Below are 71,084 nucleotides of genomic sequence, written 5' to 3'. Positions count from 1 at the left end.
AGAGGGGGGGTGAATAGGTGCTAACCAATTTTTAGTTCTTTTTCAATTTAGGCTTGACACAAAGGTAAATTCTCTAGATATTCAACTCTGTGAATTTACCTATATGACAAGGTTAACAACTAAGCAAGATATAGCTACGCAATATATAGGGGAGATAATAGGATAGAGGTAACCGAGAGTGGAGCACGCGGAGACACGGAGTTGATTCCCGTAGTTCCCTTCCTTTGCAAGAAGGTACGTCTACGTTTGGAGGAGTGCGGTCGCTATGAAAGACAGACCAACGCCACGAAGGCTTCACTCAGGTCTCCTGTGAGCACCGCCACGAAGGCCTAGCCCACTTCCACTAAGGGATTTCCTCGAGGCGGAAACCGGGCCTTTACAAGGTTCTTGGGGCACACATCCACAACCAAATTGGAGGCTCCCAAATCTGTAACAATACAACAATCAACAAGAACACATCAACAACAAACAACTAGGGATTCCAAAGAGGAACACTAGCAAGGGGCCCTCAAAAAATGAGGGGGAAATGCAAATCGCTTTGGTGAAGATGTAGATCGGGGTCTTCTCCTTCGATTCTCCAAAGCTCAAGGGATTTGGGTGGTTGAGGGAGGAGATCTAATGATTTTGGTGTTTTTGGTGGCTCGGCAATGGTGGAACAAGTCTTGAGGGTTTGAGCAACTTTCCAAGGTAGGGGATGGGTCCCTTTTATACCCCACCAACTATTCTGCCCGTTGGAAAGACATCGGCGGCAGTGCCGGCCAAGAAACAGCGGCAGTGCCGGCCTCTTGACCTAGGGCACAGCTGGTCGACAGAGCTGGCCGGCAGTGCCGGAGAGGAACCACCGGCAGTGCCGGGGTGCAACCACCGGCAGTGACGGGGTGCATCCACCGGCAGTGCCGGCCCTTCTCCACCGGCAGTGCCGGCCACATGTAAGCTTCAGCAATACTCTTTTCTTCTTTTTGAGGGGATCAAAATTATCAGATGTGGTACCTTTTCTTTATCTGTCACTCACTTAGCACACAGTTAGATTATCACCGTTGTTGTTAACAAACACACAAAACCCTAGAGATCATGAAATGCTCTTTCAACCTTGCCATACCCAAGTACCTTTCCCTTTGAGTTGTCTCCAAAGGTGATGCTTGACTTTTTGTTAACATCCTCTATGAATTGGTCAAGCACACCTCTTCCTCCGGTCATATGATTGGTGCATCCACTATCAAACACCCATTTTGGACCACCGGAGGAATACCCCTACAAAATCAAGTAGAGGTTTTAGGAACCCATCAATTAATGGGTTCCTTTGTGATGGCAACAAGATCTTTCGGTACCCAAATTGATTACCTTTTATAAGCATAGCCATTACGAGGGCCAACATATTCAGCATAAACATCACCATAATAATCTACAAATAAAGCATAGTGATTGTTAGGTCCCGTGCGGTCACCACTAGTGGTTTTGCCCTTTGGGGCTTTGCCATCATTAGTGACCTTCTTGTTCTTTTCTTAAGCGGGCATCTCCTTCTTGTAGTTGTTCTTCTTGTGGGGCTTGGGAGCATACCCAAGTCCATAATTCTCATTGTTTGACTTTTGCTTACTCAAAAGGTCATCCAATCCTATCTTATTCTTGGAGGTGGTGAACTTGGCCAGATCCTTTGTCAACCTAGCATTTTCTTCAAGAATAGTTGGTTGTTCACAAGTCGAGTCATTTGGATAATAGTTGAGACCATATTTGGTTACCAAAGATTCAAGATATTCATTGGTCTCAACATATAGAGATAGTTTCTCTTTCAAACGAACATGTTCCTCAACAAGTTTAGCATGTTCACAAGTAAATGAGGTAGAGGAACTTGCAACATTTTCCACAACAATGGGATCATTCAATGATCCAAGATCCTTCTTATAGGTATCTTGGAGTAGGTCATGGCTCTCTCCAAGTTTCTTGAGCTCATCCTTAACAAGCTTGTTAGCCTTTTCAAGATGGTCAAGATCCTTAGTGAGAGAAGCATGAGCAACTTCAAGCTCCTTCTTTGAAGCATCCAGCTCTTGGGCCATTAATTGAGCCCTTCCAATAGTTTCTAGGTCCTTAACTTTATCTAGTTCAAATGTTTCAACTAGTTGCTTAAGGCCTTGAGATATGCACCTTTCGTTTTTCAGCTCTTTTCTTAGGAGATTGAATCTCCGTTTCTCATCTTTCATATGAGATTCTAATTCCTGAATTGACTCGTCCCTTTGATTGAGAGAGTCCATCAAGAAATCGAACTTGACAAGAGCATCACAATGAAGAGTGCATCTAACTTTGAAAAGGCCCTTAAGAATAGCCTCTTCATCTTGATTATCAGTTTTATCATCATCAAGAATGCTAGATAAAGAAGGTGGGGATTCCATTACCTTTGCTTCCTTTGCCATAAGACAAGAGCCAACGATCGTAGAGGAGGAAGAGTCATCGAGTCATCATCATGAGTCGTTCTTGCCATGCAAGAACAACCAGTAACTTTTGGAGTTGAAGACTCCGTGGAATAATCCTTGGAGTAATCATATGTGAAGAGTGACCCGGGTTCGGAGAAAGCCAAACCAGCCACTCCAGCCTCCTTCTCCTCATCTTCTCCCTCTTCATCGGAATGTACTTAATACCAACAAAGGCTCTTCCCTTGTTCTTCTTGTATCGCTCATTGATTGGGTTTGGCTTCAATCTTGGCTTGACACCTTTGACAAATCTTGGCTTGTCCACCCTTTTCTCATAAGGGCATGATACGTCTCCGACGTATCGATAATTTCTTATGTTCCATGCCACATTATTGATGATATCTACATGTTTTATGCACACTTTATGTCATATTCGTGCATTTTCTGGAACTAACCTATTAACAAGATGCCGAAGTGCCGCTTGCTCGTTTTCTGTTGTTTTTGGTTTCAGAAATCCTAGTAACGAAATATTCTCGGAATCGGACGAAATCAACGCCCAGGTTCCTATTTTGCCCGGAAGCATCCAGAACACACGAGAGCCGCCAGAGGAGGGCCCTGTGGGCCCCAGACGACAGGGTGGCGCGGCCAGGGCCTGGGCCGCGCCCCCCTATGGTGTCATCGCCCCTTCGACCTTCTGACGCCGCCTCTTCGCCTATAAGAAGCCCCTGGACCTAAAACCTCGATACGAAAAAATCCACGGTACGAGAAACCTTCCAGAGCCGCCGCCATCGCGAAGCCAAGATCTGGGGGACAGGAGTCTCTGTTCCGGCACACCGCCGGGACGGGAAGTGCCCCCGGAAGGCTCCTCCATCGACACCACCGCCATCTCCATCAACGCTGCTCGTCTCCCATGAGGAGGGAGTAGTTCTCCATCGAGGCTCGGGGCTGTACCGGTAGCTATGTGGTTAATCTCTCTCCTATGTGCTTCAATACAATAATCTCATGAGCTGCCTTACATGATTGAGATTCATATGATAATGCTTGTAATCTAGATGTCATTATGCTAGTCAAGTGGGTTTTACTTATGTGATCTCCGGAGACTCCTTGTCCCACGTGTGTAAAGGTGACGAGTGTGTGCACCGTGTGGGTCTCTTAGGCTATATTTCACGAATACTTATTCACTGTTATGAATGGCGTAGTGAAGTGCTTATTTATATCTCTTTATGATTGCAATGTGTTTTGTATCACAATTTATCTACGTGCTACTCTAGTGATGTTATTAAAGTAGTTTTATTCCTCCCGCACGGTGTAATGGTGACGAGTGTGTGCATCCGTGTTAGTACTTGGCGTAGGCTATGATTATGATCTCTTGTAGATTATGAAGTTAACTATTGCTATGATGGTATTGATGTGATCTATTCCTCCTACATGGTGTGAAGGTGACAGTGTGCATGCTATGTTAGTACTTGGTTTAGTCGTGTTGATCTTTCATGCACTCTAAGGTTATTTAAATATGAACATTGAATTGTGGAGCTTGTTAACTCCGGCATTGAGGGTTCGTGTAATCCTACGCAATGGTGTTCATCATCCAACAAAAGAGTGTAGACTATGCATTTATCTATTCTGTTATGTGATCAATGTTGAGAGTGTCCACTAGTGAAAGTGTAATCCCTAGGCCTTGTTCCTAAATACTGCTATCGCTGCTTGTTTACTTGTTTCTATCGCGTTACTACTGCTGCATTACTACTGCTTGTTTACTCGTCCCGGGCAAAGCACTTTTACTGGTGCCGTTGCCATCGCTCATACTCATTTATACCACCTGTATTTCACTATCTCTTCGCCGAACTAGTGCACCTATTAGGTGTGTTGGGGACACAAGAGACTTCTTGCTTTGTGGTTGCGGGGTTGCATGAGAGGGATATCTTTGACCTCTTCCTCCCCGAGTTCGATAAACCTTGGGTGATCCACTTAAGGGAAACTTGCTGCTGTTCTACAAACCTCTGCTCTTGGAGGCCCAACACTGTCTACAAGAATAGAAGCACCCGTAGACATCAAGCTATTTTCCGGCGCCGTTGCCGGGAGGAAAGGTAAAAGGTACTCACACTCCGGATCTCGGCTACTAAGCTATTTTCGCCGTTGTAAGTACTCGAAGCTATTTCCTTTAGATCCTGCAATTGCATCTTTTTGTTTCTTGTTTACACTAGTTTGGCATAATGGACGACAATGAGCTTCTTATTCTATTTCCTGATTTAAAACATGGATGGTTTGATGCGAAAATTAAAAAACCTATGGAACCTTATTTGCATGCTTGGTAGTAATATTAGTATGAACGCTTTGAACACCATTGTTGATAATGATATAGAAAGTTCTAAGCTTGGGGAAGTCTGGTTTTCATGATCTTTTTAGTCCCCCAAGCATTGAGGAGAAAATTTTCTTTGATGATACTTTGCCTCCTATTTATGATGATTATAATGATAGTGGTCTTTTGGTGCCACCTACTATGGAGAGTAAATTTTGTTGTGATTATACTATGCCTCCTACACTTGATGAGAATAATAATGATAGCTACTTTGTTGAATTTGCTCCCACTATAACTAATAAAATTGATTATGCTTATGTGGAGAGTAATAATTTTATGCATGAGACTCATGATAAGAATGCTTTATGTGATAGTTATATTGTTGAGTTTGCTCATGTTGCTACTTGAAAGTTACTATGAGAGAGGAAAATATGGTTGTAGAAATTTTCATGTTACTAAAATGCCTCTCTATGTGCTGAAATTTTTGAAGCTACACTTGTTTTATCTTTCTATGCTTGTTGCATTATGCCTCATGAATTTGTTTATTTACAAGATTCCTATGCATAGGAAGCATGTTAGACTTAAATTTTTTTTGAATTTTCCTCTTGATGCTCTCTTTTGCTTCCAATACTATTTCTTGCGAGTGCATCATTAAAACTGCTGAGCCCATCTTAATGGCTATAAAGAAAGAACTTCTTGGGAGATAACCCATGTGTTATTTTGCTACAGTACTTTGTTTTATATTTGTGTCTTGGAAGTTGTTTACTACTGTAGCAACCTCTCCTTATCTTAGTTTTGTGTTTTGTTGTGCCAAGTAAAGTCTTTGATAGTAAAGTGAATACTAGATTTGGATTACTGCACAGAAACAGATTTCTTTGCTGTCACGAATCTGGGTCTAATTCTCTGTAGGTAACTCAGAAAATTAAGCCAATTTACGTGAGTGATCCTCAGATATGTACGCAACTTTCATTCAATTTGGGCATTTTCATTTGAGCAAGTCTGGTGCCTCAATAAAATCCATCTTTACGGACTGTTCTGTTTTGACAGATTCTGCCTTTTATTTCGCATTGCCTCTTTTGCTATGGTGGATGAATTTCTTTGTTCCATAAATGTCCAGTAGCTTTATGCAATGTCCAGAAGTGTTAAGAATGATTGTGTCACCTCTGAACATGTTAATTTTTATTGTGCACTAACCCTCTAATGAGTTGTTTCGAGTTTGGTGTGGAGGAAGTTTTCAAGGGTCAAGAGAGGAGGATGATATACTATGATCAAGAAGAGTGAAAGCTCTAAGCTTGGAGATGCCCCGGTGGTTCACCCCTGCATATTTCAAGAATACTCAAGCATCTAAGCTTGGGGATGCCCAAGGCATCCCCTTCTTCATCGACAAATTATCAGGTTCCTTCTCTTGAAACTATATTTTTATTCGACCACATCTTATGTACTTTACTTGGAGCGTCTGTGTGCTTTTGTTTTTGTTTTTGTTTGAATAAATGCTTGTGTGGGAGAGAGACACGCTCCTCTGGTTCATATGAACACATGTGTTCTTAGCTTTTAATTTTCATGGCGAAGTTTCTTCTTCGTTAATTTGTTATATGGTTGGAATTGGAAAATGATACATGTAGTAAATTGCTATAATGTCTTGGATAATGTGATACTTGGCAATTGTTGTGCTCATGTTTAAGCTCTTGCATCATATGCTTTGCACCCATTAATGAAGAAATACTTAGAGCTTGCTAATTTGGTTTGCATATTTGGTTTCTCTAAAGTCTAGATAATATCTAGTATTGAGTTTTGAACAACAAGGAAGACGGTGTAGAGTCTTATAATGTTTACAATATGTCTTTTATGTGAGTTTTGCTGCACCGTTCATCCTTGTGTTTGTTTCAAATAACCTTGCTAGCCTAAACCTTGTATCGAGAGGGAATACTTCTCATGCATCCAAAATCCTTGAGCCAACCACTATGCCATTTGTGTCCACCATACCTACCTACTACATGGTATTTCTCCGCCATTCCAAAGTAAATTGCTTGAGTGCTACCTTTAAAATTCCATCATTCGCCTTTGCAATATATAGCTCATGGGACAAATAGCTTAAAAACTATTGTGGTATTGAATATGTACTTATGCACTTTATCTCTTATTAAGTTGCTTGTTGTGCGATAACCATGTTTACGGGGACGCCATCAACTATTCTTTGTTGAATATCATGTGAGTTGCTATGCATGTCCGTCTTGTCCGAAGTAAGAGAGATCTACCACCTTAATGGTTGGAGCATGCATATTGTTAGAGAAGAACATTGGGCCGCTAACTAAAGCCATGATTCATGGTGGAAGTTTCAGTTTTGGACATATATCCTCAATCTCATATGAGAATAATAATTGTTGCCACATGCTTATGCATTAAAGAGGAGTCCATTATCTCGTTGTCCATGTTGTCCCGGTATGGATGTCTAAGTTGAGAATAATCAAAAGCGAGAAATCCAAAATGCGAGCTTTCTCCTTAGACCTTTGTACAGGCGGCATGGAGGTACCCCATTGTGACACTTGGTTAAAACATGTGTATTGCGATGATCCGGTAGTCCAAGCTAATTAGGACAAGGTGCGGGCACTATTAGTATACTATGCATGAGGCTTGCAACTTGTAAGATATAATTTACATAACTCATATGCTTTATTACTACCGTTGACAAAATTGTTTCATGTTTTCAAAATAAAAGCTCTAGCACAAATATAGCAATCGATGCTTTCCTCTTTGAAGGACCATTCTTTTACTTTTATGTTGAGTCGGTTCACCTATTTCTCTCCATCTCAAGAAGCAAACACTTGTGTGAACTGTGCATTGATTCTTACATACTTGCATATTATACTTGTTATATTGCTTTGCATTGACAAACTATCATTGAGATATACATGTTACAAGTTGAAAGCAACCGCTGAAACTTAATCTTCCATTGTGTTGCTTCAATGTCTTTACTTTAAATTATTGCTTTATGAGTTCACTCTTATGCAAGACTTATTGATGCCTGTCTTGAAAGTGCTATTCATGAAAAGTCAATGCTTTATGATTCAAATGTTTACTCATGTCATTACCATTGTTTTGATCGCTGCATTCATTACATATGTTTACAATATGATCAAGTTTATGATGGCATGTCACTCCAGAAATTATCTTTGTTATCGTTTACCTGCTCGGGACGAGCGAGAACTAAGCTTGGGGATGTTGATACGTCTCCGACGTATCGATAATTTCTTATGTTCCATGCCACATTATTGATGATATCTACATGTTTTATGCACACTTTATGTCATATTCGTGCATTTTCTGGAACTAACCTATTACCAAGATGCCGAAGTGCCGATTCTGTCGTTTTCTGCTGTTTTTGGTTTCGAAATCCTAGTAACGAAATATTCTGGGAATCGGACGAAATCAACGCCCAGGTTCCTATTTTGCCCGGAAGCATCCAGAACACACGAGAGCCGCCAGAGGAGGGCCCTGTGGGCCCCAGACGACAGGGTGGCGCGGCCAGGGCCTGGGTCGCGCCCCCCTATGGTGTCGTCGCCCCTTCAACCTTCTGACGCCGCCTCTTCGCCTATAAGAAGCCCCTGGACCTAAAACCTCGATACGAAAAAAGCCACGGTACGAGAAACCTTCCAGAGCCGCCGCCATCGCGAAGCCAAGATCTGGGGGACATGAGTCTCTGTTCCGGCACGCCGCCGGGACGGGGAAGTGCCCCCGGAAGGCTCCTTCATCGACACCACCTCCATCTCCATCAACGCTGTTGTCTCCCATGAGGAGGGAGTAGTTCTCCATCGAGGCTCGGGGCTGTACCGGTAGCTATGTGGTTAATCTCTCTCCTATGTGCTTCAATACAATAATCTCATGAGCTGGCTTACATGATTGAGATTCATATGATAATGCTTGTAATCTAGATGTCATTATGCTAGTCAAGTGGGTTTTACTTATGTGATCTCCGGAGACTCCTTGTCCCACGTGTGTAAAGGTGACAGTGTGTGCACCGTGTGGGTCTCTTAGGCTATATTTCACGGAATACTTATTCACTGTTATGAATGGCGTAGTGAAGTGCTTATTTATATCTCTTTATGATTGCAATGTGTTTTGTATTACAATTTATTTACGTGCTACTCTAGTGATGTTATTAAAGTAGTTTTATTCCTCCTGCACGGTGTAATGGTGACAGTGTGTGCATCCGTGTTAGTACTTGGCGTAGGCTATGATTATGATCTCTTGTAGATTATGAAGTTAACTATTGCTATGATGGTATTGATGTGATCTATTCCTCCTACATGGTGTGAAGGTGACGAGTGTGCATGCTATGTTAGTACTTGGTTTAGTCGTGTTGATCTTTCATGCACTCTAAGGTTATTTAAATATGAACATTGAATTGTGGAGCTTGTTAACTCCGGCATTGAGGGTTCGTGTAATCCTACGCAATGGTGTTCATCATCCAACAAAAGAGTGTAGAGTATGCATTTATCTATTCTGTTATGTGATCAATGTTGAGAGTGTCCACTAGTGAAAGTGTAATCCCTAGGCCTTGTTCCTAAATACTGCTATCGCTGCTTGTTTATTGTTTTACTGCGTTACTAACGCTTGTTTACTTGTCCTGGGCAAAGCACTTTTCTGGTGCCGTTGCCACTGCTCATACTTATTTATACCACCTGTATTTCACTATCTCTTCGCCGAACTAGTGCACCTATTAGGTGTGTTGGGGACACAAGAGACTTCTTGCTTTGTGGTTGCGGGGTTGCATGAGAGGGATATCTTTGACCTCTTCCTCCCTGAGTTCGATAAACCTTGGGTGATCCACTTAAGGGAAACTTGTTGCTGTTCTACAAACCTCTGCTCTTGGAGGCCCAACACTGTCTACAAGAATAGAAGCACCCGTAGACATCAGGGCACTCATTTGCAAAGTGATTATCTTCATCACAGTTGTAGCACGTTCTCTTCTTCTCATTGGAGGAGATTGGGAACTTCTTCTTGTATTTCTTGACAAAGAAAGCAAAATCTGTGCCAATGTCACTAGTTGAGGTTATCTCCTCTTCTCCTTCTTCGATCTGATAGACTTCTTCCCTTTCTTGGTCTGCCCTGGCCTTTAAAGCAAGGTTGTGGGAGGGGCCATCGACATGGTTCATCACCATGAGTATTTCTCCTTCTTTGTCCATGTTGTCATTGGCAGCCACATAAGAGACAATATCATCTGCGGATAAATCTGCTTGTTTGGTGAGGATTTGCAAATTGAGAGCAAGGTTGGTGTCCTTCTGTTTGACAACAATCATGGCAATGACCTTGGACTTTATGAACTCTTCATTCATTTCAAAGCCATCATTGTATTTATCACAACCAAGGCCCTTGACCTTCACCCGAAGAGCTCTAAGTCTTCCATAAGCCTCAGCTACAGTCTCCCATTCCTTGATCATGAACAAGGTAGCCTCAGTCTTGGTTGACTCATAAAGAGACTTTGTATAAGATTGGTTCCCTCTTGGAGTACTACAATCCTATCCCAAAGATCTTTAGTTGAGTCAATATCATTGACTTGGTCAAGCAGCTTGCGATTGATGCTACTTCTAATTTTATCACATGCAGAGGCAATGAGTTGACGGTTGTAGAATTCGGTGGAGGTCAACCTAATGGGATCTTTTTGCTTCCAGTATCCATCAACAATTATCTCCCACATCTCCACACTATAGCTGCGAATATGAGACTCCATAGAAGATTTCAAAAAGGAAAAGTGAGTTCCATCAAAATGGGGAACATTCCCACTATGGTTTATATGAGGCATGGGTGAATTTTTTTTAGGATAGTCATGATTGACCTGGTTGTAGGACTCCCCAGGGACAGCAGCCCCACTAGAAGTCCCACCACTTAGCCTCTTAAGCATGGCACTCATGTCTGCCATTTGGCTCTGGAGATCATCATCCTTTTTATTTTTCTCAGCTTCATATGCTAAGAATCTGGATTTCATCTCCTTAACCGAAAGGTTAGAATCTTAATCCAAACCCTCGAATAGTTTATCCATCTCACTCTTAAGGTTATAAGGCCCTTAAAAAGTGTTCAGGCTCTGATACCAATTGAAAGATCATAGATGGTAAACCTAGAGGGGGTGAATAGGTTTCTGCAAATTTTAATTCTTTCTTTGCAATATTAGGCTTTGCGGAATATAGATGTGAGCCTAATGCAAACTAGGTGAGGCAACCTAGATATAATACAAGTATCTCAAGCACGAAGGCTCTCACAGGATATATAACACAAGTAAAGAGTTCGGTTAGAAATAACCGAAAGCACGCAGAGACGAATATGTATTCACGTTTGGAGAGGTGGGGATCCCACGAAGGATTTCCCAACACCACGAAGGCTCACCTTCTTCTCCGAGCCTATCCCACGAAGGAATAGCTCTTTCACTTGTGGTAGACTTTGAGGCAGCCTCCAAACCTTCACAATCTTGTCAGCAGCAAATCCACAACCCGGATGCTTCCGGACGATTTTGCCCACCAAGAAACCCTAGAGAGAAGGTATCTCGAAGCATACAAGGGGAAAAAGATTTGGCTCGGTGGAACTATAGATCAAGACCCCTTCTAGCTTTTCCCCGGAGGGATTTGAGTTTGGGTGGAGGAGGAGGGAGATCTGAGGCTTTTGGTGTTTCCAACAATTGAGTATGAGAGAGAGCTCAAGAACAAAGTGTAGTGTAGTGCCTAACAATTTTGAGCTAGGAGAAGGGGTATATATAGCTTCACTTGAAATCCAACCATTGGAGACTTGTCCATCTCAGCAGTAAGTCGAGGAGGTCGGTCTGCCGAGCCAGGCGCCGGACTGGCCGGTGGCACACCCGGTGCCGCTGGGCCACAGACCGGGCCAGCCGGCAGTCGCCGGGCCTGGCACCGGCCCTGTATCGGATGAGCATCCCAGCTTACTGGAAGTGCCCCGGTGTGCATTGGCGCAGGGGCCAACAGACGCCGGGCGGTTCAGTGCAGAGGCCGGCGTCGTCGGGCCAGGCGCCGGCGGAAACCGGATGAGTGACCGGGCGTCGACCGGGCAAGAGGTGCGGAGTTCCTGGAATGCACCCGGTGGGCACCGGCGCCACAGCCGGTCTGCGCCGGACTGGCTGGTGCTGCACCCGGTGCCGCCAAACCTGGCGCCGGCCAGAGGGAAAACCGGTGTTCCCGCTTTTCATCGAAGTTGGGGGTCTCCCTTCACCTTCTTGTTCCATTTATACACCATTATGGCTGATAGACTAATACCTGAGAATAATCTTGTAGGCATGCATTAGTGTGATTACTCTAACTACGGTGTCATTGTTACCAAAATAATGGATAAGGGTAAAATACCCTTACACTCTGTGATAGCCTTCGCGCTTGAAGTTATATATCTTGGTAGCACATAGTTGCTTGTCCTTTTAGCATAAGTTGTTTGTGCACATAGGTGAACCCTAATTATATAGGTTTGTTCTTGACAAATTAAACACTAGTTTTATTCCGCATTTGCTAAGCCATATTCTTAAAAAAATTAAACCACCCATTTACCCCCCTTTAGGCGGCATCCGTGTCCTTTCAACTGGAGACTCCAGTCCGGAGGCGCCGGCATTACTATGTTGAAGCTTACTTAGGCCGCAGACTCCTCTCCTTACAGGATGGAGCCTCCATCCCATCTATTTCCCGACAATGTGCAGGCCAGAGACTCTGGTCCTTCTCAGGCCACAGACTTTGTGGTAAGTTGCCTGCAATGGCTAGTTTCTGGAGAGCACCATATAAAGCCTCCTTCTTTCCCAAGTGGAGGCAACGGTTCTGATTTCTCTCTCCTTCATTGTTGATCTTGAGCAGCTTGAGAAGATCTAGATCTACATTTTCATCAATCAATATCCTTTCTAAGTGAGGAGAACATAGCGGATCTAGATCTTGGAGTTACTGGTGGATTTCCTCTGTTCTTTCCCCAAATAGCTTTTGTAGCTTTGATGGAATTTGAGAGTGAAGGATTTTGAACACCTTTGTGTTCTTGCCATTGCATTTGGTGCATCGGCTTGAGTTTTCCATGGTGATATGTGGAAGTGAAATTTTGCGAACTTATTACTCTGGAGTGCTTGTATTCGGAACTTGTTCTTCTTGAGTCATTGGACCCTAGACGAATTTATGGCTTAGTGGTGCTGTGGAGCTCAATCATTGTGGTGTAAAGCTCGGTATCGATTTCTTGGGAGCCTCCAATTAAGTTGTGGAGATTTTCCCTAAGCTTGTACATGTTTGACGACCACCCTCAAGGGTCCCCTAGTGGATCGTGGCATCTTGCATTGTGCAAGAGAGCGAGGAGATTACGGTGAGCTACCGTGGATCTTGGAAGGGCATTGTGCTTCCATACCGCTCCATTGGAGACTAGCTTCATTTGGGAAGTCAACTTTGGGATACATCGTCGTCTGCTCGTCCCCTTAGTTATTCCCATACCCGATCCCTTTTCGTATACAGTTTACATTGTGATAGCCTTCGTGCTTTAAGTTATATATCTTTCTATCACATAGTTGCTTGTCTTTCTTAGCATAAGTTGTTGGTGCACATATGTGAACCATAGTTTATGTAGGTTTTATGCTTGACAAATTAAACATTAGTTTTATTTTGTATTTGTTAAGCCCATCTCGTAAAAGTTTTAAACCGTCTATCCAACCCCTTATGTGCGACATCCATGCCCTTTCATAAGGATTTAGAGATCCAAGCACTATCCAAGTGTTGTTACTCCTTGGAGGCTGTGCACCTCCTAACCGGTTAGAGAGTCACTTGGTAACCTTCAGGGCGCGTTGTGAAGGATTCAAGCATTTGTGAAGACCGATTTTCATCTACTACATGTGAAGATCTCATCTTAGTTGTTGGGCATGGACTTGGTGTCCTAGATCAAGGGAAAGAGTTTGGTCTTGGTGACCCAAAATTTGGTGTCCTTTAAACTTTGTTTCCTAGAGTTCTCAAACGAGGACATATGATAGCACCAATTATCCTAACCTCGGATACATCCTTATGTGTGTGGTTCCCTTGCCTAACTCCTTTACTTCGTTACAATCTACTCTTCCACAAGTTATATACTTCAAATGACAGAAAGAATTGCTAAAAGTGCCCGCTTTCATCTAAATATTTTATTATCGCTTAGTCACCTCTCCAGTCGATATAGGTGGCCTTTCAACATGATAAGATTGCATGTGCAAAATAGAGGATTGTGTGAACACCAGAATTAAGAATTATATCAGTATTATGGACTTCAGAGTGTCAACATGGGTAATAAGTTCAAACATGAGATGAGTTTCTCCAATCCCCCCAGGAATAAAGTTGCTGACTTGTATAAGAGCCAAAACTTTTAATGAGCATCTTTGGTTCCTAGGATTCTAGCAAGTAGGAACAGAAAACACACATGATAGGAGTGTAATAACATCTTGAATGGTACACGACTGGAAGAATGTTGATTGTGCACATGAAAAAATAGAGTTCTTCTTAAGATGTTAGAACTAACGCAATATTTTCTGTGAAAATCTAGCACGAATGAATCACAAGGAAACATTACTATGGTACGCAATCCTAGAAATCAAACAACTAAACTAAATAAACTTACAAAGGAGTAGAATCCTCCCAAAAAATATCCTTAGAATCAAATAGGTACCTTTTGACAGGGATTTGGTTACCGGGCGGGATTTCTGGTTACCGGGCGGGAACCGGACTTCCGGACCCCCCTCGGGAAACCGGTATACCGGCCAAAAAATCCCGAATTTTTTGACTTTTTCTGAAATTTTTGAATTTTAACAAAATTCCTCTGTAAATTGTCCTGCCGAGGAATTTGAATTCAAATTTTGATTTTCGAATTCGTCCGGTAACCGGTCGGGATTTTCCGGTTACCGCGGTAACCGGCAATCCCGACCCTCCTCGGGATTTTTTTTCATTCGGGACCCAAAACCTTGCCTTTTGAGACCCTAATCGCGCACGGCCTAGTGGCAAGTCGCTATGTGGGAATGGCGATTATGGAAGTTGCCATCCAAACCGTGTGTTTCAAAAATTGACGGCCACCATTGCGTCGCAGGCGGGAACAAGTTTCCGAACGTGTGTATGACGTAATTTTTCTTTTCTGGAGCTAGTGACCCAGGAGTGTTGGGTTAGTTGAAATTCGAAACCAAACATTCTGCTTCCACGATTTGGGTACGGTGGATGTTCGCCTCTTTTCTCGACGCTTCCTGGGCAGCGGCGGAGGACGATGGTGGACGATAGTTCAGCGAGGCACAAGTTTCTCCCAATTGTGAAATTTTAGTTTTACTTCTCGTGGGTTTCTTTGTGCAAGTTTGGTTGACAATCATGTTTTTCTCAAGTGATGATCTCCAGATCGTCTAATGAAATACATGGTTAGTTCGAAGAAGAACATTCTCCTTCCACATAATAAAGCATAATAAACTCTCTGAAACCAAAGAGCCCTAGTGAACCTTTTTTTTTCCCTTCATTGCATCATCTTGTTCTGGTCAGAAATCAGAATCCAGATCATCAAATGATCAATCCGGATCATGAAATGATCAGAAGGAGAAGCAGATGAGGAGCACACGTACACGAGACAAGAAGGCCGGGAAGCAAAAGGCCTGTTGGCTGGGTAGTCCCCACCCTGCGCTGCTGCTTCACTTGTCGATCAAATCCAATTCAACGGCCGAAAGAAAAAACCTTCCCCAGAGAGGAAAAAAAAACGAGAGGAGAGACAAGCCCAAGCCGAGATTGCGAGCGAGAGGAACACGAAGAAGCTAGGGAGGGAGCGAGCGAGCGAAGCAAGCGAGAGGACCCATCCACCCCCAACCCCACCCCGCGCAGCATCCGGGCCCCGCGGGCGCAAGCTCGAAGCAGCAGCAGCGGCAGCGGCAGCATCCCGCCACCGCACGCGAGATTCCGGCGGGCGGGGGAGCACCCGAGCGGCGCAATTTCTCGGCTGCTCCAATCTCCAGCCACCGCCAACCCCCAATTGCTCCCGCGCCCGCGCCCCCCACGGAGGTCAGCTCAATTTCCGCTCCCCCCCATCGGATTCGCGCCGGTTCGCGCCCATTCCCCGTCGGAGATCCGGGTCGCCGGCGCGGGTCGGGATCATGCCCCCATTGCTCTAGGGTTTGGGCGGGCGCCGCAATTGGGCTTCCCCCTCCGTATGCTTGATTCTGGCGCCTCCCGTGTCTCGGGCGATTGGTGCGGGGGTGCCACTGGAGATGAGATGAGATCCCCCGCGTGGCCGGCGTGCTGGGAATTCGCGCTCTGCAGGAAGCGGCATAAGCCCTAGTGTGATTCCATTGATCCCAGCCTGGGTTTCGTTCCTGGAATCTGTCTCTGCTACTTCCGTTCAGATATTTGGGGTTCCCAAGGGGGTGTGTGATTGTGTTTTATTCATGGATACAGTCAGAGAGGAGGTCTGGCCAATGGCTGCACCCCAGCAGCAGCAGCAGCAGGGGTCGGCGCCTCGTGGTCCGCATCCGCAGCAGCAGAACGGCCGTGTCGATCTCCGGGACCTCAAGGCGCAGATGGAGAAGCGGCTGGGTCCGGACAGGTCGCGCCGCTACTTCGGCTACCTGAGCACCTACCTCTCGCAGAAGCTCAGCAAGCCCGATTTCGACAGGATGTGCCTGCTCACGCTGGGGCGCGAGAACCTCCGGCTGCACAACCGGCTCATCCGCTCCGTCCTCTACAACGCCTACCAGGCGCAGTGCCCGCCGCCACCACCAGATGCCGCGAGGTCGGCCAAGAAGGTTTCCCAGGCTGCTGCTGGAGCGTTCAGTTCTTGCAATGGGGATGCTAGGCTGCTACAGGTCCAAGGGTCCAGGCCTGTGGGCGCGGCAGTGCAAGATCATCAGTTGAAAGACCGGTTCAGAAACATGGGCCCGAATGGTAGGGTGGAAGCTGCTGCTGCTGCCAGTCACACCCAGGTTGTCCGTGGGGGTTCTGCGGCGCCGGAGAATGGCGCCCTGAGTTCAGTTGAGTTGAAGAGATCTGTGTCCTTTCAACAGCATGAAGCAAAGCATCTGCGCGTGGACCAGCTGCTCCCTGAGAACGTGCTTAAGAAGAGAAGAGTTGTGAGCGATGCAGCTGCGGATCGTTCTGCTCAGACGTCGAGAAGTCCTCTACGAGCTCCACTTGGGATCCCCTTTTGTTCAGCTAGTGCAGGTGGGGCAAGGAAGTTGTTGCCGCCACCGGTTAATGCAGGTGAAGATCCCTTTACCAGCTGCTATGAGCATGGCCAGCTGCTGAACACGGAGGTTCTGCGTAAGCGGATGGAGAAAACGGCAGAATCGATGGGTCTAGTAGGTGTCACGATGGATTGTGCTGAGCTTCTGAATAATGGCTTGGACTCCTACTTGAAGAACCTGATTAGGTCATCTGTTGACTTGAAAGGAGCTGATGTTCGAAATGATGCGAGAAGAGGGGCATCATATAAGCAGCAGCATGGCCACGGGAAGCAGATTAACGGTGCTTGGTTGCCGAACGAAGTCCAGATGCAATCGAGCAGTGGACAGTCAGAAGCTTCGCATGATAGCAGAAGTCGCCGCTTGATCTCTGCTGATGATTTCAGGGTAGCCATGCAGCTGAATCCCCAACAGCTTGGGGAGAATTGGCCAGTCCTTCTTGAGAAGATATGTATACGCCCCTCGGAGGAAAATGACTGACAGATGCTGCTTGTTAGTTCAGATCAAATTTTGTCCGATGTATTTCTTCTTGTCCCATCTAATGTACATTTGAGCTGAAGTAACAATACTGCAGTCACACCACAGAAGATGCATGTTTGGGGATCAAGGCAGAATTCTGCTCCCAGATTTGTAGTGAAAGAAAGTCATTCTTTTGTCCTGATAATGATGCCCCAATAAAGGAAGTCGTCTTCTGTTCATGCTGCTTAGGCCTCGTTAGGACTCCGGAGGTGGAGACTGTTACATCCATAAGTCCCGACATCTATGTAACATCTGGCATAAAGGGACAGAGCACAGCAAAATGCAAGTGCTGTCATGTAACTTATAGGGAAATGTTCTGTGAGTTTCTAGATCAGGATGTACATTATTGATTGCAAAATTTTCTAGATTATCCTCAGTACTAATTCAGGATCGTGGATGTTAATTTTATTTAAATTCTTTGTAACTGTTTTGCAAGTTATATTCTAGATCTAATATTTCTCCTTTGCTCCCTTTGATCTGCATGTGCTTCTTCAGGAGTGGGTGGCTTGTTGTCTGAAGTCCTTTTTGCGTTTTTACTCTAGAGTCTAGAGATGAAAATGTTAGATATATCCATAATTGAGTTGTGTATCATGAATCTGAATCTTTTGTTGTCACCTGAAGCAAATGGATTCCCTGTTGAACATTGTGGTATGTAATGTTTTCCCATCTAACTTTTTTGGTCAAATATTTACTTCTGGAAGGGAAAGAAATTCTGATGCAATTTCAGGTCAGTACAATTGTATGTAGGGACTTGGCTAGGTTACCATTTTTTACAAATAAAGCTGATAAACACATTTTGATAGTTGCATGCTGCAAGTATGATGCCTCAGTTTAATCTTCTGCTCTATCTAAAGTTGGTTAGAAGTAGTCCTATGCAATCAATTATGTATACACCGGTGTGGTCAATTTCACAAAGTTATCTGGCCGTTTTCAATCGTTTCATCTCCCAGGTGTCGAACTGCAAATTGCGATTAAAATTTGACAGTCGGTTGCACCATTGCTGTATTTAGTATTATGTGTCGTCACTTTAAGTTTTACTTCTCCAGCACATAGAGTGGAGGAAGAAGAATATCTGTAGCTGACATTTTTCTGGATACATTTGTCAGCATTGAATCAATGAACTCTGTAAATAGCTGATATTTTGGGATTTCCTCTCCGTTTCTGTTGCAGATTTGGTGCTTACATTTGTTGACTTATCTGATCTGTTACCAGATTAAATATATGATTTGTTTTGACTCTAGAGTCTAGAAATGAAAATGATAGATATATGTATCCATAATTGAGTTGTGTATTATGGATCTGATTCTCTTGTTGTCACCTGAAGCAAATGGATTCCCTGTTGAACATTGTGGTATGTAATGTTTTCCCATTAACTTTTTTGGTCAAATATTTACTTCTGGAACGGAAAGTTTCAGGTCAGTATAATTGTATATAGGGGCTTGGCTAGGTTACTACTTTTTACAAATATGAAGCTGATAAAAACATTTTCTATATTTTTTGATAGGTGTAAACTGCAAGTATGATGCATGAGTTTTATCTTCTGTTCTATGTAAAGTTAGTTGGAAGAAGTCATATGCAATCAACTGTGTATATACTGGTGTGGTCAGTTTGACAAAGTTACCTGGCTGTTTTCAATTGTTTCATCTCCCAAGTGTTGAACTGCAAATTGTGATTAAAATTTATCAGCACGTTGCACCATTGCCGTATTTAGTATTATGTGCCATCACTTAAATTTTCACTTCTCCAGCACATCGATAGTGCATCATAGAGTGGAGGAATAAGAATATCTGTAGCTGACTTTTTTCTGAATACATTTGTCAGCAATAAATTAATGAACTCTGTAAATAACTGATATTGTGGGATTTCCTCTCCATTTCTGTTGTAGATTTGGTACTTTATGTTTATTGACTCGTCTGATCTGTTACGAGACTAAATATGGAGAACTTTGATGCATACTAATGCTAATACAGAACTTCTTTTGCTGGTGTGCTAACATGATATATTGGAATATCTAGCTGTTGCAGAGTATTCGATGCAACTGATCTCCCTGCACATAACTGCCTTACATTTTGCCCTGGAGTATCCCTCACTTTTTCATTTCTGAAACTGTATCAACTTTGCTGCTCTGTTCTCCACTCTGTAGAGATACTACTACCTATGAAGAGAGTATTTCGGCCCTAGAAATCTTCAACACAATTTTTGTTGTGCAGATAAACTTAAAACTGCCCTCCATAACACGGGTACACAGTTTCATATGCTGAAATAGATATTTGTTGAAGATGACTAGTGAACAAATGTCTATTTTTCCTTTCAAAACACGTTTAGTTTTGATGCAATTTGGTGTCACAATGCACTGACTGAACTGAATAATTTGTTGTTCTGTAGTGCTTCTCTTATTACGCTCCTCTCCTTGGCACCTGATGAGTGATGCTGAAGAAATGGTTCTGAATCTAGTTAAAGACTGCTGTGGAGGTATGTACAGACCGGTATCTCTTTGATTGAAACTAACTGTAAAATATTTACATTAAGCAGCAGAGCAGGAAGAGATGCTTGTGAAGAGAAATCTTGGATGTAATTTGAGTTGCGCATATGAACTCTGCTTCTTAGGACTCTGACATGTTTTCTCGTTGTTTCAGGCAGGAAGAGCTCGCTTTCTCTATACCACAGCTATGCATGCAGTTCCATATGCGGGAACAGATCTGTATCGTAGATAACTAGTCAACAGATGTCATTTTCTTTTCTTTTGCAATTGGCATTACGTTGCACCGACTGATCTGGATATCTTGTTCTACTGTATACAGGGGAACTATAGTTCGTCAACAAAATATTCCGCTTCTCTCCATTTTGGACGAAGTTTGTTTCCATAGCGGTTTATGACTCATGTGAGATGATGAGGAACTGGTTCTGAAGCTAATTAAAGACTGGAGCAGAGGTATATATACAGACAGGTATCTCTTTATCGGAATGAACTGTAAAATATTTACATTCGGTAGCAGAGAAAGGAGCTATGCAGGATATAGCTGCAGGGGCAGGATGAGTGACGACGACAAGCTGCAATGCCCGGTCGTCGGCCAGGATCAGGCGATCAGCAACGCGGACGAATGAGGTCCATGGTGTGGGGGCGACGCCGCGGTCTGAGCCAGATGAGTGCGCGTGAGCCCTTGGGCGTCGGCGGTGCTCGGGCCATCTTCTCCGTCTCCGACCGCTGCAGCATCTCCCACATGACCTGCACGTCCTGGTACGCGCATGTCTGGATGTCGTCGTGCAGCCTCACCAGCGCACCTCGGCCATCTGCACAATGGTTTCGTCGTCGATCAGCAGCAGGTACATTTGGCCATATGTAGAGTTGCACTAGTAAAATAAAACGCAAATCAACACATCGATCATCACGAAGTCTTTTGTGTCTTGCTCCAGATCGGTGCGGTGTGTGGGGCGGTTCGTTGCTGGTGGCTTCCCCTCCATGTTTGCTTGCCATGCACACAGTGGTAAGCATGTGTCGCTGGCCATGCCGCCGCTCTCTCATCTCTTGGCCGTATCCTACTCCTGCATACATATGCATGTACAGTTTTTTCCTGTGTACCGGTCGGTGTACGCCTGACCGGTCTCCTACCTTGTATGTATCTCTATCTGCCTACCCATATCCGTCGCCAGTGATGCATGCGTGATGACGTACAGATAGACAATGTGGCTGCATATGCAGATAGGGGTTTGCCACCCACAAGAGACAGGAAAGACTGAACGGCGAATCATGCCACGGAGGAAGTGGCAGTTGCCGCCCAGTGCACAGCATGCATCCTTGTCTACCTACCCATTAATTCCTACCACCTTCTTCAGAATCTTCAGAATATGCTAAGGTACTCCTCTCCGTTTTCATACAGATACATCTCAATCTACGACAACTGATATGGAACGGTGGCAGTATGTATGTATTATGTGTCAACGGCGCATGTCCATCTCAACGATGATATTAAGTTAGCGCAGACATAGATGGGCCGGAAAGTTTGTTCGTCTCAATGTGTCTCACGATTGCGTGACAGATAAAAAACAATACAGTATGAATGATAATGTATATTTCTTTTTAACTTCGGATAAGCACTTGATGGAGCCATGGAGGAAGACATTCCTCCTGGACAAACCCAGGACATGCATGCTAATTTGTGAAGCTAGTTTATACTAATATATGTAACCATCTTTTCCCAACGAAGTGCGGGTCGTACAAACAAACGAAAACCAAGCGCGGCATGGACGCATGGTCGCATGGACTACGGATAGTGGAGTCCAGTGGTGAGCATGCGATGCACGGCGGGGGACACGTGGCACACGAGAGAACTATTCTGCTAGATGCCACAAACTCTCAGGCGAGACTGCGAGAGTGAATGCATATGTACGGGAGATTGTATATTTGTATGGCTTGTCCTGTTGCGCAGAAACTAAACGACAGCCACGCATATGCCTCGTGAGTCGTGATGCGTAGTATCTTGGGTGCCTGCACTATCCTGAAGGTGTACACACCATCAGTTCAGGCGTCAGGCGCTCACGTGACGAAGGACAGGAGCTTCCACTCTTATTTAATGGCGATGTGGATTACGCAGGAGATTGTCAAGGAGATCGACCAAGCAAGCATTGCTAATAGTCCATCGGTGACTGTAAATAGATCAACACAGCATTTTTTGCTACTCATATCCGGTGATAGGCAGAATGATCAGACCATTCAGCCATGTTTCATCCATGAGAAACGATGTGGACGACGAACTGTCCGGCCGGCAGGCGGCCGCCGGCCGGTGAGGTAGCAATCGAACGTACCATGTTTCTTGCGACGCAGCCGCGCGGCGACGACCACCCAGGCGCGCCTCACCGGCACGACCACCGCCTTCTGCCACCAGTCCGTCGACCGATCCCGCCCGTCCAGCATCGATCCCGTACGTCGCCGGCGACTTCGCACACTGTGTTATTGGAGAGGAAGGACTGAAGGAGAGGGACAGACGGCGATGAACACGAAATTAGCTTCCTTATATACGCGTGGAAGATCTGGGAGATTTCGCCACCTAACCCTGTTGGCTAGTCTCCACGTTGCCTCGGGCCAGGAGCCAGGCGCCCATTCCTAATACGACCCCTCGACGTCCATGACTCATCCTACGCGCGACTATTAATTTCAGCAGCTAATTTTTTTCAGCACATAGGAAAACTTGCATCGTTAAGCTGATTGCACGGCCACTTGTGAGTCGTTTAACAACCAAAATTTCTCTCAAAAATATCCCCAAATTTTCGCTTCGTGGGAGAACTTATAGTAACTCAAAGCTCAAGTAACTAATAAGTTTATTGATGATTGGAGCTCTGCAGTTTATGTGTTCTTTACGGTTTTGAATGGAGATTGCTAGTGTTTGTAGTCATCGCTAGATGATCTAAAGATCTATTTATAATTTTATTATTTTTGGAGTTTTTTTTGTATTTTATGGATGATTATCAATAGATAGGTAGATGTTTTCGAAAAAACGTTCGCCTCATGACATACTGACCAAACTTGAAGAAATATTTGGTGGGTCAAATTCTCTTATGGTCGTGTATCTTTTCGAGGAACTTTCTTCACATTAACACCACGAAGAGCTCCATGTTGCTTCTGATCTATGTTGGAGAGCCTGTGGAGTTTGTCTCTCGAAGATTTTGCTTGATTTTGTTCGTGTTCCTTCTAGTCTATGCTTCTTTTTATCGACGATGACTGCTGCTCTTGTGTGTTGCTTCTTTGGGGCCTTAGCACGACAACTTTTTCTCAGTCTGCTACAACAAATTCGACGATAAGCTTTGTTCGACTTCAATAAGGAAGGATCGAGGACGACGGCCCGCCTTCGGCTCATTCGAATACTTGTAGTCATCGCTAGGTTGACCAGAGTCCATTTTGTAATTTTGTTACTTTTGAGTTTTCTTGTATGTTCTTGAGGATTATAAATAGATTAGTGGACTTTTCGGGAAAAAATAAAATACCACTGGTCAAGCTGAAGGAGTTGTGATGCCCTTTCGAAGATTGCTCTCACTTGTGGGGCTCGTTTTCTGAGGCAGCCCGCAGGAGTGTAGCAAGTCAACTGGATGACTTTGGGCAGTGACGCGAGCAAGGACGATGGTGTTATCCATTCTTTCATCAGCCGTACGTGCATTGTAGTATCTGAGAGTGAAACCACGATTTAAGGGGAATTCTCTGATCATGAAGCGCTGCATGGACTTCAGTATAGTTCAACCGACAGCAAGGGAAGCAAATAAAGAAAGGAAAAGAACATTTGCAACAGAGTATGAAGTACACATGTACTGGAAAAATGCTCGTATATATATTCCATGAGTTCTTTTTTACAATGTTATATACTTGCACGTGCAACTCATCCGCCGGGAAACACACAAAATATAGGAGGGCCCAGTGCAATTTACAGAAAATTGGAAGAAATAAAAAGATACTTCACATGGGTCGAGGTAGGTTTTTGTACTTGTATTTTGAGTTTCGAGCTAGTCTTCTAAGTTCTTCATATATTCTTTCGATAGCTTCGAGTTCATTATCAGCTCTTGCTCTGCCACCAAAGAGTCCCCTGACTCGATCAATGCGTCTAGTGTTGGCTGATAAATTATATCAGCATATTAGAAAAGCGATTGGTTTCTCAATACCATCCAATCCAACTGTACTGTGATATTGAAAGAAATGCTAGGAGAACGACTGTAAAGAAAACTCCTAGCGGATTGCCTGAAAGTGAAATACCTTTGGAGGGATAAACGTGGGAAGCTTCTCTCTGTTCTTTCGCTTGAGAAGCTTTTCACCTAGTTGCTCATAACCGCCAATGTCATTTACCCACTGCAACATATGTTAGAATATGAAAAAAAAATTACTTATCCATTTCACGAGACCATTTCCAAAGAATGATACTTTCAGACGGTACACAGACAAATTTGGGGGTTCCATTGTGAAACTTTGTGTAAATATTTCTGTTATTGCGTAGACCTAGTTAGCTTAACCCTGTCTATTTTAATAAAAATTGTATCAATGAACTCTAATTCATGAGACAACCTTTTCGCACATACATAACAAAAAATCAGGTGAAAATATTTTCTAAATCAACCATAACAATATGAATTGGGTCTCTATGTAAAACTCATATCAAATGTTGTAAATCAAAATAAGTACCTTCAAGATAGCCTGGTCATATGTCCTGGATCTCAAAGCTCCATAAAAGTCCAGAGCTGCAACAAGTTGAGATTGTATTTCAATAAGTGACTCAAAGGTAGAAGCTAAAATAGGTACTTTCTTCCCGCAGAAGAAAAAAACTACTAACGGTGCTAAGTGAAAACCAATAACTGAACACGCAAGCCAGTAAGCCACACATCATAGAACCTAAAATTGAGAAAGGTGTGTGTTTTTGAGACATAAATGGTTTTGCTATCATCTAAAGACTCGTGAATCAACATAACATAACATAATGGCATACAACGTACCTGTTCTAGACTGGTTTATGACCATGGATGCAATATGTTTCAAAACATTTACTCCCTTCAAAAAAATAACAGGGCTCTACCTATTTTTTTGAGATAAGCAGATTAAAGGATTCACAGCTATCAAAATCTTTCTTCTCTCCCTTATTCAAATCCCATGGGGACAACAACCAAATTTTTTCACCCAAAGCCATCCAATTTGTATAATTTTTTAAAACAGCAGAAATAATTACTATGGCTATTGCACAGCCAAAAGTTTCCTCTAATATAAGAACATCTGCATATGAATTCGAATGCATTAAAAAAACTGAAGAAATATCATTCTGGTGTATATCTGAAACACGAATGCATTAAAAAACTGAAGAAAGAATCATACTAATGTACTGTATATCTGAAAAATAATTTAGTATATCAAGCCCAAAATAATATCTTATCAAACGAAAAATTAAATTGTTTCTTCTATCTATAATATTAGAAAGAATTTTTAGGCAAAGAAAATACGGTGACGGCCTTTATATTGCAGGTTCCACCATCCAAAACCACACAAGCCTCGTACACTGCAAACTAGAAGACAGTCTTGGTGAAACGAGTACCTTGATTTGGAAACGTATCTACAATGCTTGACACTTCCTCAGAAGATAACCCATCCTTCGTATACATACGGTGAACAATGTTAATTATATCTTCACGGGTGGGCTGCCTGTTATGAATAAATGATTACACTGTACATCAAGTACAATGGTTTGAATTTTTCTTGCATAAGTTAAATGTACCTAGTTGGTATAAGTAAGTATCATGCAAGTACATATAATTAACAAAAAATGCTGAATAAATATCAAATTGGTGCCAATCTTAAAACTAAGGCAATCTGTGAAGTAGAGAATTGAATAAAGGGAGGTTTTATTTTCTGTAGAGCCTATGCAGGCGCCAAATAACAGAAAACATTAAAACAAAAATGAAATAGCAAGATTCCTTGAGATGCAAGGACAAACATACCAGTAGAACTTTTCCATCCTCCCATCACGAATCAAAGGAGCATATAGTGTTGAAAAATCATTTCCAGTTGCTATTATTGGCACTCTATGTGTAATGTCAGATTCTCTCCATTTCTGCCCAATGCTAACCCTGGTAGGATTATCCGCCAAGTTCATCAAAGTTCCAACCACGATTTGGTTATTGACCGTCATTTGTGTGTTTCCTGGCAACAACAGTAACATTTAGTAGTTAGGTTTTTTCCCAACTAGCAATGTTGATATGTTTGAACAATAAAATATAATAGTAATCAACGATGTAAATATAAGGTTCAATTTTTATTAAAAAGATGCTTTGCACACAATGATGAAATGGGACACATGAAGAAAATATCCAAGCTTTTGATTAAAAGGCTGAAACATAAATATAAAGGTCCACTATAATTAACAATACCATCGAAGAACAATAATTACCAAATCTTCCAACACCAGCATCTAGGTCATTGATCATCAAACAACTCATTTTCCCCTATACCATGAAAAAACTTGTGAAAACATAGTCTTGTAAGGAAAAAATCAGAAGCATCATCATTATGGCAACATTAGCATAATGATTCGGTAGATGACATAAAAGAGTAAATCACTATGGAGCACTTCCACTTCCTGGGAGATGTAAGCTCCAAGTCATGAAAATATTTCATCATAGCAAGATACGAACACATTGAAGTAGACAATGGAACACTGTATTAAGATGATAAAAGAGTAACGAGTACCATCCTTGGTAGTTCAGGAGCATTTCCCCTATCGCACATTAACAATCTTGATCTACAATCTTTTATCTTAATAATTTTCAATTATTGCATAAAGGGAATCACTGGGTAGCTCAACAGTAGGACACAGAGTTGTGCTGCCAAGCCTTCCAGATCTGAATCGCGCCTTTTCTTAAGAATATGTCGGGGTGCTAGACTGCTTGTGCCCCTGGGCCTCTTCTTTTCCTATTATGGAAGTCATCAAGCTAGTTTGACTGCTAGAGCTACAATGTATGTAATTCTACTCGTCAACATACGTAAATGATCAAGTACTGTGTGCTAATGCATAAGTCTGTAATATTAATAACAATATTTCCTTCCATGCTCACTGGTCAATTCTCAGAAAAACTGAATTTGAAAGGCACATTATGAAATTGAGTATCTGAATACACCTTCTTACTTGGTTTTGAACTACTTGAGATGCCGTTCTGTATCGATCACGTATAAGCCTTCCAGGTTCTCCTGCAACATGAGCAGAAAAAACCTGAGCAACTAACGACAAATACAATTAGTCGTACGCTTAAGGAAAATACAAGATAACTTTCAATATTCAGTGTATTAATGTAAGTCAATGACAACTTTAATGGCCTGTAAATGATGTCAAATTTTTAAGGTGTCAGTTTTCTTCATTGTTTATAAAGGAAACAACTAAATAAGGGGTTTGGTTTTGAGGTTTACATGAACAAAAAAGAGTGACATCTCGACAGCATGCAGAGTAAACCAAGCTGGCAAACATAAAATAATTCAGATGTTTCTTGACCTGCTCTTTCAGATTCGAGCTCTCCAGCAGACATAATAACAGGCTCAACACCCATTGCTTTAAATATAAGTTCAGTTTGGAATGTTTTCCCTTGGCCTTTTCCACCCCAGACACCTGCATGGTTGAATGTTACTCAATATCATTAAATGATAAAGCATGACAATGGATTACACCACAGTACTACTAGTTCTTTCTCATATTATACTCACATAGATATGAACAATAGAGTGGAGAACGATACCGAGTATAAGGGGAATCTTGATATTAAGATTATTTGCAAGGTAGTTCTTTACAATGTGGATGGCTGCAAACAACAAACAGTCCTTTAGCACATGTACCTGGAGAAAAAGATTACAAAAATGTTAAGCAAATGACAGCTACTTCTGAAAATTGTATAAAATACTGCGCCTCGACTCTTAAAATATCCTACAGAACTAAAAAAATATAATGTTTTGTACTTTCAAACATTTACCCCTCTCAAAAGCCAAGATATTAATTAGGATGGGCTTAGCAGAATCTCTACTAAAGCACATGTATGATTTGCTGCTACTAAATATGATGTACACATTGTATGTCGGTATTTAACAGGTTGACTAAAATAGATCCAGCCTTGTGACTTGATTGCTCTATGCTGATCAATCATTCAGTGAAGCATATTTCGGTCACTGGAACATCCTTGTATAATATCAATAGTGATTATAGTGGAAAAAATGAATATATGATGCACGGGCAACTAGTTGCTAAAATTAGTTTCCGATGTGAAGTTAGTAGCCAGACCATTGGCAGTTTTCATATACATATATGGATACTTCAATTTGCGTAGACACAAATTCAGATGAAATGCACTTTTTGGAAACGTTGGGATCTCAATACCTGATTAACAGAATGCCGCGAAGTTCCTTATACGTTAAATTGCTTACCAACTTTATCCTGTAACACAAGGAATCTGCAGTGTCAAATACCTGTCAATCAGATACTGAGAAGACCGTAATAATACGGAGGATGGTCAAATACACCAGATTCCAGAATGGGTGTGCACGAACTAAACAAACTCACGAGGAATGCGGGTGCGATGTAGTAATCTCCCTGCAGATACTCGAATTTCCTGGTCGCCTTCTGACGGTAATCGAACACGATGTCCGCTGCAGCCACATTCCACAAGGAAATGTAAAAAATGTAAAACTGAAAAATACCAGGATCTTGAGTTGAGCTAAAAATATCAATCTCTTCAGTTTCAGTGAGTATTTACTATTTAGTGCATTCCTGAACACATAGAAACGTGAGCTTATAACTGCTACTCCGGCCCAAACTAATTGGATGTTGTGTCAATTAATTTGGGCCGGAGGGAGTACCAAACTTTATCTAATGGCTTGAATGGAAGGGCAATGGGGAGCGTACAGTCTCTTCCGAGGAATTTTCCGACGAAGAGGTCGTCGATGACGCCGCTCCGGGCGCCAACGGCGATGTTCATGTTCTCGGCCTCCTTCCCGAGGCGGTAGAGGTAGTCGTCGCCCTGGCCATCCGTCGCCTCCCACGAGGACTGCTTCGAAAGCTTCCCCCCATGGCCCGCCTCGTCCTCCTCGCCGCCGGCGGTGGGCTGGGGAGACGCCGACGAGGTGGACGCGCAGAGAATGGAGGGGAAGGCGGGGCAGAGGCGGACTCGGTTGGGGGCTCTGAGGTTGAAGCTGGGGCCGGACCGGGAGGGGAGGAGGATGTGGTGGCGGGAAGCGGCGGCGAGGGAGGTGGTGGCCATGGCGTGGCGGGGAGGGCAAGGCTGGGCCGATTGTGTATGTGATCGGCGGCTGTTTGTGGGGAAGCCTCGTACGGCGCTGGGGCCTTATCGGCAACGGTCGTTCAGGAATACCTCAAGCAAAATAATCGTTGTCTATGCACAAAAAAGGCGCGTTACAGAAAAAGCTCAAAACTAGGGTCTAGCGGTAGTAATTTGATGCAAAAAATACAATCATTTGTTCGCTATAATAAATCTTTTCGGCAATAAATCAGTAGAAATGCTACACTTACGGGATTCATTGGTGCAAATCAATTAGCTCCCCATAATTTCATGGATGTGATGCCTCATGTCTCTCCATGTTTGCCCGTGAGTACCATCCTGTAAGATTCATTCCGTAGGTGTAGTGTTTCCCATATATAACTTGTAATGTGGTATACTGCAACTCATGTTGTGATTTTTTCGCAAATCACAAATGATTGTATGCTTTTACTGGGATTACATCGACAAGTTTTTACCCGCTATCCACATTTGTGTACTTCCATGATACTTCAACTTAGAGGTACATTTCTGCGAACCACAATGATTGTGGAGAGTCATCAAGCATGTTAACCAATAAAAAAAAATGGATTTTAGGTCTTTATGGATCAAGGAATTTCATAACAATTTGGGAGGATTTCAATCCATGGGAGCTTTTCTCATGGTCTCCTTGGCCTTGAGGCGGCAATGTAGCCGATGGAAGTCCCCTTCGCGGCGCTCTCGTGTTCTCTGCTTCATATCTATTGGTGATTGTTGTTTTCTTCTTCTCTGCGTCAGATCCAACACGTGTGGTCCACATGCTTCTCGATCTGGGCTATCATGAGGCTGTCAGGAAGGATCTCTTGGGAAACACTTAGTTGGTTGCTAGCTTTGTTTCATATTAGTTGTTGATGATTTAGTATAGAGTTCTACTAAGTAAATATGGAAGTGGGTAACATAGTACCGTCGATACTCTCGGCACATGAAACCACAACCTTCAAGTATAATAAGCTACAATTTCTCTCACTAGATGGAGCGGTACAAAAATTATTTCTACACATAGTACAAGTAACTAGTACTACTAGGAACCGAAGGGCGGGGAAGATGAGAGTTGTTTTTCTAGCGTGCATGATATTGTGTATCCTACCATTCTGTTTGTCTAGATTCAATACATTTGCAATATTTGGAACATGGTGAAACATAATAACGTTTGGCAGAATGAATCATGAGGCAAGCAACAGTGCAAATCTTACTGTAACAACGTGCACGATAGATGTCGTGCATAGCAGAACCTCATTCCTCCAGGGGAAGATGGGTATCTACATGATTGTGCACGCCGCGTTTGATTTGTCATCGGAGAACGCTTCCATGTACCCTAACCCCTTGAGGCTGCGGAGAGCCCAACACGCTAGCCAGATTGACTTTGTTCTCACTACAAGAATGGATATGAGGGCTTGTTTAATTTGCAAGGTGACCCCTAGGGAGTGTGTTGTGGTGGAACATAAGCTTGTGGTGACCGATATTTTGGCTGATTTTCAGTCTCATAGCCGATATTTTGTCCGGTTTTGAGTCTAATGGCCGATATTTTAGCCGATTTTCAGCGGAATTTCTCTGAAATTCGGTCTGGCAGTTGACATTTTCGTCTTATAATCTTGTAGAATTATGTATTAGCTCAAATTTTCCATCCTACTGATTCAAATGCAAGGAATCAAGGTAATACTTATGTTCGATACTCCAATATAATTTTTACATAGAATATTTTTAAAAAAAATAGCGTAAAAAATTAGGATTTACAGAGAAATAAGCCGATAAATGACCGACCGATAAAATCGATTAATCAGACGATAAGCGATTAACCTCCATTTTGAGGCCGACCGATAAGTTACGATTAACGGTTTCTTAAACATTGGATGCAACCAATTCAATCTCCATCATCGGATCCAATATAGTTCTTCATGTTCTAGCAAGTTTTCCATTCTCAGCTGGATTTCTTTTTGTTTTGCTACCACTTTGTCCATCAACGCCCCACTCATGACCTTGTTCAGGTCCTTATGTAACTCCAACTACCTCTTTCTACGTCCTTTTCACACACCCTTGTCTCATTTATGCAAATAATCACGCACTTCTTTCGTGTGTTCACTCAATGAGAAATCTACATGGAACTGTTTCGCTCTTTCCCGTGCAGTTTGGATGATCTGTTAACTTATCGATTTCTCACAGAGCCAACGCGCCTCAAATTTTCCTTCTCCGAGGCATATGTTGAATACGTGCATTTAAATTAATGTTAATCAATACACCCGGTGATTAGACTTGTTATAGTCCTCATTAACCACTCCAACTAAAGGTAACATCACAACATATCCCGGATCACACAGCGAGGTACAATATTTATTGGATCTTTCCTCTACAACTTTTGAATAGATCACCCAAGTAGCCCATGTCCTTCATATTGCATGCTCTCAAAGTATCACGGAATGCTTGCATGCATCATTTTGGTATCCTGTTGCCCCCTTCCTTCTCACTCACAAACATGATTTCATTGAAGTATCCCACAATGATCCAAGGAAGATCAACTGATGCATGCGAAGTTAAGATATACTCCCACATCAAATGTTTCTTGTCACTACTAAGCTCACCATATAAACCGGTGAGGTACCATCTCGCGCCACTGTGCTCATCTATGTCAATATCAATGAATTTAGGGATTATGTCCTTTGATGTGACTTTGGTCAATCTCCTTGTTCCAGAACATCACCAAAAAATACACTTCTCCCACCGCTTTCCGAAACTAGCATCTCATCAAACTTCAACCTTATTTGCAATTTTTCTTCCTTAGCTCTACCCAATTGTGTTTCAGACATAAAACACACATCCGATTTTATTTGCTTCTGAAGAATCGAAAGTGTGGGAACTGAAGAGGAGTTACACACATTCCTCAGCATTCCATCCTACGATTTTCAGGTCCCAATGGAGCCCATCGAATGAGCCCGCTGGTGAATTAGAAGGTGATTGAGAATTGTCATTCTCCCCATTGTGCCTATTACGCAGTTTAGAGTTATCTTGTTTACCAACATCCTAGTCATCATTGTTTAGTTCAGCATCATCCAACTCATCCTTATCCGTGATTTTTACCATACCTTTGTTAACCCTTCTCATGTGAATAGGGAGGAGCCTTTAACTCTCTCATGTTAAGTCTCTATTTAGCCAATCTTTCAGCATCAGTCATTTCAATGTCTTTTTTTCACTAGGCTAGTAGTTGTGTCCATCAATTCTCGATCTTTTGTAATGTTCCTCTTAGAGTGATTCTGCCAACCAACATACTCTCATCTTCCTCGACCGCAAGCACCAACCTCTTGTCCTCCCCTTTAGAAATTCATACCAAAGCCTCAGTTACACCAAAACCTGGAGCAAGACAGATACCAATTTTCACTATCAGCTCTCAGCCAACCCCCCTCCCACCCGCACTTCAGCTTCGTTACATCATGTTCTTCAACACCGTGGTCTATGTGGATATGTCCAAGGAAACCACATGCACCGAATTTTTTTGCAAATTTCTCATATTGGATTTGAAGAACTCTCTTTATATAGATATTCCCAGCAAGGTTTCGATCAGTATACCCATCTAGCATATTGTGGGTCTGAACCCACACTCAAATCTGATTAAGCTTAACTGAATATGGTGAAACAAGGCCATCATTAGGCTCAACGATCATGGCGTTCTGCTGAAAAATCCACATGACACATTCAGTAAGCTTCATCCAATCCCTCAAGCAAGAGCATTGGATTGTGAACAAGTTTTCTACCAAAGCTCGAATATTTCACTTCACTCGTTGGACTCCAAGTTGCCATCATGTGTTGCTCGAAGGTTTGAGTAGTGAAATAGTTCGTTGTGTGAACTCAAGCTAAGGCAAGCCACGTACTTTACCCGTTCCTTAGGAACATCCTGCTCCTCGTCAAAGATCAGATCCGTCAAAACCTAGTCTTTGTAGCATGCATGCTTCCTCTTTCTTACTCCCCAAATCCCCCGCCTAGTTGGCAGAAGTGTAGACCCCTCGCTAAGGAACGATGACGAAAGAACTCGATGGAGAAGTAGGCGCATGTTGAACCTAGGGTTTAATCTTTGGTGGGCTAGGGTATCAGTGTCCTCCTAACCATCCAAATATTTCGATTAGTAGTGCATAGTATGAGTTATATCGGACACGTCGTTAGCACTTAACTTCCATCGTAGGCATCTCATTAAAAAAAACTTCCATCATACGCACATCTCGCACACTATATATAGCATCTCTGCCTGAACTTTTAATTCCTTTTTAGCATATAATAATAACCACAAGTTTTATTAGGTAGTCTTTATTATAGGAATACAGCACACTTCAGGTGAATTGTGAAGCTAAATATGGCGACCAAAAGTAAGCGAAAATACATATTTAGCAAGATTATGGGCATCCGTGTTGTGCTCCCGACGCTCGTGGTTAAAATGGAAGTGGCAAACTGTTGCCGCCTGCATCCATGACCTATTGCTTCAAGCCCTCACAAAGTTCGTTAAATCCTTGACGAAATTATCCCCAAACCTCTTCTGCACGGCGGCGTCCATCAAGAATTCCTTCCACTTCGTCCCTTCCCCCTCCCATCCGTCCGCCATCGCCGTGTCCACGGCGGCGCTCACGTCCCCGCGCCCGAACCACCCATCGCCATCACGACGTGCGACCTCCACCCCGACGCGGAGGTCCCGCGCGAACAGCGCGGCGTTCAGGTACTGGTCGCCCTTCATCGGCAGCAGCACGAGCCGGCAGCCAGCGACGAGCCCCTCCACGACGGAGCTCAGCCCGGCGTGGTTCACGAAGCATCCCACGCTCCGGTGCCGCAGGATGTGCTGCTGCTGCACCCACCCAGTGTGCACAACGCCCCTCCCCTTCGTCCTCTCCGCGAACCCCGTCGGCGTGCACCTCTCGAGCTCCGCTTCCACGTCCGCGCCTCTGGGGAAGTTGAGAACGACCAGGAACGGCCGGTTGCTGGCCTCTAAGCCAAGCAGGAGCTCCGTCGCGGCGGCCACCGGGAGGAACGTCTCGCTCCCGAAGGAGGCGAACACGACGGCGCTGTCCGGGAAGGAGGAGAGCCACTGCGCCCACCGCTCGTCGAGCTCGCCCTTCGGCGGCTCCGGCACGACCGGGCCGGTGACGAGCACCGGCTTGCCGTGCTGGGCGGTGAGGTAGCGGAGGTAGGGGCCTTCCATCTCGAAGCACGTCTTAATGACGAGGGCGTCGCTCGCCTGGACGCCGGCGAGGAGGCGGTCGTACACGCAGGGCTCGCCGTGGAAGCTGGTGAACACGTAGGTGAAATCTGCGGCCTGGTAGGCCGGGACCGTGGCGAGGGAGGACGACGGCGGGAAGCCCGCTGGCGCCAACTGGAGGTCTCCGGCGGACGGGACGGCACCGACTTGGCGACGCGCGGGGACCATCAGGTAGGCGCCAGCGACGGCAGAGAAGACGGAGAACTGGAGCGTCTTGATGCCGAGCGGCGCCGCGATCTCGGTAACCCAGGGGGTGGCAAAGTCGAACAGCAGGGCGTCGGGACGGAGCTCCGCGAGCAGGGCCGCCACCTGCGGCCTTGTGCCGTCGACGGCCACCTTAAGCAGCTCGGCGCCGTCCGCCGAGACTTCGGCCGTGCTCTCGGCTCCCTCGGGGAGTCCCGGCACGCGCGGGAGGCTCAGCGGCGCCACCGCCACTGCCGACGACCCCAGCATGGCCTCGACGCGAGGGACGTTCGCCGCGGCCGACAGCAGCGTGACCCGCACCCCGTTGCCGGCGGCGACGAGCTTGCGCGCCAGCTGCACGAACGGGCTTATGTGGCCGAATGCGAGGAAGGGAAACAGCACGACATGCATGTCGGCGCTGGCCATCGTGCTTGAATGTTCGATGATGTACGCGGTCTGCTTATTGTGATTCATTTAGCAGCTGCAGCTGGAGTGAGGTTTTATTGACACTTCACTGTTGCAGCGGCTACCACTAGGTTGTTGCGCCTCTTCAAAATAATTGATTGCTTTCACAGTGTCACATGATACAGCCATCATATGGACGATCCTCCTCCACACAACACAACTACCCAAACCGGACCTATGACAGGGATCTAGCTATGGATCTTTAGGCGATTTACACAAAAATAACCCAAAACTGAAAGAAAAGCACAGACTGATCCTCCGGCGAAACTATTTCACGGATCTAACCCTTTTGTGTGGCGCCCCTCTCAAGAGCGCCACACATGCCCATGTGGCGCCCCGGCGCCGGCGCCACACACCCATCCGACGTGGCCGTCGACGCCGATTGCTGGTGACCCCGATCCGACGTGGCGAGCACGAGTGGCGCCGCTCTCGCCGGCGCCACACTTTGAAGTGTGGCGCCCCGGCAAGGGCGCCACACATTCACTTAAGTTTGGGCCGCGCGCGCCCCAGCCCGACCCTTCTTCTTTCTTTCTTTCTCTTCTCTTCTCCTCCCTCTCTCCCCAGCCCGGTTCTCTCTCTCTCCTCCCTCTCCCCCCCCCCACCAAATCCACCACCAAATCGTCAGATCTGTCCGTGGAGATCGTTCCCCATCCATTTGTCAAGGTAATCTCCTTCAAATCTTCTTCATTCATCCACTAATTTCATAGATCGGGCTAGATTTGGACATGAACCCTAGACATGTTTTTTTCTTTTGTGCACTCTATATTGTATTGTTTGTGTTGGAGATGGTAGCCTCATGTATGCATGTGTTTGAACCATAGATTTGTAGAAATCTACATATGAAATTTCACATGTATGTGTATGAACTCTATGTATGTATGTGTATGTATGTGTATGAACCACATGTATGCCTAGTATTTGTGATGGAGTAACTCATATTTGTTAGTGGAATGGATCGTAATATGGTTCAAAAATGTAAACATGTAGGATGGCCGGTCCCGGTGGACGGGGAAGGGGCCGCCGCGGTCCTGGGCGCCCCCCGGGCCGGGGAAGGGGCCGCCGCGGTGGAGCAGCAAGGGCCCCACGGTCACCGTCACCTGCATCCTCCTCGTCTTCGCATGAGGAACGCTGCTCCGAGTTACCCACTCGGCATCAAGCGGCTACCGGACAAGTTCGCCGAGTTCGTCGACGGCCACGAGCCGGCGCACTTGCAGCTACGGGAGGCTAGCTGCAACTTCTGCCGCTGGTCCGTGGAGGTCCTGTTCGACGGGCAGGGCAAGATGTACCTGCACACGGGGTGGGACAAGTTCGCCCGTGACCTCCACCTCGAGCCCGGCTGCCAGCACACCTTCCTGTACGAGAGGGACGACGACATGATCGTCAAGGTGTTCGACGACACCGCCTGCCGTGTGCACTACCCCCACACCGGCGAATCCGGCTCCGACACCGATATTTAGATCGTCGAGTGTTGTCAACTCTATCTTCGTTGCTTCGTGTTGTTTGAATGCTATCTTAAATTGTATGAAACTATGTGCTACGATGTTAGGTTTGATGATGTTATGTCCATGATGTGTGTACAAAATGGCTGTTGATATGATGTGTGTATGACATAGCTTTTGACATGATGGCAGTTTTGTTGGAATATGGTACGATTTTCCATGGTTTTAACACATGTCAATGCGTGGCGCCCTTCCCACTGGCGCCACATTGCACAGTGTGGCGCCCGTGGCATCGGCGCCACACATGCATGTCTAATAGTTCATATAAGTTGGCATGTGTGGCGCCGATGCCACGGGTGCCACAGAAGCATGTGTGGCGCCAGTGGCATCGGCGCCACATAAAGAGGGTCGCCAAAACGGCTAAGGACTTATCGTCCGGAGCCCCTGGATGTTTTCGACCCAATAGTTCATATAAGTTGGCACGTGTGGCGCCGATGCCACGGGCGCCACACTTGCATGTGTGGCGCCAGTGGGAAGGGCGCCACACATTGACTTGTGTTAAAACAATGAAAAATCCTACCATATTCCAACAGTTTTGACAACAAGAACATTGCACTGAATATGTACCACACATTGACACAAGCATAATGGTTCAAATGACAAATAAGGTTCGACGACATCAAGGTTTCAATTACAATAAGGTTCAACGACACGAAGGTTCGAGAAGATCAAGGTTCGGACAACATAAAGGTTCGACAACAAGAACATAGCCAAAGGGACATCATCTGCGTCGCAAAGGCTCCCTCCCCCTTGCCTTCTTCTTCTTAGCTTCTTCGACCAATTCTTCCTTCTCCTTTAAGTCACGAGCCAACGCGAACGACCGAATCGAAGAAGTGGTGGCGCTCCTCCGTCTTTGCAGCTTCCGCTTGAGCTCTCTCCTCCTTGATGCGTTCAGCCTCCCTAGCCACCTCCTCTAGGTGCATCCTATTGGCCCTCTCCCTCGCAATTTGCTCAAGTTGGCAGCTCCTCAGGAATTTTATCCGTGCCTCGCGGTCCCGTTCGGCCTTCAGCTTGGCATTCCTCCTCTTGTGGAACAATATGTATTCCTCATACTGTTTTTGCATACGGGCACGCTCCGCCATGTTGTTGTCTTCCTCCTCCTTCTTCTTCCTCTCTAGTTCTTCCTTCTCCTTCTTCCGCACCGTCCTTACCGCCTCCTCCCAAGCGGACTCCTCCTTCTCATTGCCCTCCCATGCTCCCTTCCCCTTGGTGGGTTGAGTTGCCATACCTGTAAACCAAATTGAAAAACCAAAGTTAGTCATGGAATATGAAAATAGAAAGTACAATGCAATTAGTAACTTCGAGACACATACGGATAAGGCCCCGCTAGGTATCGTAGCATACTAGCACCGCGACGGCCACCTCTACTAAGCCCTACGTGAATCCTTTGTTGCCTTGGAGCTTGTCGCCATTGTGGTTGATGCCTTGAGGCTTGTTGCCTTGGAGCTTGTTACGTAGGAGCTTGTTGCCGTTGGGCTTGTGTGCTTGGGGTTTGTTGCTGTTGGGCTTGTGTGCTTGGAGCTTGTTGCCGTTGGGCTTGTGTGCTTGGAGCTTGTTGACGCGTTTGGCTTGGAGGAGGTTGACGCGTTTGGCTTGGAGGAGGTTGACGCGTTTGGCTTGGAGGAGTTTGACGCGGTTGGCTTGGAGGAGTTTGACGCGGTTGGCTTGGAGCTTGTTGGCTTGGAGCTTGTTGGCTTGGGGTTTGTTGGCTTGGAGGTTGATTTGAAGCTTGTTGGCTACTTGATGCTTGACTTGTGCTAGCATCATTGCCCTTTGATTTTTTGCCGGATGTGCACTTCCTTTTATTGTGGCCCTTACTATTGCATGATCCACAATTAGTTGGCTCGCGAGACTCTTGGAATAACTTGTTTCCCGAATGACCCCATCTATCCATATCTCCGTGATACCTCTTTGTCTTTCTTCTTCCACGTTTCACAACCTTCCATTCCGGATCTGGCCAAACTTGCACTCCATGATACTCCGGCCATTGTGATTGATCCAAGTAAGGAGAAAACCTTGGAGCCCATGTCCTCTTTGTGGCTTCGATTGAGAACTCGGACTCCCGAACGGTGAGCGGGTTATTGTAGTCGACACGTCTAGTGCGTGCCGCTGTGAGCAAGTGGGAGCAAGCCAAATGAAGCAAAGAGGGCCTCCTGCATGTGCATTCACATGTCTTTAGGGACACACGGAAAGCCCGGCCTCCATGTTGGACACCACCTTGTGTGGTGCCTCCCTGTTGCGGTCAGAAACCCACCGGCGGGCAGCGACGAGCAACACCGTAGAGCCGGGAATCTCCCAGGACTGCGGCTGGCCCTGGTCCCTCCGTGCGACGGCCCGCAAAGCCTTCTGCACACACGTCCGATGCTGTCGCAAGGGCGTGCCACCTGACCTATACCTGGTCAGGAAGGTGTTGGATGATGCCTCGCTTAGTTTCCTGCATGGCATATACGTAAACGTTAAATACGAGCCTCGATCGGCTCTCAAGTTGTCCTGTGAATCGGCTCAAAGAGCCGATCCACCCATGATGCGTACGAGGTGTACGATCAGATGGTGGTCCTGCTTGATCAAGATAAAGCTGAAGCGACCTACTACGATTTGGGGTTTTCACCGCATAATCGGAACATCCTACTCGTGATTGGGCATCGCGCTCGCGCACGGTGATCGTAAGCCGATCCTAGACAGGGCCTAAAAACCAACACGAAGTTGATCCTCGGAACGTCCTGTCTAGGGCTAGCAAACGACACCCTACGCGCCGCTGGATCCTCCAACCCTTTGTAAGGCCTAACAATGCAGATATTAAACTAATCCTTGAAGAACAAGGAGCAATCATAACGGATCGGATCTACTAAATAATGATCAAGCGGGGTGCCGCCCTTACACCCGTGACAAGCGTAAGGGCGGCTAGATGCCTAAGGGTTGCACGACGATAGCATATGATACGAAGAACAATGCTAACCCTAAAAACACCTATGATAACTACGTTGCTCGCCATCAAAAAGGCTTCGATGCGAGCAACGCATGGAAGACGAATAAACGTGTGCTGCCTAGATCGCAAGATGCGATCTAGGCAGCATGGTGCTTACCGGAAGAAACCCTCGAGACGGGGGAGTTGGCGATGCGCCGAGATTGGTTTGTGTTGAACGTTGGTTGTTGTTTATTTCATAAACCCTAGATACATATTTATAGTCAGGGGACTTTCTAATTCAGGCGTGCACCTAACCGTGCACGGGTAAAACTCTAACTTCTAACCGACACGTATCCTACTATGGTACAGATACACGGGCAATTAGCCCAAACTTGGTACACAAGGCCGATTCATGCATTTCTTCTATATATATTCTTCAAGCCCATCTCCAATTGCGGCCCACCTCTGATCCGGTCAAATTCTGGTGATAACACATGCCCCCCTGATTTTGGAAATGACATTTCCAAAATCATTACGCTTTTCCTTCGTCGGGTCATGTCGTGGCAGAGCAGAAACCGCCACAGAATCCTTCATCATGATGCCTTGCCTCCTCCACTTCTCCGCGTGGCCTGACAACTTATTTTTTCCTTCTGTTGGGCACCACTTCCTCGGAAACTGCTGTGGCATTGAACCTCCACTGTATCCTTTATTTAACCGCGTCGAGCAGTTCGCCCTTTCACCCTCCTGCTCCGTACTAGCCATCGGCAAAGAACCCCCATTCCTCCGTAGCCATGTCTTCTTCCTCCTCCTCCTCCTCCTCAAACCTCTCCGATGTATCATCTCCCTTCCGTGAGCCGACGCCAGAGTGGGGCTCGTTGGCGGCGCACGACATCCTCGCCCCAACGACGTGGGACAAGGAGGAGCACGATTCCTCCATCTGGTCCGAGGATGACAAATCCTTGACCGACGGAGAGGACGACCTCCTATTCCTCGTCGACGGGGAGGAGGAGGCGGAGAGCGAGGACGACCGCTTCTCCTGGGACGGCTACACCTCCTCCGAGGACGAGGTGGAGGATAACGACGACGACTCCCTCGAAGGTTACCCACCGGTGAAGCGCCTCCGCGCCTGGTGGGACGACGACAGTGATGACGACGATGAGGAAGACGAGGCTCCCGTAGAAGGCTACGGGAGCAGCGATGAGGAGCCTATCGGCCAGCTGCGCCGGCGGCAGTGACGACGGCGACGAGGGCAGCAACGGCCCTTAGATTAGGGACTAGTAGTAGTCGGCTTTTGTTCTTTCTTCCCCGAGCAATCGGCTCTTTCTTTGTAAGAAATCCCACTATTAATGAAGAGAGTATTCCCCAATTAGTCTTACTTTCTTGTCGACTTTGCCGATTGTCGAAACGAAGTCGCTGTACCAAGAGCCGACGACAGGGCATCAGCTTGCACTATAACCGCGATCCGAGGCCAAGCCGTTGCCTATCCACACGGTCCAACAGGTCTAGCTTCCGTCCAAACCATCTCAAACGTGCAGTTTGGACTCCTCAACAACCACTAGGATGACTTATCCCAAATATTATGATTGAGCTTGCCCCTCTAGAGTCGATGGCAATGCATCGGCTTTTATTATTCTGAAGTCGATGCCCATGCATCGGCTGTACGCATACTGTTGTCCCTTCATGCTTGTGCATCGGCTGTGATTTTTTTTTTACAGGACGATTTTAAAATCGGCCTCCATATCTCACTGCCCATCCTCCCACATGCTTGGGAAATACTTCTTGAGATGTTGGCCATTGACGGCCACTGGGAACTTCACACCATCCAACTGTTCAAGCATGTAGGCATTGCCCTTCGAACCTGGATGACTTTGTAAGGACCGTGCCAATTAGGAGACCATTTGCCGTATGCTTTATCTCTCGGTTCCTAGTGGCAACACGGCTTCCCATACTAGATCACCAACTTGAAACTCCTTTGGTCTTACCCTTTTATTGTATGCCCGAGCTACCTCGGCTTTGTTCTCTTTAATCTTCTCTAACGACCAAAGTCTAAGTTCCGTTGCATCCTCAATAGTGTCACTCATCAGGGTTGAATATTCCTCAGGTGTCAGGTCATTCTGAAACGTGACACGTCTTGACCCAACCGTAATCTCCCAAGGTAATACGGCCTCCTGTCCATAGACAAGCTGGTACGGCGAAGTCTTTATAGCTCCATGGCATGATATGTGATAAGCCCACAAAGCCTCTGATAACGTCTCGTGCCACACCCTGGGGTTCTCCTCGATCTTCCTCTTAATCAGCTTGATCAGGCTTTGATTGGATGCTTCAGCTTGCCCGTTGGCTTGAGCGTAGTATGGAGACGATCGGATTAGCTTAATCCCCATATCATTGCAGAACTTTCTGAATTCTTTAGAGACAAAGACCGAACCTCCATCGGTCGTGATGGTTTGGGGAATCCCGAACCTATGAATGACGTGTTCTTTGACAAATTGGATAACATCTTCCGATTTTACTTTCTTCATGGGCACGGCCTCCACCCATTTGGTGAAATAATCTGTAATGGCCAGAATCCACTCGTGGTTTTTGCTTGACGGAGGATGTATCTTGCCGATCATATCCATGCCCCAACCTCGAAATGGCCAAGGTTTGATGATGGGGTTCATTGCTGACGCGGGTACCATCTGGATTTTCCCAAACATTTGACACGCTTGGCATCCCTTGTAGTAGTTGAAGCAGTCTTCCAGCATGGTAGGCCAATAAAACCCTGATCGCCTAATTAACCACTTCATCTTATGGGCCGATTGGTGAGTTCCACAGGCGCCTTCATGCACCTCATGTAAGAGCCGGTTAGACTCAGCTGGTCCCAGGCATTTAAGTAGTAACCCTTCCAACGTCCTGTAGAACATGTCATCTCCTATAAGGACATATTTCATAGCCTTATATCTTATCCTTTTGGGTGCCCCCCGAGCCGAATCCTTCAAATAATTGAAGATATCGGTTCTCCAATCATCTTGTTCCGGGAACCGCACCGAACTTCGACCCGTCGGGTATGTCCTTGTATCCTGACGCCATCTGTGCGAGATCATTGGCATCGGTATTCTGAGACCTTGGGACCCAATTGAAATTGATGTACCGAAAATGTGTCATCAGCTCACGACACTCCACCCAATACGGAAAAAGTGATTCGCTATCGCACTTGTATTCTTCCGTGAGTTGAGAGGTCACCAACTTCGAGTCTCCAAAAAGCTCCACTGCCTCTGCCCCGGCTTCCAAAAGCAACTCCATCCCCTTGCGTACTGCCTCATACTCAGCAACATTGTTGGTGCAAGGTGCAGCTAGCCTGATGGCGAAAGAATATGTTGCCCCCCGAGGCGACACGAGCAGAATGCCGATGCCACAACCATCGTCACAAACCGATCCATCGAAGAACATAGCCCACGCACGCACAGATAGTGCCGCTATATTAGTGTTAATCCGCTCAGCTATAAGATCGGCCAATGCTTGTCCCTTGACTGCTTTCGCAGGCTGATACCGAAGGTCGAACTCCGTCAGCGCGAACGTCCACTTACCAAGCCGGCCTTTCAAAACAGGGGCCGATAGCATGTGCTTGACAACGTCCGACTTGCAGATGACGATGATCTCTGCCGTCAAAAGGATGTGGTGGAGCTTGGTGCAGGTGAAGAACAGGCAAAGGCAAAGCTTCTCGACCTCAGGATACCTTGTCTCCGTGTCCAACATCCTTCTACTGAGGTAGAAGACGACCTTTTCAACACCCTCGTAAAGTTGCACCACCACCGAAGCGATGGACGTGTCAGCTACTGACAAGTAGATATAGAACGGCCTGTCTTGTTGGGGTGGGACTAGCACAGGCGGCGTTGTCAGATACCGCTTAATCTCGTCAAACGCCTCGCTGCACGTTCCGCCCCCGACTGAAACTCGTCATCGAGACTTAATCTTCACCGGCGCCATGAACGGCTCGATTCGTCCCGACAGGTTAGAAATGAATCGTCGGACGAAGTTGATCTTGCCGATAAGACGTTGGAGCTCTTTCTTCGTGGTGGGCGGCCGCATGGTACGCACCGCCTCCCGACTTTTCAGAGCCGATCTCAATTCCCGTTCATGAACCGAGGAATCCTAGGAACCGTTCGACCGTCACGCCAAAGGCACACTTCTTTGGATTCATTCTCAGTCCGAACTTCCGAGTTCGGTCTAGGATGCGTCGCAAATCATCCAAGTGTCCCTCCACGGAGACAGACTTGACTACCACGTCATCGATGTAGATTTCCACCAGCTTGCCGATCAGATCGTGATATATATAATTCATGGCTCTTTGATACGTTGCACCAGCATTCTTCAACCCAAAGGTCATGACCACATATTCAAACAAGCCTACTGCCCCTGGCACTCCGAATGCGGTCTTGTGTATATCTTCGGAGCCATGAAGATCCGGTTATAGCCGGCGTTGCCATCCATGAAGCTTAACGCCTTGTGGCCGGCTGCTGCATTGATCAATGTTTCGCCACGGGCATCGGATACTCATCTTTTGGAGTGGCTGCGTTAAGATCTCGGAAATCGATGGCCACACGCCACCGGCCGTCCTTCTTTTCTACATGAACGATACGGAGATCCATTCAAGCATACCTGCATGGCTTCGATGAACCCGGCGGCCAACATCTTCTCGATCTCTTTCTTGACCTCTTCCAGGATTTCGGCCTTCATCCGACGTGCTCGTTGTTGGAACGGCCGAAACCCTTTCTTAAGGGAAGCCGATGTTCAATGATGCTCCTGTCCAACCCGGGCATCTACTGTAGTCCCATGCAAAGCAATCCGGGTATTCTTTTAGCGAGCAATCATCCGACCCCTAAGATGTGGATCTAACTTCTTGCTGATAAAGGTTGGTCGCGGCTTATCCCCGAGGACCGATGTCGACTTCCTCTAGTTCGTCGGCCCGATGTAAACCCATATCCTAGCTTTCCGTCCTCGTGAGGTCGACACCAAATACGAGGGAGAGCGTGTGGTACGGGTAATGCGGGCCGAACGCCGGAATCGGCCTTCATCTTGATTGTAACCAGGATTTTTTGGAGGTGTCGGGGCCGATCGCGTGGAACAGCTTCCTCCTTGTCTTCGCTGTGAGAGCAGCTGCCCTCATCTCTGTCCTTACCAGGGTGGTGCCCGAGCCCTATCATGTTGATGTCGAATGAGAATCTTGGCTGGCACCCTCCAGGGTAAGTGCGCTCCACCATGTTAACGGCGGATGCCGGTGAAATCGGCACTTCTGGTGCTGCCAACGCGAACGGCAGCGGCGGACGGGACTGGAGTGGCATCTCTCCTTGGTAAGTCCCCAGAGCTGGTCCTGACGGAGAATACCGATGGCTCATGATTTCCTGGATCACGCGCAGAGCGACACGCTCCAAAGTGTTCACCAGGCTCTCAGAGTGGCGGTGCGGCGAATGAGCCACCATGAAGTTGATCTCCTGACGCAGCGACTGTGGTGCGTTCTTCGACGGGGAGGACAGGTCCACTCCATCGAGCGCGCCTTCAGGTGAGAACCCTTTCCACCCGATGCCATGGGAGCGGGTTACGTGGAAAGAGCCGATGAGGTCGGCTTCGAGGACTGCTTTGATCTCGTCATGCTTCTTCTTGAGCTCCTCAGTCAGATCCTCGTACTTTACCGGAGTGCCTTCCGCCATCTCGGATGTAGATGGCGATGCGGTGGATGTCGAAGATGGTCCCACCGGGCGTGCCAGGAATGTGTTGCGGTCCAGAAACCCACCGGCGGGCAGCGACGGGCAACACCGTAGAGCCGGGAATCTCCCATGGTCGCGGCTGGCCCTGGTCCCTCCGAGCGACGGCCCGCAAAGCCTTACGCACACACGTCCGATGCTGTCGCAAGGGCGTGCCACCCGACCTATACCTGGTCGGGAAGGTGTTGGATGATGCCTCGCTTAGTTTCCTGCATGGCATACACGTAAACGTTAAATACGAGCCTCGATCGGCTCTCAGGTTGTCCTGTGAATCGGCTCAAAGAGCCGATCCACCCATGATGCGTACGAGGTGTACGATCAGATGGTGGTCCTGCTTGATCAAGATAAAGCTGAAGCGACCTACTACGATTTGGGGTTTTCACCGCATAATCGGAACATCCTACTCGTGATTGGGCCTCGCGCTCACGCACGGTGATCGTAAGCCGATCCTAGACAGGGCCTAAAAACCAACACGAAGTTGATCCTCGGAACGTCCTGTCTAGGGCTAGCAAACGACACCCTACGCGCCGCTGGATCCTCCAACCCTTTGTAAGGCCTAACGATGCAGATATTAAACTAATCCTTGAAGAACAAGGAGCAATCATAACGGATCGGATCTACTAAATAATGATCAAGCGGGGTGCCGCCCTTACACCCGTGACGGGCGTAAGGGCGGCTAGATGCCTAAGGGTTGCACGACGATAGCATATGATACGAAGAACAATGCTAACCCTAAAAACACCTATGATAACTACGTTGCTCGCCATCAAAAAGGCTTCGATACGAGCAACGCATGGAAGACGAATAAACGTGTCGCTGCCTAGATCGCAAGATGCGATCTAGGCAGCATGGTGCTTACCGGAAGAAACCCTCGAGACGGGGGAGTTGGCGATGCGCCGAGATTGGTTTGTGTTGAACGTTGGTTGTTGTTTATTTCATAAACCCTAGATACATATTTATAGTCCGGGGGACTTTCTAATTCAGGCGTGCACCTAACCGTGCACGGGTAAAACTCTAACTTCTGACAGACACGTATCCTACTATGGTACAGATACACGGGCAATTAGCCCAAACTTGGTACACAAGGCCGATTCATGCATTTCTTCTATATATATTCTTCAAGCCCATCTCCAATTGCGGCCCACCTCTGATCCGGTCAAATTCTGGTGATAACACTCCCGGCTCATTCACTTGGTAAATCCATTCAACATTGTCATAACATGTAGCTGTTTGGGAGTCCGCCTTCCTCGCCTGAAATTCCATGAACTCTTCAACCTTCGTAGGGAACTTGCAATTCCTAGCAATTTCCTTCTCCGTTTCATCGGTGTAGTTCCGGGAAATAGACATTCAACTTCTCGAATGTGTATTGAATGATTGCCGTCACGGGCAATGCACGGACACCCTTCAACACATTGTTGAAGCACTCGGCCATGTTGCTTGTCATTTGGCCATATCTCCTCCCATCCTCATCATAAGCTCTTGCCCACTTTGAGTTAAATATGAGGTGTCTATGAAGAAACTCTTGACCACCCGCGTTGAGGTCTTTGTGCTTCAGCAAGCCGTTGTATAGGTTTGCGAAGCGGCGCTCGAAGTAAGCGAGGCAACAATCTTGAAGGAGGTCAGACAACTCTTTGCTCTTGCATGCCCGGTAGAAGTTTGCACAAAAATGGCTCATGCACCATCGGTGATGCAAGGGAGCATGCCCGGGAATTGCAACCTCCACCGCATTGAGAATTCCTTGATGACGATCGGAGATGACACACACTTCCTTTGAGGGTGGTATGACCCTCGTCCTCAATATATGGAAAAACCATTGCCAGTTATCATTGTTCTCAATCTCTACCAATGCAAAAGCCAATGGTACTAAACGGTTGCTTGCATCACTTGCTATTGCCACCAATAGTGTGCCCTTGTACTTGACCGGTCAAGAAGGTACCATCCACGGCTATGACGGGCCTACAATGTTCGAATGCCCTCGTGCATTGCTCGAATGACCAAAATGCACGGTGAAATACCCTCACTCTTTTACCATCATGCAATGTCATTTTGGTTGCGGAAGGCTCCACCACATGCACCATGCCCGGGTTAGTTGCGGCCATCGCTAACAACAACCTAGGGATACGGTTGTATGCTTCCTCCCAATCACCGTACAACATCTTGAATGCGGCTTGTTTGGCCTTCCATGCCTTCCCGTACTTGACGTCGTAGGCAAACCGGGATTTGACCAGTATCTTGCACGGACCTAATGCTCATGATAGGAAGTGATGAGATCTCCGCCGAGAGCTTGTATGCAATGAACTCGGATGTGAGTTGACGGTGGTCCGGCTGTGCATCCTTGCCATCAAGCTTCGGCCCCCGGCACATGTGAGTGGCTACACAACTTGTTATGTGCCAAGAGGGCCCTTTTTGAAAGGTCGTGCACGGACAACCCATGGGCACCTTTTATCCACACATTTTAGCGTGTACCGCTTCTTCAAGTCCGAGTGAACAACGATGTAAGGGCGATGATGCTTAATGGAGAACTCCTTCAACCATATCTTCAATTCCAAGAATGTATCAAACGTTAGCCCTTTAGAGATCATAGCCGTCCTACCATCCACATCTCTCTTGGATAGTGGCCTAGCTCCAAGAAGTAAACTTTTGCCACCATCAACCACGGCTCCATCCGCAAGACTAACATCACGGAACAATGGTACCCGGATATCCCGTCCGGTTACCTTCTTGAAGATCTCGGCTCTTTCGGCTTCCTTAGCCGTGAAGCCATCCTCGTCAACCTCCTCTTCGGGTCCATCATCATCCGAGTCCGACGCATAGCATCGGGAATAAGGAATGGAGTGGTCCATCTCCTCTTGCGTCCAATATTTATCCAAATCACCGATATTGTTGCAATTCATCTCGAAACCATCATCACCATCGTCATGCTCATCATACTCATTATCCAACGGAGGTTGTTGGGCAATGGGAGATTGGACAATGGGAGATTGGGTGGCCTCTTCTTGGCTCATGGGTGGAGGAGTCCTCTCTCGAACGGGGGAGGAGGGCCGGTTAAGGTCAAGCTCGATACGAGCCTCAACCGTCTTGGTTGCAAACAACTCCAAAGCCTTATCTTGTGACCCGGCCACCGTCTCCTTGTAAATGGACCAACGTTGCTCGGAGTTGATACGCATTATCTTCCAACGGGTGTGCATTCCAAACCCCACATTATGCCTTCCCTCTAGCTCAATACCATCATTTGGCTCATTCCAATTCAACTCAACCCTAACTTGTGCTACCACCTCCGCAAAGCTAGGGCTAACGTCAAACACCAAGTCAACCTCTTCCGGGTCCGGCTCTATGTTTCCCTTCAAGTAAGCATCCTTGTCCACATGATGAACATGAACAATTCTTTCCATCCCCCTAGCATAATGGGAACAACACATACACACATGTGTTCATTAGTTACCATAATCAACATAATCTACCCATACAAACTAGCACACTACCATTTCTTCTACTTCAACAACCCTAACATCCAACCAAATCCATCTCCACCCTCAAATCAACCAAATCCACATCTAGGGTTTCACATATAGATTGGAGCAAATACACAAAATCAATGGATGAAAAGAGGGGAAACGGAGGAGATTACCTCAAGCAACGAGTTGGGAACGATCTCCACGGACAGATCTGACGATTTGGTGGTTGATTTGGTGGGGGGGAGAGAGAAAACCGGGCGCCTTTGGAGGAGAGAAGAAGAACAGAGAAAGAAAGAAAGAAGAAGGGTCGGGCTGGGGGCGCGCGCGCGGCCCAAACTTAAGTGAATGTGTGGCGCCCTTGCCAGGGGCGCCACACTTTCAAAGTGTGGCGCCGGCGAGAGCGGCGCCACTCGTGCTGCCACGTCGGATCGGGGTCACCAGCTCAGCGTCGACGGGCCACGTCGGATGGGTGTGTGGCGCCGGCGCCGGGGCGCCACATGGGCATGTGTGGCGCCCTTGAGAGGGGCGCCACACAAAAGGGTTAGATCCCTGAAATAGTTTCGCCGGAGGGTCAGTCTGTGCTTTTCTTTCAGTTTTGGGTTATTTTTGTGTAAATCGCCGGATCTTTAAACCGGGGCCAATTCTCTTCCTTCTACGTTTGACTTCCACTCCTCCTGCAATGGCTTCATACCTTAACAAATGCGGAAAAGCCCCAGTTGAGCCTGGGTGCACGTGAACCCAGATTGGAAATGCATTTTCGAAATGTGAAAAAAAAATTGAAATAAAAATATCAGGGTACGTATGCATGTTCCATGTGTGCGTAAAAAGTTTCCGCGGAGAAATCACTTTTTTATTTCAAAATCTAAAAAAGACAAAATACGTCACATATATATACTGCTATATAGTCCTGTAAAATTTCACTTTTTTGCCGAGGCAAAATAAAATGTTTTTTCGGAACGAAACTCATGTCCAGGGCACATGTTTGAGATCATCTTTGCAATCATTTTGTGTTTCGATTTTTGAAACATGTTTTGACATCACAAACCCACTTTTGAAAAAGTGGGTTCACATACACCCAGGTTCACAAAAGCCGGTCTCAACAAATGCTCTATATATCATCAAGGTATTGAAGCACAAGAACTACATCAGATCATGGCTGGAGAAGGAATGGACGTGGAAGAATCTTGGGAGAGAACAAAAAGAGGCTACAACCGAAGCATCGGAACTTCCGGCCATCAAAACCGGAACTTCCGCCTCTAGACCAAATCTCCGGCCCTGGAAAAATCGACACCAAGTGGTGCAATTCCCTCAAATGGACCGTAACTTTGAAAGGAAATTTGGACCGGCAGTTTCCCCAATTTCCGCACCCCTGACCACATTGGAACTTCTGACCCTCCCGAGACCGGAACTTCCAACATGCATGTGCACAAATGGGTTGGGCCACAGCCCATGTACCCATTTGCGACCTCTGTTGATTCCTAAAGTACCATATTTCGTGGCTGGCTATAACCATGCCCCTACCCTCATTTGTAAACCCTAAAAAGATTTGAGAATAGACTTGAGCAAGTGATATCTTCCGATGTGGGATTTAAGTCCTCTTCTTAGTTGACTTTGGAGTTGTACAATACATCTTTATATACTTGCTCTCTCACATGTATGGATTCTATTAGTAACTACACTACTAGAAAAAAGCTTACCGCCAGCGCATGGAATTGGGCTACCTCCGGCGCGTTCACGTTCGCCGGCGACCACCTCGCCGGTGGTAAGTGGTTACCGCTGGCACCTTCTGTTTCGCCAGCGGTAACATGACGTTACCCCCGGCGCTTTCGTGTATTCACCGGCGGTATTTGTTACCCCTGCCGCGTAGCCTATTCGCTAGCAGTACTTTGAATTACCCCCGGCGCACAGGCCAATTCGCCAGCGCTAAGTTTGTATAGGATTAAAAAAACAGATCCATTAATGCCAATTTGTCTCTTTATTTTATTTAAATAGAACGGGTATTATATTACAATGCATTACAACGCACACACCAACAATATGTTTAGAAAACACATACTCCGGTGACGTCGTCCGTCTCAGCTCGCCGGGACGTCGCCTTCTCGTCGCCAGCTCCGTCTCAGCTCGCCGAAGACGTTGCCCGTGTCATCTCACCGGCGACATCGCCTACTAGCGGGCACCTCCAGCATTTCACCTCCGGCACAACACCTAGCCAGCACCTCCGGCACGTCGCCTAGCCGGCAGGTCCTGCATCTTGCTGTGATTCTCCTCTTCTCCCGCATGGCACGACCTAGATCTCTGGTTCTGCTCTTCTCCTCTAACCCTGCAAAATACCGCAACATCAGTATGGTACTCCACCCGATACACAAGTCTATGTACAAGATGTCATATATGTAAGGGTGTCATCTCTGTTGCTACATCAGCTATTTGTCTTCTTCATTTTTTTGTTGGCCCATACTGTTTCTTTTCGTTGCATTCAGTTTCACCGATCTTTGATTTGTCTCAGCCCTCCCCCCCCACTCCAGAATAAATCTAACCAAAGCCCTGCCACAACTAATTTAGGGCAAAAGGAGTATATGGTAACAGAATCAAAGCAGACTATTTATTATTCTCTCAAAGCTGTAAAGAAAGCACTATAAGCATGGTAACAGAAGGATTTTACGCTCTGAACACCGGGCAAAGAAAGCACGTAGATCAGAAATACTTATGCTTTGTTTGTTTGGGCTTCTGCTTCTGCTTTTAGTGTCCAAAAGCAGAAGTCCAAACAAACACCTAGAAACTGAAAAGCGGTGGCAAGAAGCACTCCTGAAAAATGAACTATGAATCGTTGCGAACCCGGAAGCAGCCTCGGACCTGCTTCCCGAGCTTTTGGCCGCTTCCCGAGTTGGCTTGGACTAAACTGGCCTCAGCACTTCAGCATATTTACAAACTTTGTGCCACTCCCTTATAAACCAACCTGCATGTGTATTTGGTCAAACCGACCAGCCCCGATCCCCATTTCCCCCTGTGCTCTATCCTCCTCCCCGTGCCATGGCAGGTTAGGGTTTCCGCTGCCGCCGCCGTTCCCAGTCGCCGCCACGTTCTACGCCGCCAGCGCCCGAGCTCGCCTCCCTCTCCGTTCCCGCCTCGTCCGACTCCCGCCGTCGGCGGATCTCGTTCCCGAATCGACGGCCTCGTTCACTGCCTCCGTCGTGCCGCCGTTGCCGTGAGTGAGGACCCGCCGAGCAGCGCATCTCCTTCTCCCCGTGGTGCTGCTCCTTCCCTCCAAAGGAATCGGGTCGGGACAAAGTGAATCAGCGCCATCTTCATCCGCTCAGGCCGGCGTTGACCTCCGTCGTGCCGCCGTCCATGAGATCCTGCCCGTCGTCTTGGTCAAGATCTGCCCGCCGTCCCACAGCTGCTTTTTCACAGCCCACCAGCTACAGCTGATTTTTAAAAGCTGCAGCCCAAACAAACAAACCCTTAGCCAGTTGTAATAGAGGTCGATGACCTGCAGCTGACTCAGTATGAGCATTAGAACACTTCTCTCACCCTGAAGAAAAAAGAAGGAAATATCTTGCATCATGAATCCGCTATGCCAATAGGTCGTAGTTTCAGTATTAACCAAACCGAGCAAATCAAATTGAAGATAGCATAGCTGAAAACGGTTGAAACAAACATTCCATGCAAGAAAAATATACTGAATACTACTGGAAAGGAATCGGAAAGTCATGCAAAAACAGAAATTATGATAGCTGTACTATGTAATCTAAACAGCAATCAAGGATGTCCATAATTTATAGACTATTTCTTCAGGAGAATTTGAATGCAGTGATTTTGCTTGGCACTAAAATTTTGGAGCTGAGGTACACATATGGAGCAGAGTAAATGCAGAACCTTTTTCCATTAACAGAACCAAATTCCTGGGGCATCTCCATCCAACATGGTGTAAATGGTGTACATGGCCAATACCTTGCAAGCACCATTTCATAGAAGAAACACATCTGCAACTTAACTCAGCATGCAATGGTTTTCATATTTGCTCAATTCTCATGAATTTAATTGTCAAATCTACATAAAGTTTTGCAAAAAGAAAATCAATGAAAATAATAGTTGTATGTATAGAAGAAATTCGGGGTCGGGATAGAATATCACACAGGCTATCACACTTACAGATTTGACCAAAGCATGCAAATTTCTATTTCAAATCACACTAATTAATTGACAACACCATACAAATCGTTACCATGTTCAGAATCATACATACAAATCGCTGCAATTACTAATTTAAAGAAAAAATGAACAGAGACATACCTCACTTGGAACAGGTTGACTTAGGTGCTCCATGTGGGCAAGCAGCGGGAGGGAGAGCTCAGGCTAGCTAGGCGACCTGCAGAGGCCGCCGGTAGCAGGGGATGGCGGAGCTCGACGGGCGGGGTGTCGTGGCGGCGGGGGACGGCGGGGCTCGACGCGCGGGCCTGGAGGCGGCGGGAACCGAGGGTGCGGCGGCGGGGAACCAAGCGCGCGGAGGCGGCGGAGCCTAGGGCTGCGGCGGCGCAGCCCGAGGGTGCGGCGGCGGCGCTCGACGGCTGGATGCGCGGCGGCAGCGGTGCTCGACTGCCGGTGCGCGGCGGTGGCGGTAACCCAACAGCCAAATACCCCCGGCGAAAATGCAACGGGAACGTCGGCTGACGTGTGCATTACCCTTCGGGTAACCGACATTGCCCTATCATGTACAACCTAACTGGAGGCCCATGAAGATGCTCGATAGCAAGACGGGCCACTTGGACGACGCAATAGAAGATTCCCGAAGGCTTGTTACACAAAAGGCTTGTTACATAAAAACTCAAAACTAGGGTCTAGGGGTAGTAATTTGGTGCAAAAATACGAACATTTGTTGACTATGAATGAAAAATATTTTTGGCAATAAATCAGTATATAACTTGCAATGTGGTATACTGCAACTCGTGTTGTAATTTTTATCGCGGACCACAAATGATCGTAATGCTTTTAACGGGATTTACATGGACAAGTTATTCCCACTATCCACATTTGTGTACTTCCATAATATTTCAACTCAGAGGCACATTTCAAAAAAGCGAGTTCATGTACGGAAATTTTCTTTGGCTCCCCAGCTCCAACGATTCATTTATTTAAAAAAAAGTCAAAAATCATATTTGTAAGATTCACAAAAATTTGGACATTGTAAATGACATAACCTATAAGCATGTAAAATCACAATGCAATATTCTTTGTATTGTAGGCTACACCAAAATGAAAAATATGATGCCATCTTAGAATTTAAAATACGCATACTTGCATCCACACATTTATTATTTTTGTGTAACTTATAATACAAAGAATTTAAAATTGATATTCTCCATGTTTGTGGGATACGTCGTTGCCTACATCAGAATTTTGTTCTTTTTTATATTTGTATTTTTCATTTCTCACTAGTATCCGGGAGGCAAAAATCTCCACTCGTTTTAGTATACTTGGTTTGTTAGTCTTATCAAGCGATTGCACCTAGATCGTCTCATGATGCAAAAAAAAAGGAGTGTAATGTCGAGAGTCATCGAGCATGTTAAGTTGTTAACCGTCAATAAATGGGGTTTAGTGTCTTTAATTGAAGGAATTTCATAATAATTTTGGACGATTTCAATCCATAGAATTTTTTTTCCCGTGGAATCCCTTTAGATCATAGGATTGAGATCAACAAATTCCTAATAAGAAATCCACTACTATGCCCCTTAGTTTATGCTGGAACCGCAAATATAGGCCGAGCTACATGTAGTCCTTCTGGAAAATCCAATGAACATTTTAAATTTTCAAAAAAACTAAAAATATATCTAGATATAGACGATGTTGTGTTCTACTAACATGCAAAATGTCAACTCGAAATATCTGATATTTGGGGCTGTGCAAAAATGATAAAATCCGACACTTGTAGGAGTGAACATTGCAAAATTTCAGAACCACAAAATTTGTCACATTTTGTCATTTTTGTATATCCCCGAATGCATGATATTTTGATTTTAAATTCTGCAGATTGGTAGAACACAATATTTTCTACATCTATATTTATTTTCATATTTTCTTAAAACTTCAAAAAAACGCTTTCGAATTTTGCAAGAAAATAAACTACATGTAACTCAGGCTACAAAAATCCACACTTGGGGTTTGCTTAGAGCTGGTCTGCTTTCTTAGTGCATGATATCTGATTAAGACATGCGTTCAGGTGATTAACTCGATGGACAGAACAAGTACGTATGCATAGTAAATAATTACACAAGCAAGCAATACATATGGATTACTCCAATAACTAATTACATAGGCAAGCAATACATACAGAATATCACAATTTGTACCACTAGTTTACACAGCCTAATCCACTGGAGAAAAATAAACTAAACATATACTCTCTTTGTTTCATGTAGTTGTCGCTGATTTGGTATATAAAATTGTACTCCCTCCGTCTATAAATAGATGTTTGAGATTTGTTTAAATATGGATATTTCTAGACACTAAATAGCATCTAAGGACATGTGCAATGGTTGATAAGATCTGAACCCGCCATGTAATCTAGATATAACAATGGACAAGGTGTTTTGGCCCATAGGTGTACACCTATTAGGAAAAGTAAAATTTAAATTTATTTCAAAATGTTAAAAAAATCTAATAAATGCCTCATCGTCATACGAACATCCTATGTTACCTCATGAAAGTTTTGCGGGAAAAAATATTTTATGTGGTCTATGTAAAAAAGACAAATAAATTTCTCATAAAAAACTTTTTTGGAGCATCATAAATTGTTTTTTTTTGCACAAGCCATAGAAAATAATATATTTTTTGCGACACTTTGTGTGGAGGCATAAAATATGTGGAAGTACACCCCGAATTTATTTTCTAAATTTTTAGACATTTTGAAATATGTTTTTTCAGTAGTAGGTGCACCTACACCTATGAGCCAAAATGGATTTCCGCATTTTTAAACTTATCTCTACTAGCTATGGATTCTAAATATGTGGTGAGAGAAATTATACTAAGAGATCATATCTTAATTAAGAGAAGACAAACCCTTTTTTGATTTTCTCTTTCCTCCACCTCGACGTTTATTGTACGTAAAAAATCATCGTTGTACATGCTCTAATACATCTAGATTTAAATAAATCTGAAAAATCTATTTATAGACAGTACTAAATTAAATATGGAAGGGTGGGAGTAACATAGTACCGTTGATACTCTCTCCGCATGCAAACCACAACCTTCAAGTATAACAAGATACAGTTCCACTCACTGGATGGAGCAGTGCAAAACTAGTTTTACAGGCAGTACAAGTAACTAGTTCCAATCCATATGCTGATATGCAAAATCTGAAACATGGCCAAAGATAATGATGTTCGGCAACACGAATCTGTAGGCAAGAAACAATGCCAACGATAAGATCCTGTGCACGGCAGGATCTCATTTCTCCGGGGAAGATGGGCGTGTCTACATGACAGTGCACGCCGCGTTCGGATTGTCGTCGGAGAAGGCCTCCGTGTAGCCTACCTCCGTGGGCGACGCGAGCGCCCGCGGCGCGGCGTCGGGATCCGCCACAACGTTCCTGACGTAGCCGGGGGGCGCCTTCTTGTCGTAGGCGCCGGGCACGTAGGGGTGCGGCACGGCGTCGTAGGGCGCGTACGGCCACGCCTCCACCCGCTTCCCGGTCTTGCGCGCCACCCGCCGCATGACCTTGCCGGGGTCGGCGATGTAGCCCGTCACCGTCACCTTGTTCTGCTTGGGGAGTAGCTCGACGCCGGTGACGCCCTTGAGGTGGCGGACGGCGTTCCGGACCCGGCGCTCGCAGCCCTCGCAGTCCATCCGGACCTTCATCTTCACGGTCTGGAGCTGCGGGCGCTTCTTTATGTAGCGATGCCTGCGCAGCGTCGGGAACCAGCCCGTCTCCGACAGAGCGTCCAGGATACCCATCACTACTCAGTTCGTTGCAAGCGATCAAGCTGTGAAATAAGACGAGACGAGACGAACGAGGAGATATGTATATATAGGTGCGCGGACAATGGACAAAGTTGGCGCGGAATTCCAGTTGGGGCACTTGAGTGCGTGTGAGAAGATCATAGGAGGACGGAGATGGCGCGCCTGCTCTCTGGATCGACATGATCGGGACATGAACCACACCTCGGCAGCGCGCGAGAAGACCCAAGATCTCCACGTCTTGCAGGAGGCCGCCACGTCAAACCCAAAATAGATTGGCGCCACCAAACACAAATTATTTCGAATATATAATCTCTAGTAATCAGGATTCAGGAGTAGTAGTACAACAGAGACAGAAGATGAAGACGAGTCATCGTACATTTCGCTTGCTTGCTGCTTAGACTTCTCTAGCCTCTTCTTTGCAGTCGAGTCTCCTTGTCCGCAACCACAGCAACAGGTACAGAAACAGAGTCGCTCAATCACCAAATGGCAAGTGTGTAATTGGGTGGATCGGGCTTTCCAGTGTATTTTGAGTTCGAGAAGATGGGGTTCCAACATGAACGCGTTCAGGTCGCTCGATCTAACTTCGGTGTAGCTCCGGCGAGTTAGATTCGTCACCGGCGAGCCCAATCCAGTGAGGGTGTTGTTCCAGCACAAATTTCTTTTTGCAGATTATTCACGATAGGGTTAGAGTGCACCCTTGGGGACGGTCAGCGTATCAGGTTTTGGCAGGATAGGTGGATGAATGGGGCCAGCATTGGACAATTGGCTCCGAATCTGATCAAGCTTCTCAAACCTGCACGGAAAAATGACTCGGTGGCCACGGCCCTGCAGCAGAATGAATGGGCGAGGGCGTTCCAGGGAAATATCTCTGTTGTGGCGTTGGGGGAGTACATGGGAGCAAATCCAAGGGGCTACGGCAGGGCCATCAGGACATCATCACATGGAGGGGGACCGCAAGCGGCGTCTATTCCGCGAAATCGGCCTATGCCCTTTTCTTCTTGGGGAGAACACAAACGGTTGGCGCCAAACAACTGTGGGTCGCGAAAGCACCATTGAAGCACAAGATGCACCTTTGGCTAGCGATGAGGGATCGGCTGTGGACCTCGGACAGGCTCACGCGGAGGGGACTGCAACACTCGCCATTATGCCTGCTCTGCTGTCAAGAACCAGAAACAATCGAGTACTTGATGATTCAATGCTCGTACTCTAGGGAGGTTTGGTATCACCTCCTGCTCGCCAGGAGATTGCACCGCCACACCCTAGCTACACACGATGTGATCCATAGTTGGTGGAAGCGGCTGCAGGAGGGCACTCTAGGCCTTGTCAGAAGAGAGGTGAATGCCCTTGTGATCCTCATCGCCAGGGAATTGTGGTTGGAACGGAATGCTAAGACATTCGACAAGATAGCGGTGTTACCCATGGAGCTTTGCAGACGGATCGCAGCGGAATTTGAGCAATGGAAGTGCGCCGGGCTTTGGGGAAGTGCAGTGAACATTGGGGTTTCGCGCGGTGTAACCTAGGAGGATAGTGTGGGTTCGGGTGTGGAGAGACAGACCAGCCTGTGATCTGCGCTCATTCTTGTATATCAAAACCTCTCTCTATCTTAATGAATGAAGACACGCGCAGCTTGTGCGTGTTCTTGAAAAAAAAATGTGTCTAAATTGCATGTGTTTATTTGCAAACACACAAGTGAGACGATGCGACGATTTTAGGCATCTCCTACAAGTTCGTTTTTTCCGGGTTTTTTATGCTACATACACGAAATTAAAATACTAAAACACATGTTTGTTTGCTACAAATGCACAAGCAGGAATCAGGATGTTGCGCCAATTCTGGTTCGTCTGTGGTGGTATGATACGACCGACAGTTTTTGCAGCGGTAATTTGTAACCATTTTTTGTTGCATTACCAATTTTGGAAATGTTGTGGAACTTCCTTGCAAGATTGTTACATCTTCCTGAAAGAAATATGACGATGATATTGCAACAATGCGTCATTTTGCTATGCAGGTGAGGGCTTTGTTGCAAAAGACGGGACGGCCGAGAACTACCCTCGGTAGTCGATCGGACGGTTTTACGGGCGACCAACCTTTCCCCGTTGGCCATCGGAATTTTGCACACCTTTTTGCCCCATTATTGTTACTTAACTATATGGACATGTACAAGACGAGTAACCATGTTTTCTACCGGTGCGCCACGCACACGCCTAACTATATACACACATGTGTTGTACATTCCGGCGGCCGGCGAACTTGCGCCTATCTATCAAAATGCCCGCTCCCTCCGGCCGGCGACTTAACGCGCGTGCAACGAAGCAAGATCATGTAACGACGGATGAATTGCAGGCCAGCTAGACCGCGCCGTGACGACCGACGGTGGCGTAGCAGCCGGAGCCTCGTGAACCGGCGGAAGGCCATCATCCGTCCACCAAACGCTCCCTCGGCCGGTCACGCCGGTCGGTGCACCACGATCTGCATCTCCGTCTCGCCGCCCGGGTAGCCGGCGTCCATCTCGGGGATGACGGCGAAGGCGTCCTCCTTGCCGACGCGGCGGCGGCAGACGGGGCACGTCGAGTGCGCCTCCAGCCACGTGTCGACGCAGTCCGCGTGGAACGCGTGCCGGCACTTGGGCAGCACCCGGAGCAGCTCGTCGGCGGCCGCGTCGAACGCGCCCAGGCACACCGCGCACTCCGGCTGCGCCTCCGCCGCCGCGCCGCCCATGTCCCCGAACCTGACCGCGGGCAGCGCGTCGACCACGGACAGGCTCAGGCCGGAGCGGCACCGGTCGCACGTCGACGACGCCGCGAACCCCAGGCCCTGCAGCCGGCCGCGCGCGCCACGGGCGCCGCCTGGACCGCGGTGCTTGCAGTGCTTGGCGTAGATGAGGAAGAGGAACAGCGCCAGGAGGACGCCCGTGAGCACGCCCACGATCACGTCTACGGCTAGCGGGGGCGGCGGCGCGTTGTCGGCAGCGTTACCGGCCGGCGACGACGGGGTCATCTTGTTTGGTCATGCTGGCGCGTGTTCGGGGCGCAACGGAGGTGGACGTCGTGGGGCTTAAAAATAGAGCAAGCTATCTTTGAACGGACTATTTTTTTTGAAAAAAAATGCTTTCGGAATTTGGGTTGCTTTTATACAGTCGAAAGAAAACAATTTTCCAAATTGGTCTCCGATCAATAGGTAATGCATATGGGACTGATGGTTCAGTTGATTCAGAGAGTCACCTACCTTCCTGGCTTACCTGCACACGCATCAGCGCCAGGTTCTCCTGCGGCAGAACCTACAAGGAGGGGGGGATGGCGTCCTCGTCGCGAGTCTCGTCCTGGCGTGTGACTTACGCCGTCCGACCGATTCCCGGCGATCGCCGGAATTTCCCCTTCCTCGACGGAGTCCTTGTGGCTCACCACGCCCGGGCGCACCTCCTCCTTCTCGATTCCAAGGAACTCATCGTCGATTCGAGGGCGCTCGGTGCGAATGAGGCAATCAAGTTCGGCGGTGCGATCGCTTTTCCCCGGCACGACGCTCGTATCCCGTCCCGGCCGTTGCCGCCGGAGTCGCTCTTCGGCGGGGGAGATGCGGCTCCTCGGACGCGGAGACCGGATCCGACGCCATTCCCAACCTCTATTGAGGAGCTCATCATGCCACGTCCCCGGCTCTTCATCAACGGCTCACGGTGGCGCAACCGTCGCGTCCAAGGGAGGACCACCCCATTGATCCAGGGCGGTGGAAGGATTGGCTCGTCCCGCGTTCGCCGGCGGTGGGAATTCTCGGTGGGCCGCCATGGCCACCGGAACCGAAGATCGCCCGGCCGTTGGACCTGGGCTGTGGCCCAAAAGCCCTCTCGGCCATGGCGACGCGAGATCCGAGCACGTGTCCTGATCCTACGACCTCCGTTTCTCGCAACAATGGTGGTCGCCGCCAGGTAGGGACAGGTAACCCTACACCTCTTATACCCAACCCCAGCGCCGCCACCGGATCAGATCTCGACTCCCTCCTCGCTCATTTCTGGTCACAAGCTAGGGTTCCTCCTTCCCCCCCGTCCCCCGCTACCGAATCCTTCTGTTGGTGGAGTGGGAAAGTAGCCGGCGATCCCCGATCCTTTGCTCAAGTGGCGGCTTCTCCTCCGCGTGTCATGGGTGATGGCGGCGGCGGGCGTTTCGGCCCGGGCAGGGGAAACCGAAACCAGCCCGGCAGCCTCGTGGGCGAGGCCGGCATGTACGGCGGAGGGAGGATGTTCCTCAGACTTCCTCCAACAACACCAGGGCTCTGGCTCGCTGCAGTCCGATGACCGTTGGGAGAGGGCAGCGAGGGAGTCGGAGCAGCGCCGGCAGGAAGCTATCTCCTCAGCTCCGTCTGGTAAGACCGTGCTTGCTCAAGGGCCTGGTCCCAATCGTCCCATGGTTGCCGCCGATCCCCTCCCCGCCTCCATTGCAACATCTCTGGACATTACACTGCTCGTTGCCCTACCATTCATTGTGATCGGTGCAAAAAATTGGGCCATGTTGCTCAGATTTGTCAAACTATCTTACCCTGGGAGTGTGTTCCATCAATGTGTGGGTTTCAGGCTCATGGGCGTGGTTTCTTCTATATGCCGGACCATAGTTCTGCAAAGCAGAGCAAAGAGAGAGCCAGCAGTGTTGTGATTACTGTGTTGGAGGGGGACATAACTCATAGAGAGCTCGAGAAAGAGTTCAATGTCGCTTTTGGAGACAGTTGGAGATGTACAGCAAGATCCTTGGGCCCTAACCAGTATATTATGAGGTTCCCTACTGCTGTGGAGGTTGAGCGTGCTGTCTATTATGGGGCTAAGATGCATCTCAAGACAGTAGATGCGACTGTGAGGTTATCTGCCTGGACAGCCTCAATTGGGGCCAAAGCTGTCCTACAGAAGGCCTGGGTCAGGGTGAGCAACATTCCCCTTGATAAAAGATGTGATACTAATGTCTTCTATGCTGGTGGGTTGGTTGGTGTCTCTCTGGAGTTGGATCCTTCGACCCTGCACAAGCCTGAGTATGTCAGAGTTCTTATTGGCTGTCGTGATGTGGAGATGATCCCCGCTTCGCGGAAGGCTGTCTTGGGGATAATTTCTATGACTTCTTCTATGAGATTGACAAAATTGTCGTGGGAGGTCCTCCTAAAACTCAATCTTCTGTGGTGGTGGGTGGCCATTCGGGAGCTCCCTCCCCCAAAAGGGCTAGATATGATCAAAATAGCAACCTCCATGATGAAAGTTCCGAAGAACAAAACCTTGGCAGCCAGTCTGATACAGTTGGGCACACCAGGAAACAGGATGATGTCATGGTGACTGACGTTAACACCGAGTCAGACTCACAGGAAGATGATGAGGCTGGGAGCTCTGAGTTGCTCATTGAGACTATAACTAGAGAGCATGAGGCAAAGATGGCATCCTCTCAAGCTGTCCCCCCTGCAGTTTCTCAGGCGATTACACCGAATAAGTGGCTGGTTCCTTGTCCTATTCTCCAAGAAAACAAGACGCTGTCTCCTACAAAGGTTCCGCTGCAAAACCTGCTTCTCCCTTATGCTCAAACCCCGCTCGCTGGATCTTGGCCTCCTCTCGCCCACCATTACCGAGATGCCGTGAAAATTCCTCATCGCCACCTGCTGGTTCTCCGGCGTACATTGTGCAATCTCCAGACTCGGCATCTATGGAGGGAGACAAGGCTATACCTGAAGACACCAGATGCAGCACCAGGCTTGCGGGCAACGTCAACATGGACATTATGGAGAAAGTGTCCGAGGCTGCAAGGAAGAGAGATCTTGAAGGTATGTCGACTCACTCATCCTTGCCCGTCCAGAACTCCTTTGCTGTCCTCTCTAATGATGAGCTAGTGTTGCGTGCGCACAAATTGGGTGTTCATATTCCTGATAATAATTTCTCCTCGGTTGATATGCTTAGAGATTTGGAAAATGCTAGAAATGACTTGGCTAATAAAAATGTTAATAAGTCATCACATGCTAATACCCTTTTCATTGAGGATAACACAGGTGAAAAAACCCCTTTATCTATGGACTGGGCAGATAATTCTGATAATGAAAGCAGTTTTGTTATTGTTGAAAGTAGGAAAAAAAGATCTGCTAGGAAGAAACCTGTTGTAGTTTGCTCTAGGCCTAACACTCGAAGTAGATCCAATGTTGCGAACATCTCTGATAACAAATCTGCCCAGAATCCTGGCGAGGTTGTCGAGAGAAAAATAAACCATCTCGTTTTAAATGAAAGGTGCCTTTTGGAATTGTAGAAGTGTGGGGAAAAAAGGTATTGTGGCCTGCATCAAAGATATGATGCATGATTATTCCCTTGATTTCATTGGTATCCAGGAAACCATGAAAAAAGAGTATAAGATGAGTTTCTTCCGTAAGCTGGACCCCAGCAATAAATATTTCTGGAAGTGGATCCCTTCTGTGGGCAAATCAGGTGGTATCCTTTGTGGCATTAAAACTGACTCCCTGGATGTGAGTGCGGTAAAGCTTGGTCGTTTCATGCTCCAATTTGTGCTTTGGGATAAAATGAAAAAATGTAATTGGGCCTTGATGGTGGTTTATGGTGCTCCACATGAGGAGGATAAACCAGATTTCCTTACTGAAATGTCTTCTTTCTGCCATAATCTCCTTATGCCTTACATTGTAGGGGGTGACTTTAATATTTTAAGACATAGTGGAGAGAAGAACACTAATTTCGTAGCCAACCACTCCTCAGATCTCTTCAACTCTGTCATCCATACCCTTGGTTTGCGTGAAATTTACATGCATGGAGGGAAGTTTACTTGGTCTAATAAACAAACGCCGCCTACCTTGGAGAAGCTCGACAGAGTTCTCATGTCCCCTGATTGGGAGGACCTTTTCCCTTTGGTTTCGGTTAGGAAGCTAGTTAGGGAGCTCTCTGATCATAATGCTCTCTTGCTTGACTCGGGCTCTATCCCAATTGGCAATGTTAAGAGTAGAGAGTTTCGTTTTGATACGACTTGGTTCAAAAAGGATGATTTTCTTCCTTTAGTAACTGAGATTTGGAGGAAAAAAGTGTACAGCAGTGATCCTATTGACATCATCAACATAAAACTGAAACGTTTTAAGAAATTCTTCAAAGGCTGGGGCTCAAATATTTATGGCCATGCCAAGAAAAGAAAATTGGAACTTAAAGAGGAATTAGCAACTCTTGAGGCTTTTGAGGAAAGCTCTGATTTACCTCCTTCTCTTAGCATTCGAAAAACCATTATTTCTGTTGAGCTTATGGAGTTATATGCTAATGAAGAGCTCTTGTGGTATCAAAAATCTCATGAAAAGTGGCTCCTTGAAGGAGACTCGAATACAAGCTATTTCCATCATGTGGCTAATGGCCACAAGCGAAAAAACACCATGCTCTCCTTAAAAGATAATGACCTTGTGATTGAAGGGACGAATAATTTGTTAGAGCATGCTACAACTTACTATAAAAGCTTATTCGGTCCTGCACCTGGCAACCTCTTCAAGTTTAATCATGATATGTGGGAATCACATGAAAAAATTAATGATATGGACAATGAAATCCTTAGCAAACCTTTTACTATGGAAGAGGTTAAAGATGCTCTCTTCTCTATGAAAAAGAACAAAGCTCCGGGTCCCGATAATATTCCTATTGAGTTTTACCAACACTGTTGGGACATTGTTAAAAGTGACATCATGAATTTATTTTATGCCTTCCATGAAGGTTCCTTGGATGTTCAAAGGCTTAACTATGGTATCATTACCCTCCTTCCTAAAATCTCGGATGCCGAGAAGATAACTCAATATAGACCTATCTGTCTTCTCAGATGCATTTACAAGTTGCTTACCAAAGTTCTTACTATAAGGGTGGAGCCTTTCTTGCATAAAATCATTAGTACCCATCAAAATGCTTTCATAAAAAACCGCAATATTGTTGACGGTATTATGTCCCTTCATGAGTTGATGCACCATACACACAGTAAGAAACATACGGGGGTCATCCTCAAACTTGATTTCGAGAAAGCTTTCGATAAAGTGAATTGGGAGTTTCTCCCTTATTGTCAAAAAGCCATGGGCTTTGGTGATTTCTGGTGCAATAGGGTCAAGTAAATTCTTCATAATGGTACTATCTCGGTGAAGATAAATAATGTGATGGGCTCTTATTTTCAAAGTGCAAAAGGGGTTCGGCAAGGCGATCCCCTCTCCCCCTTCCTTTTTAATTCTGCGGTTCAATGCTTAACAAAAATGGTTTTGGAGGCCCAAGCTAATGGCTTGTTGATTGGTTTAGCTCCTGACCTGATTGACAAAGGGGTGGCGATAATGCAATACGCCGATGATACTGTCATTTGTATTTCCCATGATTTGGAGAAAGCTTTAAATCTCAAACTACTCCTTTACATCTTTGAGCTAATGTCGGGCTTGAAAATAAATTTCCAAAAAAGCGAGTTGTTCCTCATTGAAGGTGATAATACCATTGTTGATCACTACTCTGCTATGTTTGGTTGTCAAATTGGTACTTTGCCTATGAAATATTTAGGGGTTCATGTTTCCTTCCGCAATCTTAAAAACTCTGATCTCGTCTTTATTGATGAAAAATTTGTTAAGAAGCTGGATGCTTGGAAAAGCGCCTCCTCATCTGGGGGCAGATTGGTGCTGGTGAATGCTTGCCTCTCAAATCTCCCTTCTTATATCATGTCACTCTTCCTTTTGAACAAAACGTTCATTGAAAAGCTTGATAAGCATAGAAGACGTTTCCTATGGCATGGTAAAAAAGAAAAAAAGGGCTACTATATGGTAAAGTGGTCTAGAGTTTGCCGCTCTAAAAACAAAGGTGGCCTTGGGGTCAAAGACCTCCGTAAGCAAAACATTAGCCTCCTTTGCAAGTGGTGGTGGAAACTTGAAACGCAAGATGGCTTGTGGCAAACAATTGTTAAAGCGAAATATTTGAGAAGGAAAACGATAACGAATGTAACACCCAAATTTAGCGACTCTCCATGTTGGAAGGCGCTAATAAAAGTAAAAGATACTTATCTGGCGGGGAGGAAAATTTCCTTAGGCCAAGGCAACATTTGTAGGCTTTGGAAAGATACCTACATGGATGATGTTCCTCTTTGTGATCTTCACCCTGTTCTTTTTTATCTTTGTCAAATGCAAGACTGTACTGTCCAACAATGTGTTGACAGCAATTATGTCATTCCTTTTCGGTGAAGGCTTCATGGAAGCTTGCTTGAAACCTGGAATCATATTACCTCCAAGCTGGAGAATCTTCCCTTGTCTAGCACCTCTAACAGAATCTCTTGGAAACTAAATAAAAATGGTATCTTCTCGACCAAATCAGTTTATAAACTCTTGGAGTTACCTCTTGCCGGTTCTCATAATAAATGGATATGGAAAGCCAAAATACCTTTGAAAATAAAGATTTTCATGTGGCAACTTTGTAGAAATGCCTTGCCTACCAGAGAGAATTTGAGGAAAAGAAATTGGATGGGTTCTCCTCTATGCTCTTTTTGCAATCAGGTTGAGACTAATGATCATCTGTTCTTTGCTTGCAACACATCCAAAGTGGTCTGGGGGGTCTTAGGATCAACAATGGGGGCTAGTTGTGCTCCAAATGATTTTTGGCAAACGATGGCTTGGTTTCATAGATTCAGTCCTGGTTTTGAGAGATTTTTTATGACTTTGATTGCGGCTACTTGCTGGGCCATTTGGACAGTAAGGAATAAAATGACCTTTGATGATCATGTGTTGAGGTCTCCTAGTGAAATTACTTTCTCCTCTATTGCTTTGTTGATCTATTGGGCAGGGTTACTGAAGACCGAGGACAAAAGCCGTCTGTCGATGGGCGCCCAGAAGATGATGACAGCAGCTTCGTCCATCTATGCTTCGCGCCCCAGCTCCGCCGCTCCAGGGCAACTGCTGATGATTACTGAAGCCTGATCTTGCGCCTGATGGAGTCATGCCCGTCTTTTTGCTGTTGGTTTGGATCTGTTCCAGAGTTGTGGTGGTCGTTTCTGTCAGCCCTAGTCTCTGTAGCTTTTGGTTCTTGTCCTTCCATGTGGAGGTTTATGTTTGTGTCGCTTGAAACTCTAGTTTGTTTGTGGTATCAGGTTTTTGTCCCATGGCGGGTATTCGATGTCGAATGCTTGCAGTGGGTTTCCTGATACTGCACCAGCTCGCTTCCCGTTCATCCTACTCCCCTTTCTTCATTGTAAAAGTATGACTTTGTAAGACCTGTTATTTCCGTTATTGCAATGGAAAGGGGTGGAAGCCCGGTTGGAAAAAATAGGTAATGCATATGACATATTCCTCTGCTCCATATTAATTACAGGTTCGGATGTATCTATACATAAAATCGCGTCTTTGAATGTATCTATACACAAAATTTATCAAATACACTCAAATCAGGGCTAACTAATACTGTTGTTAGTTGTCCGGATTATACATGTGTCCAAATCAAGGAATTCACAGGCGATATAACACTCACTGCACACCGCAATATCTAACTATTGTACTAGTACATCACTACTGTTAAAGATGAATGAGACAACTGAAATAGATATAATGAGTTTATTTTCGCGTGGCCGCTGTCTAAAAGAGCAAGGTAGAGATACTTCCTCAGGTCCTTTTTAGTTGACTTAAATTTAGTATAAAGTTATACTTAATCTGAGTCAACTAAAAGAGACCAAAGGGAGTACATTTGAACTAAGACACTGATGGGTTCAGGTCAAAGATGAGCTAGGGAATATTAGCAGCAGTTTATGAAGCATCTAGGCAGCAAGAAGTCTCAACTGAGCAAAGAAGACAAAGAGTTTAAACATTGCGTACATCTTCATGACCACCAAACATCAGCAGTCACAACTCACAAGATGAAACATTGCTTAAGATCGCAAAATGCATCTGATTGTTAAAATCACACGATTGGTAAAAGACTAAACCAACAAGGCTTGGTCAAAATGCCAACATAGTTTAGTCAAAAAAAAAAAAAATCCAGGACTACATAGGCACATCCTGAGCTAAGGTATTTGAACAGAATTACTGAACACACATGGTCATGCATATAATCTGTGCTGAGTTGCAAGATGAACTGAAGTACAGATCAGTTTGTCCATAAATTGCATCACATGTCTCTTAAAGGAAATGCATCAAAAGATACAAGATCTATCAGTTAGTAATTTTTCAGACCAGATCAACACAGAAGGACAGTAACAAGGGACTCAGGGGGCATTGCCCATCTAATTATACTAGCAGAATACATCATGATGCAAGGTTTCTTCATGCCATATAGCAGTAGTATTCTAAGCAGTGTCAAGTCTAACTTCCAAATGGAAACATCAAGCCACAGACAATACAATTAGCCTGTCTTCACCACTAACAAAAATATGACATTATGAAGTGTCCATAATAGATTGTAAACTGCACCAAGTATTGTCGTGGTACAGAGAAGATATGAAAGAAAAACCAAAAGGAAGCAATAAGAGCCTCATACAATATCCAGACAATTAGGGAACCTTGCCCAAAGTATAATGACATGCAAAACATATCAAAGTATAAATGTATAATGACAGATGCAAAACATATCAAAGCATAAATGTATAATGACAGATGCAAAACATATCAAGGCTATCTTACACCATGCTTCTTCATGCCATGTACCAGCAGCATTACTAATTACTGTAACGTAAGGATGTAACTCCTCAAAATGAAATATCACGGCACAGAAAGAACCACCAGCCTGTCTTAACAAATAACAATAGACACTGTGGAGGAAGCAATCCATGATAAATCACAAGCTGCACTAACACATTGTCATGATAAAAAGAAGATAGAACCAAAACGGAATAATCAGAGAGCCTCATACAATATCTAGAGGTTGAAAGGGCTACTACCAAACAATGATCACCGTATGATTATCATGAACGCACTATATATTGCATCAGAAGAAATTCAATCAGTCTGTCTTCACCACTAACAACAATATGACATTATGAAGGGAGTAGCCATAATAGATTGTGAACTGCACCAAGTATTGTCATGGTAGAGACAAGATATGAAGTTAGAACCAAAAGGGAGCAATCAGAGAGCCTCATTGGCCATCAAAGTATAATGGAAGAAGCAAAATATATCGAGGCTAACTTCACCATGCTTCTTCATGCCATGTACCAGCAGCATTACAAAGTACAGTAATGTAACTCCTTAACACAAAACATCACAGGAGAGAGAAAACAAGCAGCATGTCTTAACTACTAACAATATGACATTATGCAGGAAGCAATCCATAATAGATCACAAGCTGCACTAAAGACATTGTCATGATAAAGAGAAAATAGAACCAAAAGGGAATGATCAGAGAGCCTCATACAATATCTAGAGGTTGAAAGGGCCACTACCAAACAATAATCATCGCATGATTATCATGGGAGCACTATATATTGCATCAAAAGTTACAAAAGCTAGACCAGATCAACACAGATGTTAGATCCATAGGTAGAAGCAGGGTAACAGGGCAATCAGGGGCATTGCACATCTTATTGTAGTGCCAGAAGCAAAAATACATCATGGGCAATCTTCATCATGCAAGGTTTCTTCATGTCATAAACCAGTAGTAATTCTAAGCAGTGTGAAGTCTAACTTCCTCAAAAGGAAACAACACGGCAGAGAATACAATCAGACTGTCTAACAATATGACATTGTGCAGGAAGTACCATAACACTGCAAACTGCACTAAATATTGTTGTGGTAGAGACAAGATATGAAGAAAGAATCAGAGAGCCTCATACAGTGCCCAGAGATTGAAAGGGCTACTGCTACTACCAAACAATGATCACATGATTATAATGAATGCACTATGACGAGACATATCATTAAGCAATCCATCAAAAATGAAAAAGTAGCAAGCCAACAGTGTATACGACTACCTAATGAGGAAGAATTAAGTTATGACAAAGACATAATTTAAAAAGCACGATGGTATGGCTGACATTCCATCATACATTCATGAGTTCAAGCAGAGAAGTTTTGCAACTTCCGCAGGCGCTTCACAGCCGAGGAAGGGCTCTTCTTCAACATCTTCTTTGCTGATTTCACTTTCGGCTTGGTCTTCTTCACCGGAGTGGAGCTTTCCCTTATAGGCCCAGGCTGAACTCCGCTTTTCAGCGCACTCCCTCTTGGAGTAGCAGATGGTGGGAGCCTCAAGCACTGTGGTGGCAAAGGAGTCTGAGGCTTCCAAACCAGATTACTCTTCATCGAGAACCTGACCCTCTTACCGCTCTTATCTCCTTCCTGAGCAAGAGCATTACCTTCACCACCGGCATTTCCACCAGAAACTGCTGATGACCTATCAGCCGACTTTGAACGCTTCCTCTTCTTTTCCACTTTCACAGTAGCTGGTGTCGCCGGCATCCCAGCTTCTTCTGCAGCCTTCTCAAACTGCTTCTGAAGATTTGACATCACCACCTCATCAAATGTAATGACATCAGAGGCATCACCCATCTGCTGGTCCTCTCCAGAGGCATCTGTACCACGCTCACTGCCATCTCCTCCATCAACAGCCTCCACCTTGTTCTTCTTCTTCTTCTTTTCTTTTTTGTCCTTCTTGTCTTTCTTCACCTTCTTCTCTTGCTTCAGAACCTTGGCCGCCTCCCCACCTTCGACTAACGCAGCCTTCTTGGCCTTTTTCTTCTTCTTCTTTTCCACCTTTGCCTCATCCAAATCCATGCCGTTCTCTACCACCGTGACGGTTGGCACCTCAGCAGCACCCTCAAACTCCGGCGCGGAGATCTCGATCCCAGACAGCTCCAACCCCTTCTCGAGCTTAACAAACGCATCCCTGAGCCCAAACAGCGTCTTCCGGTTTCCCTGCACGGTCTCCGCCTTCGCCCCGATATCCACGAACCGCTTGCTGAACCCAAACAGCAGCCCAACCTTCCCTAGCTTCTCCTCCACACTACCCTTCTCGGCTGATTGACCATTCTTCAGCATCTCAAGCAACTGTGCGCCGCTCTCGAGAAACCTCTCAAACAAGCTGGACCTGACCTTGCTGACCAGCATCCTGTCGGTGGACTTCTCTAAGACGGAGAAGAAGGGGTCCAGCAGCAGCTCCATGGACGGTAAGCTGATGGGGAGCACAGGCATGAGCTCGTCGAGGAACGCATCGGCGACATGGTACCCGAGTCCTCGAGAGGTGGAGTTGTTGGATTCCGGCAGGAGGGCCTTGTCCGAGAGGACGGACGCGATCTGGGCGGTGACGTCGGGGGCAAAGGCGCGGGCGGCGAGGAAGAGGAAGGCGTGGCGGAGGAAGCGGCGGTTGAGGAGGTAGAACTTGTCGAGGCGGTGGACGTCGATGTGCGGCCACTCGCGGCAGATGGTGGCGAGGTAGGCGGAGAGGAAGGCGGCGGCGGCGGCGGGGGAGGGCGCGGCGGAGACGGCGGCGGCGAGGCGGGAGGCCAGGTCGGACTGGTAGAGCGGCTTGTCGG

At 46.1% G+C, this 71,084-nt stretch overlaps 7 protein-coding genes across 7 annotated transcripts in view; 1 reads left to right on the top strand and 6 right to left on the bottom strand.

Moving 5' to 3' along the window:
- Window positions 1–16,084: 16,084 nt before the first annotated feature.
- On the top strand, window positions 16,085–17,850 carry LOC124679192. The gene has a single exon (XM_047214996.1). It carries the CDS (start codon window positions 16,085–16,087, stop codon window positions 17,354–17,356), a length of 1,272 nt encoding a protein of 423 aa, XP_047070952.1. The 3' UTR covers window positions 17,357–17,850.
- Window positions 17,851–20,480: 2,630 nt separating this feature from the next.
- Window positions 20,481–22,307, bottom strand: LOC124670974. Its single transcript, XM_047207430.1, has 2 exons — window positions 22,199–22,307; window positions 20,481–20,686 (listed from the first exon to the last, which is right to left on the bottom strand). The coding sequence occupies exons 1-2, from the start codon at window positions 22,305–22,307 to the stop codon at window positions 20,481–20,483; spliced, it is 315 nt and encodes a 104-aa protein (XP_047063386.1).
- Window positions 22,308–23,677: 1,370 nt separating this feature from the next.
- On the bottom strand, window positions 23,678–29,167 carry LOC124679191 (ribulose bisphosphate carboxylase/oxygenase activase, chloroplastic). The gene is made up of 12 exons (XM_047214994.1): window positions 28,798–29,167; window positions 28,456–28,541; window positions 28,320–28,329; window positions 27,641–27,703; window positions 27,400–27,513; window positions 27,040–27,101; window positions 26,305–26,359; window positions 25,856–26,057; window positions 25,453–25,559; window positions 24,555–24,610; window positions 24,132–24,224; window positions 23,678–23,992 (listed from the first exon to the last, which is right to left on the bottom strand). Exons 1-12 carry the CDS (start codon window positions 29,150–29,152, stop codon window positions 23,885–23,887), a joined length of 1,311 nt encoding a protein of 436 aa, XP_047070950.1. The 5' UTR covers window positions 29,153–29,167; the 3' UTR covers window positions 23,678–23,884.
- A 4,297-nt stretch (window positions 29,168–33,464) lies between these two features.
- LOC124679190 (anthocyanidin-3-O-glucoside rhamnosyltransferase-like) lies at window positions 33,465–35,148 on the bottom strand. Its single transcript, XM_047214993.1, has one exon. The coding sequence runs from the start codon at window positions 35,091–35,093 to the stop codon at window positions 33,669–33,671; it is 1,425 nt and encodes a 474-aa protein (XP_047070949.1). The 5' UTR covers window positions 35,094–35,148; the 3' UTR covers window positions 33,465–33,668.
- A 21,003-nt stretch (window positions 35,149–56,151) lies between these two features.
- Window positions 56,152–56,631, bottom strand: LOC124679194 (heavy metal-associated isoprenylated plant protein 27-like). Its single transcript, XM_047214997.1, has one exon. The coding sequence runs from the start codon at window positions 56,629–56,631 to the stop codon at window positions 56,152–56,154; it is 480 nt and encodes a 159-aa protein (XP_047070953.1).
- A 2,451-nt stretch (window positions 56,632–59,082) lies between these two features.
- On the bottom strand, window positions 59,083–59,634 carry LOC124670973 (RING-H2 finger protein ATL43-like). The gene has a single exon (XM_047207429.1). The coding sequence runs from the start codon at window positions 59,632–59,634 to the stop codon at window positions 59,083–59,085; it is 552 nt and encodes a 183-aa protein (XP_047063385.1).
- A 9,796-nt stretch (window positions 59,635–69,430) lies between these two features.
- Window positions 69,431–71,084, bottom strand: part of LOC124674739 (ribosomal RNA processing protein 1 homolog) — a 1,859-nt gene continuing 205 nt past the window's right edge. The window contains exon 1 of the mRNA XM_047210791.1: window positions 69,431–71,084. This exon is cut by the window's right edge and continues 205 nt beyond it. Within this exon, the coding sequence (XP_047066747.1) occupies window positions 69,613–71,084 (1,472 nt within the window). The 3' untranslated portion in view covers window positions 69,431–69,612.

The sequence above is a fragment of the Lolium rigidum genome, chromosome 7 (genome assembly GCF_022539505.1).
Source record: "Lolium rigidum isolate FL_2022 chromosome 7, APGP_CSIRO_Lrig_0.1, whole genome shotgun sequence".
NCBI lineage: Eukaryota > Viridiplantae > Streptophyta > Magnoliopsida > Poales > Poaceae > Lolium > Lolium rigidum.
This window is presented reverse-complemented; position numbering and strand designations above follow the sequence as displayed.

Excerpts from the sequence above, each read along its gene's own strand:
- LOC124679192 (XM_047214996.1), top strand. The coding sequence starts at position 16,085 with ATGGATACAGTCAGAGAGGAGGTCTGGCCAATGGCTGCACCCCAGCAG.
- LOC124679194 (XM_047214997.1), bottom strand. The coding sequence starts at position 56,631 with ATGGGTATCCTGGACGCTCTGTCGGAGACGGGCTGGTTCCCGACGCTG.
- LOC124670973 (XM_047207429.1), bottom strand. The coding sequence starts at position 59,634 with ATGACCCCGTCGTCGCCGGCCGGTAACGCTGCCGACAACGCGCCGCCG.
- LOC124670974 (XM_047207430.1), bottom strand. The coding sequence starts at position 22,307 with ATGCTGGACGGGCGGGATCGGTCGACGGACTGGTGGCAGAAGGCGGTG. Across the intron at positions 20,687-22,198 it reads GCTGCGTCGCAAGAAACATG|ATGGCCGAGGTGCGCTGGTG; the intron begins GTACGTTCGATT and ends ACCATTGTGCAG.
- LOC124679190 (XM_047214993.1), bottom strand. The coding sequence starts at position 35,093 with ATGAATCACAATAAGCAGACCGCGTACATCATCGAACATTCAAGCACG.
- LOC124679191 (XM_047214994.1), bottom strand. The coding sequence starts at position 29,152 with ATGGCCACCACCTCCCTCGCCGCCGCTTCCCGCCACCACATCCTCCTC. Across the intron at positions 26,360-27,039 it reads CTCAAGTAGTTCAAAACCAA|GGGAAAATGAGTTGTTTGAT; the intron begins GTAAGAAGGTGT and ends TTCATGGTATAG. Across the intron at positions 24,225-24,554 it reads ATGACCAGGCTATCTTGAAG|TGGGTAAATGACATTGGCGG; the intron begins GTACTTATTTTG and ends CATATGTTGCAG.